This window comes from Triturus cristatus, chromosome 10 (assembly GCF_964204655.1).
Source record: "Triturus cristatus chromosome 10, aTriCri1.1, whole genome shotgun sequence".
Classification (NCBI taxonomy): Eukaryota; Metazoa; Chordata; class Amphibia; order Caudata; family Salamandridae; genus Triturus; species Triturus cristatus.
Window position 1 is genome coordinate 839,955,337 of NC_140593.1, and position 71,882 is coordinate 840,027,218.

The 71,882-nt window shown below is 49.9% G+C and overlaps 1 long non-coding RNA gene across 1 annotated transcript; it reads left to right on the forward strand.

Annotated features, from left to right (window-relative positions):
* Positions 1-287: 287 nt before the first annotated feature.
* Positions 288-38,570, forward strand: LOC146790112 (uncharacterized). Its single transcript, XR_014969896.1, has 3 exons — positions 288-618; positions 38,307-38,370; positions 38,502-38,570. It is a non-coding gene; the product is annotated as an uncharacterized LOC146790112 (long non-coding RNA).
* The last annotated feature ends 33,312 nt before the right edge of the window (positions 38,571-71,882 follow it).

The window sequence follows — 71,882 nt, forward strand, 5'->3', positions numbered from 1 at the left end:
TTTACTTTTATGTTAGTACTATTTACTGCAATTGTAAATTGCCTGGATTAAAAATTGAAAGCCAGGAGTTTCCATTTAACGGACGTCAGTTTGTACTTTTTCTGCTTACAATACCCTAAAAGTTCACAACAAGTCTGACAAGAAGACTGCTTAACAGATAAAGATTACTATTCCGGGGCTTAAATTTTAAATGTTGGCGTTTTTAGACAATTCATGTACTGGCAGGAGGATTTAGCGCGATGTTTGCTATTTTCATGAAACGTACCAGTCTGCAAGCTAATTGAATATCTCCTCCTGCAAAGCATGCTGTTAATGCCTGTCGGCGAGTTCGCAGGCGTCTTTGGTTCCAGAGCTGTTTTAATAATAGCCTTCGCTCTTTCTCTACCTTTGCAGCTACACAGTAAATGCAAAACATCCTCTTTTGGGTCGCCGCAAAGTCTGCAGTTTGTAGTAGTTTCCCAGCGTGTCCATGGGGGGAGATGTTCTTTTGCTGGTAAAATTCCCATCCTCAACTGCAAGACGGATTCCTTCACAGCCCGTGAAAACCCTGTTCCCAGGTATGCTTGCGGTAGAAACCTGGTATAACTCTGGATGACAAACCACCCATGGGCCCTTCTGGTAAGTGTGGATTTATCTTCTTCCAGGGATAGTGTCTTCACTGTTTCGTTTACGAGCTGCTTGAAACATTTGTGAGACCCATTCGCTACCCAGAGTTCTTGTAGTGCAAGAGAGTTTATTGCTGCCTGGAGATAGACCATTGCTGGGCAGTCTTTATTCCTTTCCAGCTCTTTCCATAGATGTGAGTGCCTGTCTCAGCTCCCTTTATTTTGTGCCAATATTTGGCGTACGCACCCTTGCGTGCTATTTGTTGTTTGTGGAGGCCGAACTCAAGTCTTAGTTGAGCTGGCGAAGTGTACTGTGGGAGGTTGAATAGTATTCGCATTCCTTTGGACACCACCTTATCTAAGGGGGTCTCGTCTCTCCCTCTCATGCATTCACTGCCGTAATTTATCGATGGTAATAATCTTGCTTGTAATACTTCTAGCTAAGGGACTACATTTGGGCCCGTTATTTTGTGCTTGATACTCTTTAATGCGACGGCCAGAGATATCCCTCTATTTCTGATCGCCGTTTTTTGTTGCACAAACGTTCCATTCCTGTTGAAGATTATACCCAAGTATTTATATTCTTTAACGGCCTCCATCTTCTGGTCCTGTAGAGACTACTGAAGTTGTTGTTTTTTGCATTTTTGATTTAATATCATCACCTTTGATTTTTCTAGGTTTATGTTTAGCCCGTTCCTTTCGGAAAAGTTGCTTGTCGTGTTTATAAGGTGTTGAAGGCTGTTGGACTTGGCCCTTTTTCCCTGATTTTTTTCGTTTTTGTAGTGTTAAGGTGCAGGTGCTCCCTTCTCCCAAGATGTAACCAGCGCGCCTGAGGTTCTGGGGTTGGCCCAGTTTCAGGGTTTAGATCCTGGGCTGGGGTGCCAGGTTCAGGGGTTGCCTGACCTGGCGGGTGGGGCCTCTGTTAACAGGGTCCCCCCGAAATTGACTTCCAGGGGTACTTTTCCCGTAAGGAGGGTGCTGAAATCTGGAAGGGGGTGCAGAGGGAGGAAGGTCTCGCCTCGGGCACCGACTCAGCCTAAGGGTTTAGACCCTAGGTTGAGGAATCAGTTGAAGGGTCAAGGCCCTAGACTGAGGAGGAAGTGGTGGTCTGAGGGTGCCTCGCAGGGTAGGGTGAGGAACCCCAGAAGGAGAGTTAGGGGGAGGAGAACCTCGCCCCTGAAGGCTGGTCAGCCTAAGGGTGTGAACCCCAGGAGGAAGGACCAGAGGCAGTTTAGGGCTGCAAGGAGGAGGACCGGAGTGGTCAACGGGCACTACAGGCCTGGGGCTACTGCCCCCCACTCCGCGAGATCACCCGGGCCAGAGATATCTGGACGGCCCAGGGGCCGGTCCTGGCCACAACTAGCTAGGGAGCCCCAGTGGGGTGGTTTCGTTGGTCCAGGAAGGTTTTTTAGGGAACCATCGGGTTCCAGAGCGGAGGAGAACCTGCGGGTGCTCCTGCCGTTGCGGGCCTGCGTCCACCTTTTCTCGCCCCAAGCAGGGAAGACCATCAAGGCATTGATCGGTCTACCCTGGCTTTTGGCTGGAAGGGGGTTATGTTGGACTTGGCCCTTTTTCCCTGATTTTTTTTCGTTTTTGTAGTGTTAAGGTACAGGTGCTCCCTTCTCCCAAGATGGCTGCCACAGACCCCTGCTACTGCAGGGTGGTCGATTTTCATAGTAGCACCCTAGCTGCCAGGAGCTGGCTGGGACCCACAACAATGTTGCGATACCAGCCCGCCTTTTTGTCCCATAGTTAGAGTGGGGAAGCTCCTGGAAGAAGCTGGAACCTTCTAGAAGGGAGGTGGGGTTTTACTTTTGCCGCCTTGGCTAGAGGTCACCTGACCTAGGGCTACTTAAGAGTGGGAGGGAAACTTGTGTGGTGAGTTGGCCATTGGGGTGAAGCAGAGCTGGAAGAATCCACCAGGAGTGTAGGCGGTAGGGCCTAGCCAGGGACTTATGCCTCTGAGAGTGACAGGATTTAGGTACTGCCTCTTAAGTGAGTGAGGTGCCCTGTGAATCCCACTGATCTTGCCCAGTAGTAGGAGGACCCAGAGACTCTCTGCCAGCCTGACTAGGAAGGACCTAGTCGCCCTCTCCATCCCTACCCCTGTAACAGAACCCCTTAAGGGCGCCAGATACATCTGCGCCAAAAGACTTCATCTGTCAACTGAGAACTGAAACCTAACTTTAAGAACTGAGACTGCATGACAAGAGCGAGCTGTAAGCCTTGAATGCCAGAGCTGAGACTGCGTGTCCAAGCTACCTTAGTGAACAAAATACTAAGCCGATTGCCAAGTCACCGGGGATCGACCAGGTACTAGCGCTGTGACCCCCGCGCTCCCTGCCCTGGTCTGGGACCCCCGGCAGCGTGCTCCGCTGAGCACTGATCCCCATCCTTAATTTGAGCCCCCCCCTGCGACGACGAAGCCAGCGCGCTCACCGCCGAGGCCTGGAGGAGTGCCCTGCTGTGTCGCGAGGCTCAGGCGAAGTCCGGGGCCCCGTCGCTGCCGTCGCAGCCGTGTGAGGAGAAGCGCAAGGTCGGGGCCGAGTTCCCCCAACGTCGTGAGGACGGACGCCTGCTGACGCCGAGACGGAGGTAAGCCCGGAGGCCGAGATCCCCCCTGGTGCGCCCCCTGCTGGTTTGGAAACCACACCGCACTTGGCCCGGGTTGTCCCCTCCGTGGGAATCCCCTCCCCTGCCTGCGCGACGGAGAGACCCCGCCGAGGGATCCTGTCCGTGTTCCCCCTTCTGTGTTACTGTACGCGGTGCTCTGTGAACTGCACCGGAGCATAGGGACTCGCTCCTCAAGTCCAGTAATCCTCCCCGCTGGAAGCCGTTCAAAGTACTGACTGACATTACTCTCGTGTGGCGCTTCACGCCACCGACTCTGCTTCCTCAGCCGGAGAGACCGGGACGGCGAGTAACCCCATGTGTTATATGCTCTGCTCGAAAGTAATTACATGCCAAGGAGTGCGAGTAGCGCATTGTGTTATATGCTCTGCTCGAAAGTAATTACATGCCAAGGAATGCGAGTAGCGCACTGTGTTACATGCTCTGCTCGAAGTAGATTATATGCCAGGAATGCGAGTAGCGCACTGTGTTACATGCTCTGCTCGAAAGTAATTACATGCCAAGGAATGCGAGTAACCCCATGTGTTATATGCTCTGCTCGAAAGTAATTATATGCCCAGGGATGCGAGTAGCGCACTGTGTTACATGCTCTGCTCGAAGTAGATTATATGCCAGGAATGCGAGTAGCGCACTGTGTTACATGCTCTGCTCGAAAGTAATTACATGCCAAGGAATGCGAGTAGCGCATTGTGTTATATGCTCTGCTCGAAAGTAATTACATGCCAAGGAATGCGAGTAGCGCACTGTGTTATATGCTCTGCTCGAAAGTAATTATATGCCAAGGAATGCAAGTAGCGCATTGTGTTATATGCTCTGCTCGAAAGTAATTATATGCCCAGGAATGCGAGTAGCGCACTGTGTTATATGCTCTGCTCAAAGGTAATGACATGCGACTGATTACGAGTCACGCGTTGTATTAAATGTTCTACGCAAACGTATCCACATGCAACTGATTGCGCGTAGCGCTATGTTTATATGCCTTGCTTCACAGTACTAGGGGCCATTGATCACGAGGAGCGCTCAGTTCTACAGGCGCCATGTTAGTGAACCCAATGTTTCCCCCTTCAAGTATTACGCTTAGTTAGACGGCCGGTTCAGGGAAAGACTTTACGTAAGCGCGCACAGCGCTAGAACAAGGTTAGGCACTGCATAGATATCACCCAGAGTGTCGAATGTAATGTTACGATGGTATTATGTTTCATGTATTACCTTGTTATTTCCTGAACTGCAACTGACCAGCTATACTTGGATAAACTTGAAGTATTTGCATAATTTAAACGGTGTGGCGTCCCTTATTGTGTGTGACTCTAGTCCATGAGAAGCGTGTGGTGTATGGTTGCTTAACACATAGCCCTCTGGTTGCCCGACCGGCTCGCGCCACGCTACCGCCTATAGGGCCTGGTGACCCCAGGTTCCTCTATTGTTGGCCAGCGGTGGGATCCTTGGGACTTGTGACCATACAGCACCCTTCCGTGAGGCGAAGGGCGCCACAATTAAACGCCTATCCTACATTTTTTTTGTTCCACAGCTCAGAAACCATTGTTGCTGGATCATTAGTTCCACTGTCCAGGTAGAGAGTGCAAGAAGCCTGGTTAGCTTTTGACTGTTGCCTACACCCTAGGAATTTTCTCCTTAGTGTCTAGGTCCCCACCTGCCAGAATGGAATCCCGGTTAGCTGACCTCGAGGGGTACACAGCGAAGCAACTAAGGGAGTTCGCGCAGGAGTTGGGGGTGCCTGGGATGCGGAGGGCCAAAGGGCCGGAACTCCGTACCGCCATTAGGGCATGGGTAGAGGCCCACCCAGACGGGAGAGGGGATGAGGGACAGGAAGCGCCAGAGGCACCTCAGGAGGAGAGCGCCCAGGAAGTCCTAGACATCTTGAATGTAGACATGTCTGAGAATGTGCCCCCAGGAAGACGTTCTGGGGCCAGTAGTAGGACAGGGTCCAGGAGGAGCGCGTCTCCAAAGGAGTATGAGGACAGAAGGGAAGAGAGGCAATTAAAATGGGAGCTGGCCAAATTAGAGCAGGAGAAAGAAAGGGAAAGGGCCAGATTGGAACAAGAAAGAGAGAAGAAATGGGCAATGGAGGAGAGGAGGATGGCGCACGAGCTTCTGATGAAGGAGTTGGAGCTGCGTGCCCTCCAGATGAATGTGTCCAGTGAGGACACTGGTGGCAGCATACCGGAAGCTCCACAGGAGCTAGAAGTTTATTTACCCCAGGATGACATCACCAGGGTGTCTGAGGAGGCATTGGGGTGTGAACCTGAAGGGGGTGGTGCAGGGATCTCCCAACCCAGCGAGGTGGGAGAAGTGGCAGATAGCCCAGCTAGGTCCCAGGGAGAGAGGGTTGTAGGGCCTCACGACCTATCTATAGGAAGGCGTGAGACGGGGAGGTGTCCCGAGGTGCCCCAACCGCAGTCTCAGGGCCTGGAGAGTTCCGCAAGGGAGCCACAGGTTGGGAGCCTAGGCTGTCCCGATGTGCCATCCAGTGCAGGGGAGCCCCTAGTGTCAGGAGGACCCAGGGCGACTGTAACCAGCGCGCCTGAGGTTCTGGGGTTGGCCCAGTTTCAGGGTTTAGATCCTGGGCTGGGGTGCCAGGTTCAGGGGTTGCCTGACCTGGCGGGTGGGGCCTCTGTTAACAGGGTCCCCCCGAAATTGACTTCCAGGGGTACTTTTCCCGTTAGGAGGGTGCTGAAATCTGGAAGGGGGTGCAGAGGGAGGAAGGTCTCGCCTCGGGCACCGACTCAGCCTAAGGGTTTAGACCCTAGGTTGAGGAATCAGTTGAAGGGTCAAGGCCCTAGACTGAGGAGGAAGTGGTGGTCTGAGGGTGCCTCGCAGGGTAGGGTGAGGAACCCCAGAAGGAGAGTTAGGGGGAGGAGAACCTCGCCCCTGAAGGCTGGTCAGCCTAAGGGTGTGAACCCCAGGAGGAAGGACCAGAGGCAGTTTAGGACTGCAAGGAGGAGGACCGGAGTGGTCAACGGGCACTACAGGCCTGGGGCTACTGCCCCCCACTCCGCGAGATCACCCGGGCCAGAGATATCTGGACGGCCCAGGGGCCGGTCCTGGCCACAACTAGCTAGGGAGCCCCAGTGGGGTGGTTTCGTTGGTCCAGGAAGGTTTTTTAGGGAACCATCGGGTTCCAGAGCGGAGGAGAACCTGCGGGTGCTCCTGCCGTTGCGGGCCTGCGTCCACCTTTTCTCGCCCCAAGCAGGGAAGACCATCAAGGCATTGATCGGTCTACCCTGGCTTTTGGCTGGAAGGGGGTTATGTTGGACTTGGCCCTTTTTCCCTGATTTTTTTCGTTTTTGTAGTGTTAAGGTACAGGTGCTCCCTTCTCCCAAGATGGCTGCCACAGACCCCTGCTACTGCAGGGTGGTCGATTTTCATAGTAGCACCCTAGCTGCCAGGAGCTGGCTGGGACCCACAACAATGTTGCGATACCAGCCCGCCTTTTTGTCCCATAGTTAGAGTGGGGAAGCTCCTGGAAGAAGCTGGAACCTTCTAGAAGGGAGGTGGGGTTTTACTTTTGCCGCCTTGGCTAGAGGTCACCTGACCTAGGGCTACTTAAGAGTGGGAGGGAAACTTGTGTGGTGAGTTGGCCATTGGGGTGAAGCAGAGCTGGAAGAATCCACCAGGAGTGTAGGCGGTAGGGCCTAGCCAGGGACTTATGCCTCTGAGAGTGACAGGATTTAGGTACTGCCTCTTAAGTGAGTGAGGTGCCCTGTGAATCCCACTGATCTTGCCCAGTAGTAGGAGGACCCAGAGACTCTCTGCCAGCCTGACTAGGAAGGACCTAGTCGCCCTCTCCATCCCTACCCCTGTAACAGAACCCCTTAAGGGCGCCAGATACATCTGCGCCAAAAGACTTCATCTGTCAACTGAGAACTGAAACCTAACTTTAAGAACTGAGACTGCATGACAAGAGCGAGCTGTAAGCCTTGAATGCCAGAGCTGAGACTGCGTGTCCAAGCTACCTTAGTGAACAAAATACTAAGCCGATTGCCAAGTCACCGGGGATCGACCAGGTACTAGCGCTGTGACCCCCGCGCTCCCTGCCCTGGTCTGGGACCCCCGGCAGCGTGCTCCGCTGAGCACTGATCCCCATCCTTAATTTGAGCCCCCCCCTGCGACGACGAAGCCAGCGCGCTCACCGCCGCGGCCTGGAGGCCTGGAGGAGTGCCCTGCTGTGTCGCGAGGCCCAGGCGAAGTCCGGGGCCCCGTCGCTGCCGTCGCAGCCGTGTGAGGAGAAGCGCAAGGTCGGGGCCGAGTTCCCCCAACGTCGTGAGGACGGACGCCTGCTGACGCCGAGACGGAGGTAAGCCCGGAGGCCGAGATCCCCCCTGGTGCGCCCCCTGCTGGTTTGGAAACCACACCGCACTTGGCCCGGGTTGTCCCCTCCGTGGGAATCCCCTCCCTGCGCGACGGAGAGACCCCGCCGTGGGATCCTGTCCGTGTCCCCCCTTCTGTGTTACTGAGCGCGGTGCTCTGTGAACTGCACCGGAGCATAGGGACTCGCTCCTCAAGTCCAGTAATCCTCCCCGCTGGAAGCCGTTCAAAGTACTGACTGACATTACTCTCGTGTGGCGCTTCACGCCACCGACTCTGCTTCCTCAGCCGGAGAGACCGGGACGGCGAGTAACCCCATGTGTTATATGCTCTGCTCGAAAGTAATTACATGCCAAGGAATGCGAGTAGCGTACTGTGTTATATGCTCTGCTCGAAAGTAATTACATGCCAAGGAATGCGAGTAGCGCACTGTGTTACATGCTCTGCTCGAAGTAGATTATATGCCAGGAATGCGAGTAGCGCACTGTGTTACATGCTCTGCTCGAAAGTAATTACATGCCAAGGAATGCGAGTAACCCCATGTGTTATATGCTCTGCTCGAAAGTAATTATATGCCCAGGGATGCGAGTAGCGCACTGTGTTACATGCTCTGCTCGAAGTAGATTATATGCCAGGAATGCGAGTAGCGCACTGTGTTACATGCTCTGCTCGAAAGTAATTACATGCCAAGGAATGCGAGTAGCGCATTGTGTTATATGCTCTGCTCGAAAGTAATTACATGCCAAGGAATGCGAGTAGCGCACTGTGTTATATGCTCTGCTCGAAAGTAATTATATGCCAAGGAATGCAAGTAGCGCATTGTGTTATATGCTCTGCTCGAAAGTAATTATATGCCCAGGAATGCGAGTAGCGCACTGTGTTATATGCTCTGCTCAAAGTTAATGACATGCGACTGATTACGAGTCACGCGTTGTATTAAATGTTCTACGCAAACGTATCCACATGCAACTGATTGCGCGTAGCGCTATGTTTATATGCCTTGCTTCACAGTACTAGGGGCCATTGATCACGAGGAGCGCTCAGTTCTACAGGCGCCATGTTAGTGAACCCAATGTTTCCCCCTTCAAGTATTACGCTTAGTTAGACGGCCGGTTCAGGGAAAGACTTTACGTAAGCGCGCACAGCGCTAGAACAAGGTTAGGCACTGCATAGATATCACCCAGAGTGTCGAATGTAATGTTACGATGGTATTATGTTTCATGTATTACCTTGTTATTTCCTGAACTGCAACTGACCAGCTATACTTGGATAAACTTGAAGTATTTGCATAATTTAAACGGTGTGGCGTCCCTTATTGTGTGTGACTCTAGTCCATGAGAAGCGTGTGGTGTATGGTTGCTTAACACATAGCCCTCTGGTTGCCCGACCGGCTCTCGCCACGCTACCGCCTATAGGGCCTGGTGACCCCAGGTTCCTACAAAGGCCAACTGTGGTTCGGCTGATTAGTATTAAGTGGTCCGCGTACAGAAGATTAGACAGTGTAAGGCCCCCTAGATTTGGCGCATGGTGGTTGCAATTATCAAGCTCTGCTGAGAGGTCTGACATGAAGAGATTGAAGAGGGTCGGGGCAAGGACGCAACCCTGCTTCAGCCCCTTTGTAGTTAGTATTTCCCTTGATAGACAATTGCCTGTTCCCAGCTTTATTTGAATCCATGTCTCTGAGTGGAGTTAAATTTATAGATTCAAAAGTTTTGGGTCTATATCCCATCCCGATAGTTTAGCCCAGAGTTTCCCTCTGTCTATACTGTCAAATGCGGACGAATAATCAATAAAACAGACAAATAGTGTTTTTTTTTGTTTTATGATGGCATCTATTAGAAGAGAGAGAGCAAGAATGTTTTTTGTTGTCCCTGAGCATTTTTGAAAGCCTGTCTGGTTAATGAGGATTAGACTTTTCATTGATGCCCATTCGGTGAGTTCTTCCAGAAAAAGGCCCACAAAGTATTTGGCGTCTATATCTATGAGAGCGATGAGCCTGTAGTTCTTTGCTTGGCTCCTGTTGCCTTTTTTATAAATCGGGGCGATGATTGTTCCCTTCCAAGAGTTGGGGATTCGTTCTGCCGCCCAGATATTCTTGAAGAGGGGGTGCGGTTGCTCTGCCCAATAGTTTGGTCCTGCTTATAAAGAATTGGGGGAATTCCGTTTGGCCCAGGGGCCCCTCTTTCCTGCCTTTCGCGATTCTTGTCTTAATCGGTTTTATTGTGCCTGGAAAGTTGTTCTCCTCGACTGGAAGCTTTGGGTCCTCCGGGCGTAGCTGCCGGACCACAGTGTCTTGTTTTGTTCCGTCAGCTTCTTTATTGAAGTGGTACACTAAGTGTTTTACTCAGGCCTCCTCAGTTATGTAGGAATTGATTCCAGGGGCCTTAGGATTCTCTATGTTATTTACTGTGAGCCAGAATCTTGTGTTATTAGTTTTTGTATCATAAAGCAAATTAGCTCATGTTTTTTCTGTGTTTTCCTGTTTTATTCGCCACAAGATCTTGTTCTTGCTGCTTTTTAGCTTCCTCAGCTCCATCTGTAAGCTGCTGTCGGGACCCTTTTTGCGGAGTCTGCGGAGTGTTCTGTTAATGTCGCTTTTTATTTGCCTTAATTTGCTGGTTTGGGTTTTCAGTGGGTGGATTTTTTGATTGTTTATGGGCCTGGTAAGTAATGCCTTTTGGTTGTTGATTCCATTAATTGCTTTTGATGATTTTGATTTGGAGTTAGCTGGTCCGAAGTTTTTCAAAAAGATCTCCCAGGCATTTATACTATTATCATTCTGTGATTTAAATTCTTCCCAGCAGATTTTGGCCTCTTTCACGAGATTTTCCGGGTCACTCATTTTACATTTGATTCTTTTGCAATTTGAAGTGACCATTAAGTTTTGCGATTCAATTGGGAAAGTTAGTGCTGTTCCCTGTGCCATCAGGGTCAGCTCTTGTGGTAGATGGTCACTACAATCTGACGTACCAATCTTAAAATCGCTTACTAATTTAAAAAGTGGGTAAGATAAGAAAGTGTAGTCTATCGCAGTACTGGACGTAGAGTTATGGTAGGTTGCCGCTTGGAGGCGGTCGCCAGGCGATCGCCCATTTAGTGAAATCAGGCCCAAACTTGTTAAGTCCATTAGTAGATCTTTGGATAGCTTAGTTTGTTTTCCCCACATACTCTCTTCCTGAGGTGGGACCCCCCTTTCAAGCAATTGGTCGTCTGCAGGCTGATCATTTCGGGGGCTCCTTGAGAGGAACATATTAAAATCGCCTGATACGATGTAATTCGGTGTTTCAACTTCCGTGATTAATTTGGTCAGTTCTGACACCGGGGATTTTGCGCCGTTTTTTTTCCATTTTGGGTGCAAGTAAGTATTTACCAGGATTAGCTGTTGTTTGATTTTTCCTGGGCCTACGATCTCCAACTGTGTTGCGTTAATTTCATTGTTTGATGTATTCTTTTTCAGCAGTTCTTTAGCTGTATTTATTGTTTTTATTGAGGCATACGTGATGAGGCCTCCTTTGTGGTGACCAAACTTTGAGTTTCTGCTGGCTGGAAGGTGGTATGATTTATAGCCTTGAAGGTGAAACAGCTCTTCCACCAGGTTTCTTGAAGTAGAATTGTCATACTGCTGAAAGTACTTCAATAGATCTTTATTCGTGGTTTTCGATCCTATGCCATTTATATTCCAGGAACAAAGTTTTATCAATGGCTTTAGCAATGGCGAGTTCCTGTCTTGTTCTTCGGTCTGTTATGGACCTACAGATCTGGTGTTAATGGTTTTTGCTACCCAGGGCCAGTCTTTCCCTGCATCCTTCTCACCTTTACCCCTGAGCATCGGGATGTCTCTAACCTTTGGTTCGGCTGTGACTCCACGGGCTCCTCTTAACACAGATTTTTGGGCGCGCCTGCACAATCTCTTTTTTGTGTATTGTCATTATGGTCTTGGAAGTGGCGAAGTAATTGTTCGGGGTAGCCGACTTTGTAATAAGGTTTTATGCAGATCCCCCATACTTGTAGTTGAAATTCCTCTTTTACATTTTTTTCCACTAGCTCTCCTGAGGACCAGGTGGTTTTTGTTCTTTCCTGTTCCGACAGGTGCTTGTAACTTTTGAATTCTCCGGATTCCAGATCGTGGGTTGCTAATCCTGCCAGGTTACTGATAGAGTTTAATACTCAAAGAATGTTACTTCTGTTTAAGATATCCTCTCTGCCCTTTGATCTATACTCAGGGATAAATAGAATTGATTTGAGGTCATTGTGGTTGGGGTATCCTGAGATATTTCGGTCTTTAGTTCTGTTTCTGTTCTCTGAGATCTCCTGGGTGCTTGAGGGTCTTTCCCCCCCTGGTTCCGTATCTCCATTTTGGGATTAGCATCAAATTCTTTTATCCGTATTTTTGGTACTATAGCAAAGGGTGTCTATTTTCCCTATTTTTTGTATTTCATACTTTCAGCAGGTTGGGTTGCTGTTCTTTTCAGTCCCAAAGTATTTGTTTTGATCTTTATTTTGGTTCCTAGAAAATCTTGCTGGTCCGTTTCCTCCTCTTTTCTTTGTTCTCATTTCTTGTAGTTAATGCTGGAGAACATTTGGTCTGCGGGGTCATGCTTTCTGATCCCTTTGGCCGGAGTTTGTTGGTGAGTTTCAGCTTCTCATGCAAATTTGGTTCATCTTTGGTTTCTCCTTGTACCGTCTGAATCTCTGTTGAGGATTTGCTTGCCGGTTGGAAGAAGGACTTAATAGTGGGTATTTTATTTCTCCCTTTTCTCCTCAATTTCCGTCGTTGTGTCGATGTTTGCTTTGTGCTGAACTGTTGGTCTCCACCTTCTAAGTTGCTTAGTTGCTCAATGGAGCTACTCTGGAGCTGCTCTTCTTGTAGGTGTAAGTCTGGGGTTCCTGTTTGATCTAGTCCCAAGGGTTTACTCCCTTGTTGCGTTAGTCCATCGGCGACTCCTTCTCCTGTGTTCAGTTCATTCCTTTCTTTGGGTGGTACCTCTATGCAGTTTACTTCTTTATTTGGGTCAAATAGGTTCGGTGCCTCTCCTATTCAGTTGTTTTTTGGTATGTTTCCTTCACTTGTACTTTCTACATATACGCCTGCATTTGCGACTCCCTTACTTTTAGCATTATTTGCGAACTTTATATTTGTTATGAGATCGCCCCTTACAGCCGGTAACGTGGCTAGTTTGTCAATGATTGAATAGCAGGTGCAGCTTGGAGGGTTTATTACCGTTTCGGATTGGGCTCTCTTAATCAAGTTGTTCAGTTCTGAAAGCTTGTTATCGATGTTTGTAATGTGCATGGCTAAACTGGTTAAAATAGTTAATTGGATATCCATCTTATCAGAATGGTATTCTATAGCTTTTGTTGAGAGATTCATGGTATTTAGTAGAGACGCCCATAGGTTTCGCTCTTCTGTTGTTAGATCCTTCGTCACTTCCTTCGTTACATTTTCTGTGTGCTGCTGTGGTGTGTCACTCTTTCCCTGGGAGTATGTGGAAACCATTACTTCCCACTCTTCCATTGTAAGGAAGGATATGTTACTTCCGGCAGTACTGGGAGTCTCTTCTAGTGAGACACTGATGTTCTCTGTTCCTTTGTCTGAGGTTGTAGTCATCGTCGGTCTCAGAGCCGGTCTAGTTTGGGTTAAGAAGGATTTGTCTATACTTTTTTGTAGAGTCCTTTCTTCTCCGCTTTTTATAGGTGGTTCAGCAATATCGGGGTTGCTATCCTGCCTTTCTATGGTGTAAACAGGGGTGGGAACGGAGTCTGATACTTTTGAGGTTAATACCACTATGTCTCGTGTTGTGTTTGACCCATGTTGACAGGGTTGAAAGGGTTGAATTATGATGTTTGGTTCCAGTGGAACTCTTGGGGGTTCCTGGAGATGTGTAATGTGCGTATTTCCAAGGTTTTGCGTGGTTTTGTTGTTTTCTTTCTCATCATCTTTCTCAGCTTTCTCGTTCCCCTTTACTTGAGGCTCTTCTTTGATATCTTTGTTGCATTTAGATTGCTTCCTGTATCCCTCATGTTCTTGTTCTTCGCCGCATATTCTTTCTAAGCTTTCCTCCGTTTTTGACTCCATATTTGGCTCCAAGAGTTGCTTTCTTACTCTGTCATTTTTCTGTAAAGACTCAGTTGTTGACCCTGTTGTATCTGCTCTCTCTGTTCTTTTAAAATAAAAAAATTCTGGACACAAAGGGGAGGGGAGACCCTTTTGTGTGTTGTTGGTGAAATTCAGCACTACCCCTGCATCTTTTTCGAAGGAAAATTTGGTGTATATCTTTGGTTGGTGGGAAGTTTTTGGTGCTTTCATAAATGGGCGGGCGTAGGAGTGGGTGGGACCATTGAATGCTCGAGCTAGATGCACGGCTCTGCTCGAAGTCCTCTGTGAACTGTAGTGGCGTGGGTTAGGGGCCTCAGCAGGATACAGGGCCTGACACCTGGGGACAAAGACCGACACAGCACACACAGTATACTGGTATGGGCGGGAAAAACCTCGTGCGACTTCCGCCCCTTTATTATATACTCTCTGGCCACGCCTGGCCAGAGAGTGATACATAGTGTGTAAGCCCATCTGGGCTAAGGGTCCTGGATGCTTAATACCCCAGCGGCAACTAGACCGTTACATCCCATCAAGTCAGTGTTCAAAAGTAATTAACCAAATCAACACATAAAGTCTGTGAGGCATTGGCTTGGTCTTGGGTTGAGTCTCAGGTTCTATCTCGAGTGACGATCTGGGCGAGCCACTGGGGTGCTTCGGTTGGGTGATGGGCTAGGGGCCACCGGTGATTCAGCATCAGTGCCGGCAGGCGACGGGGTGTTTACTATAACGTGCTCTGGGCGAGGTTGAAGACTATCCTCGGGAGTATCTCCTCGTTCTCCTTGGTTGGAGCGGAGTTGTGGTGAGTCAGCATTCTGCACATGTTTGAACCATGATATGTTGCGGGTGATGACCTCATGGCCCTTCTGCGCTGTGATGACTGTACTGTTGGTCTTCACTACCGTCCATGTTCTGGGTTCATACACAGTGCGGAATTTCCCTCCGCCGCAGCGGTTCCTCACCAGCACCGTGTGGCCGGGCAGAATTACTCTTGTCTTGGCTCTCCTCTTCCTGTTCGCTCGTTCATTGGTCATTGTCCGTCGTGCTTGAGCATTGGCGGGGTCATACGGTTCTGGAGCCCAACCATCAGCAGCAGGTAGAGTGTCTCTCCGGGGCCCGGCCAACATCAGAAACCACGGGGACCTTTGGGTCATGCAGTGCGGTGTGCTGCGATATTCATGTAAGAACTCGTGCATTGCTACTTCTGGGTTGCCCTGCTCGGACACCACAATTCGCAGGACCTTGTTGAGTGTCCGCATGAAACGCTCGGCTTCGCCATAGGCCTGTGGCCACTGAGGTGTGATACGGCGGTGGTGTATCCCTAGGTGCTCAGCATGCCCCTGAACTCAGTCCCCTGAAAGGGAGGCCCATTGTCGGTTTTGATCTCGTGGGGTAAACCAAATAGTGCAAATGTCTTCTTCAACACAGGTTGTATATTGGCAAAAGACGTGGATGCAATCACCTCCACGATGGGGTATTTGGAGAACACATCGATCACCACCGCCGTTGTCCAGCCATCTGGAAAGCTTCCAAAGTCCAGACTGAGGCGTGACCACGGAGACGTGGCCAGGTCTTTGGTTATGACAGGCGCTGGGCATGAGACTTCATGCACCATGGCTTCAAGCCACTTTCACCTCACCCAACACCGAGCCTTCAGAACAGAGGCTGTCAGCTGCACACCAACTCACGTCTACCATTCTCCTCCAAGCCCACTCATCCCCACCTCCGTCATCAGCTCAAGGCCAGTCGTGGAGCTGCTGTGAGTGCTGCATGTGCAGTGACTCCCAGTCCAGGGCGGAACTGGGAATCCAAAGCAGCCCTGGAAACTTGTCAGACCAGCCCCGGGGCATAGTGAGTGCAGCCAGTGAGCCTTACCACTACAAGGAGGGTTTAAGGGGGTTCTCCCCTAGAAAATTTGGGCAAGAATGGTGCAGTCTAAAACCCATTTTAATTATATATTCAATTATATTCGGTTTTAAAGCATAGTAAACGATGACCTTTGAGTGCACTAGGATTCAACAATCTTTGTTTGGGCTCTTCAATGATTCCCTCACAATCGCCCTCCAACAGTGCCCCTGATCTCTCCGTAATCCCTCCTTCACATGTATTTCATTTGTGTTATAGCGCCTCTCATATACCAGGGTAGGGTGTCGGAGCACTTTAGATCACACACAAATACAGAGACAATGAATGATACGTGTGTGAATCAGTGTACAGAAAATGTTACAAATGGAAATACAAGGTGTAGGATTCACGTAATCTATAATGGTAGGCATAGTTTAAGAGTTCTTGGTGTGGGGAAGCACCAACACAGGATTCAGAACCAGTAGCCGCCGGCATGGCTCGCTGGGAATGGGTGGTACGAGGGTTATAATGAGAATTTTTTTTTTAAAACTTACCTTTACGCTGGGTCCTGCGTCTTCACTGCACCTGCTTCCAACAGGAACAGGAAGCAGGCAGCCAGGCTCCCTCCCCATAGCAAATCACAACACTGCCTGCAGCATTGTGATTGGTCTGGAGCACCATGACATGGCACCCTGTCAGGGGCTAAAGGGATGTGCATGTTCTCCATGCAGGATGAGAAGGGCAAAGTTCGCATGACTGGCAAACAGGCTGTGCGCACTCAGGAGTGGGCAAACCACTCCTCCCCTGCTGGAAGAGCGGAGCAGCCCCACCCGCAAAGCAAACATAAAATTGTAATAACTAAAAGTTATTTCCATTTTATGTTTTACAAAAGCACAGAGAAAATGGCCAAGCCAACAATACCCCGCACCAGTCGTTATGGTGTGTCGTGGCTACGATGTTGTGATTAGAACGAAGTGCAATGGACCCAGGACGTGACCTTCATACGTCCCCAAAAAGGGTGGTATGCAACCTCCCCACACAAATTTAAGCAAGAATGGCCCTGCACTCAAATGAAGAAATAGGTAATTAGTAAAAGGCCATTAGTGTCCATAGTCCATCACAAAGAAGTGAAGTTATATCTTCCCAAATGAAAAACGTTAGTGTTTTTGCTGTAGAAAATGGTTCCTTTTATTCCATAGAAATTCTTTAAAATCACAGCACGCAATTGATAAGACAGCCGACGCATTTCATCCCTCTTGGGACTTCTTCAGGGCTAAAATATACACAAAACAAAAACTATTTACATGCTATTTACAAATAAAATCATCTGTTACAATGCTAAATAAACCAGACAAAATGTAAATTCCTTTACAAAAATTGGTTTGCAGCTCTATTTCAGATAGAGACTAACATGCATTTTATCATGTAAGCTTATGGGAAGATAATCTGTCAGCAATTATATACAATGGTTTGTTCTCATTCTTGCTACAGAAAGTAAATCACATACATATATTTGACATCCTAGGAGGGAGGAAATCGCAGAACTAGATCTTACACGTATACATTAACAAGCCCAACTATAACATGCAAAACATAACACAGTAATTTTATGGTAAATAATTGATGTTCAAAGCCAAAAATTCATGAAGGTGAGAAATTGGCCCGTAGCAGAAGAGTGGTTTAAACAATACTATATAATTGATCTAACGTACCTTGGAGAGTAAAAGACATATACCATATGTTCTTTGTGGTTGGTCCTTATGTGAGCGAGCGAAATAGTAGAGAAACAAGTGAATCTGTTAGGGAACGAGACAAAGATATCCCTTCAATAACACTTCTGGTCACATCATTCCGTTATTCCTTTGTATAAGAAAGCAGAAAAAAAACTACATAATCTAAGACACAGTTCAAAGAGATTTTTGCACATATTAAATTCGCAAAATCCTATAAAGGCATGTTATTATATTCATTCTAAGCTGTATTACTTGAATGTACACAATGAGATGTGTATGGTATGCCCTGGTAATAAATCAGGGTCTACCAATGTCCTTAACATGGAGATATTGTTAAAAAAAACACGAATATGCGCCATTTTAAAACATGCATTTACTAATACTGGTTGTCCGAAACATAATATTTATGTGCCAAGAGCACAAGTTGATGCGTGTAATGTTTTGAAAGATGCAAGATTTTGGCTTCTCGAACTGCGAGAAAGCAGTGGGGTGACGCACCTCCGCCATAGCGGGGGAGCCGCCCTTGTTGAGAACGCAACACAGGGGTTAAGGTTGGCTTAACTAATAAGGATTTATTTCTACACAAACAAACCATTTTTAGCAACATTGGGATAATGAAATATTAAAAAAGAAATGTAACTTTCTAACCTGTACTCTTTAGTTTACATGGAGCTCTTTGATGACACGTTGTAGCTCACTGTGCTAGATTATAATTGTACCTTATGAACTCCACAGTAACAAAAGCAGGGGTGTAACACAAGCCCCGCAGCCCCCGCGGTGTGGGGGGCCCCCAACCTACAGGGTTGGGGGCCCCCTCAGCACCGCACTTCAGCTGGAGAGCTCCAGATTGAGTCCGGAGGCGGCCCCTCCACGTACACTGCAGGGGGGCCCCCTCAAGTTTCATTATGCCACTGAACAAAAGGGTCTCTGTGACAAAAGCAGTAACCCACTGAGCTCTGCACATGCACATTTAATGCGTTTCTGTGATCTGCATGGTGCACATCCTTTGCAGCAGGCATATTAACCCTCTACGCTACCTTAGATGATTCAAAACTGCCACTAGAAGAAACTCCGATCTCTCTCCAGCAGCTACATTAATAACCAGAGTTATTTTGATAGTTTTCATTGCTACCTGAAAACTACTGGTTATAAAAGCAGCTCTGCAGTGGGTGCTTTCAGAACTGCTGCCCTGCTACAAAATCGTCCCCCAGTAACAAAAACGCCCCCCCCCCCGCCCTTCCAACCTCCCAGGAAAATGCCCGGTACAGTCAGTCCGGCCTTGTCCCCACCCCTTTTTCTCAATGTCAGTGAGATTCTGGGGTGGGGGGGGGGGTTGGTTGGGGGGTGATTGGGTGGAAATTCCCCGACTAAAAACCAGTATGCCAAAGAGTGAAGGAATGAGATGATTTAATACTGATTTGTATTAGGTGGGCCTCTGTCTAAGCTCCTGATTAAAAAAATTAACAAGTTAAAAACCTTGTAGTCAAATAAGGACAAAGGGAAAAACCATGGGGCATATCAGCAACAACCGGCGATAATTATCGCTAAGCGCATTTAGGATAATTATCGCCGGCTAGCGTGGATTTTTATCGCTGAGATAACGTGCTATTAGCAACGCTTATCTCAAAAGCGATACAAATCCTCATGCTAACTGCCTAACGTGAGATTATCGCTGGAAACCCAGCGATAATCTCACGCAATGTGGCGTTAGCGTGTTGATACGGGATCACAAACTTAGCCATGATATCCTCCTTCCATAGGATATCAAGGCTAAGTCAGTCCTGAAGCAGGCGTAAGGAAAGTAGCAATAACATGGGTTATCGCTACTTTTCCTGCCGCTATGCTTCATTTTTTTTTTTTTTTTTTTTTTAAATATATTTTTATTGCAGGAATCAGTAAATCGTTACATAATCAACTAGCATAATATAACAAGCAAGATCAATGAGACACACCCCTCCGTCCCCCCGCCGTAAGTTTCTTACACAGCCATTCAGCCCACAACCCTAGGGTCGGGCGGCGAAATTCAATGGGGGCTCAGAAGGATGTCGAGGCTGGTCCGGATGATCCACTGTCCTTCATCTGCTTTTCCAAACAAGCCTATAAACCCACCCTCAAAACGCTACGAACCAAAGAGAACCCACCCAACCCCGCCATCAGCGCACGGCAACAACCTCAACAGGATCTGCTAGAGGACCCATGGGGAAAGCAACAGAGCTGAAAAGTGCAATCGTCTATCGGGACTTGGGGCGAGCTGCTTCCTCACTTTCAGAGTCGCTGGGGGCGCAATAATCCCTGAGGGCCTGCACTAACGTCTCCCACTCCAGCGCTGCCTCCTGTGCCTTCTCATTACGCTGCCTCCAAGCTAGCTGGTATCTTAGCGTGCTCTCCCCCGTTGCCCACTTCAAAAGTTCGCTGCGCCACCGGCTGCCTGTCGGACCAGCTCGTGCCTTCCAGTTCCTGGTCACCTCTCGTTTAGCAAGGAGCAGCCCTAAATCAATGAACTTGCTAGATATTTTGTTCTTGGGGGTATGAGGGAACCAGTGCAGGAGTCCCACCGCCGCGTCAAACGATAAGGATCTCCCCGTCGTCTCCTCCAGGGTCTTCCCCACTTCTACCCAATAGGATGACAATCCCGGGCAGGCCCACAGCATGTGGAGAAGGTCCGCCTCCTGGGCCGGGCACCTGGGGCATTCCGCCGAATTCGTAGCAAAATATCGCCTGATTTTCACCGGGGTCAGATATGCTCTATGGAGCACGTAGTAGTGTACCAATTGAAAGCGGGCGTGGCGTGTGCCCTTCCAGGCTCGCCGCACCAGCTGGGACCAGGTCGTCTCCGGGATCTCCTTGCCAATGTCCTCCTCCCAACGGTTTCTCAGAGTAGTGAGGGGAGCCAGCCCCTCCTTGATCAGTCTGCCGTAAAGGCAAGTGACCGCCTTCACCGTGCCCGCAGACATCATCACGTATTGGCATACCGGGGATAAAGGAGGTTCCTCCTGCCCGCATTTCCAGTGCGCCTGGATCGCTCGGACAAGGGCCGAGTGCAGCAGAAAGTCGCCGCGGGGAATCCCGAAGCGATCAATGAGCTCTTGAAAGGGCAAGAGCGCCCCGTCCTCGTATAGATCACCTATTAGCTGTAGGCCGGCGTCCTCCCAGTTCGCCAACTGTGACCAATCGCCACCATGGGGCAAAGCCGTTAGCATCCCCAGAGGTATTTCGGGCGCATACGGTGTTCTCAGGTGGCCCCGGGCGTGAGTTCGGTTCCAGCACAGGCGAACGGTCCGCTCCTCCATCGACAAGTCCTGCAAGGCCAACCGTTGTCGCATCGCTATGAAGGAGAGAACATGCCTGGCCATACCCGTTCCCCTCCTGTCTTCTGGGCCCCGGAATTCCCGGGCGATCTCCTGGGTAAAGGTCTGGAGCTGCGCCGCTAAATAGTACTTTTCGAAGTCCGGCACCGCAAGCCCACCCTCAGCCTTCGGCCGCGTCAGGGTCTTGAGGGCCACCCGCCGGCGGCCCGAGCCCCAGAGGAATCCGACTATCATTGAGCGTAATAGTCGAAACGTGGCCGGTGGGACCCAGATCGGTAGTGTCCGGAAATAATATAACAACCGGGGAAGCGCCACCATTTTAAGCAAAGCAATCCGCCCTGCCACCGAGAGCGGTAGCGTGGCCCAGAAGTCCATACTGCCACTAAGTGCTCGAGTGCCGCGGGCAATGTTCCCAGCCAGGAGGTCAGAAGGTTCATGATAGACGTGCACCCCCAGGTACTTAAAGCAGTCGGGTTCCCATCTAATCTCCCTACTTAGAGCAGGGGTAGGGGTGCCCCTGCGAACCGGGAAAAGACAGGTCTTAGTCCAATTCACTCGGAGGCCCGAGACCTCCCCAAACTCCGTGAGCGCCGTCGCAGCTCCATGTAAGGCAACGAGCGGGTCCTCTAGGAAGAGCAGCAGGTCGTCTGCATACAGCGAAATGTAGTGCGGGCCCGAAGGAGTCCACAGGCCCGTGTAATGGGCTCCCGACCGGAGATGCAGCGCAAGTGGCTCCACCGCCAGCGCAAATAGAAGTGGGGATAACGAACATCCCTGCCTCGTGCCTCGCTCCACCGGATATTGTGAGGAAATCAGCGGTCCCGCCCGAACCCTGGCCGATGCCGAGGCGTACAGAACCCTGGTCCATCTGATGAAGCCCTCACCGAGGCCGAACCTCCGTAGCACAGTGCAAAGGTAGTCCCATTCCAGGCTATCAAAAGCCTTCTCTAAGTCTACCGATAAGACAACCGGGCACGGGGCGTCCACAAGCGGTTCCCCTAGCAAGCGGAACAACCTACGAATGTTCATGGTCGTGTTACGCCTGGGGATAAAGCCAGCCTGGTCCTCATGTACCAAGGAGCTCATGTGTCCTAGTAGCCTCGAGGCCAAGATGCTGCTCAGTATTTTATAGTCAACCGTCAGCATTGATAAGGGACGGTAAGAACCCGGATCGGATGAGTCCCTTCCGGGCTTGAGGAGCGGGACCACCAATGCCTCGCACATTGAGCCCGGGAGTCGCCCAAGCCTCTTCGCCTCTCTGTATACTATCAACAACCTAGGGGCTAGGAGATCAGCATAAGCTGCATAGAACTCCACAGGAAGGCCGTCCAGGCCCGGGGTCTTATTCCTCGCCATCTTTTTAATGGCGCTACGGATCTCTCCCAGTTCTATGTCGGACCCCAGGGCTTTCGCCACGTCCTGCTCCACTGTTCGGATCTCTAAAGGCCGTAGATAATTATCGAACAGGTCAGGGTCTCGGGCAGAGCGACTGCGGTACAAGCGTTCGTAATATTGCCGGTAGCAGCTCAGAATCGCAGGCTGAGTGTACACCTCGGTTCCGTCTGCCTTGCGCATGGACGTCGTCAGTGAGGACTGACGCGTAGGGTTGGCCAGCCATGCCAGCAGCGCGCTCGACCTATCCCCCTCTGCGATGGACCTAACCGTATAGGCCTTGTAGTCAAAACAGCGAAGCCGTTCGACCTCTGCCGCCACCGCCTCCTTCGCCTCCGCCGTGCGTGCCTGTAATTCAGGGCGCCCGGGGCGGCGTAGTTCCAGCTCGCGGAGTTTTCGATCCGCTGCCTCTAGGTCGGCGAGGATAATTCGCCTCATGCCGACCTTTTTAGAAATACAGTACCCCCTCACCACCACCTTAAAAGCGTCCCACTCTAACGCTCTCGAGCTCGCGGTGCCACCGTTGGACGCAAAGTACTCTGAGATCTTATCACCTAGGTCCGCCCTGAAAACACTGTCCTCAAGGATCTCGGGCCGTAATTTCCAGGTGGCCACCGCAGGCACCCCGGGAAACCAACGAAGGTCCAGCAGGAGGGGGTTATGGTCTGATATGGTCCTTGTCAAATATTCAGACCGGACCGCTGCTGAAACCAGTTCGGGCGAGCCAAGAAATCCGTCCAGTCTAACGTGCAACTCATGGAGGCTCGAAAAGTAGGAGTAGTCCCTAGTTGTGGGGTGTTGCGCCCTCCAGATATCCGTTAGACCCCAGTGAGTCTGCCAGTCCCTACGACCCTTAGCCATGCGACGAACCGGAGAATCGGGGAGGGGTGGATGCGAGCGGTCAGTGTCTACATCCACTACTGAGTTGAAATCTCCACCGAGCAGGAGGGGCCCGGAGAAGAAGTGGGCCAACGAGCCCGATAATCTGGAAAGGAAGGCAGTCTGGTCCACATTAGGAGCGTACACACAGCAAACGTTTAGGTCTCTCCCTCCCAAAGTCCCCGAAATGGCCACATAACGCCCCTCTGGATCTATCACTGTTTTCGTGACCTGGAAGGGAACCCCAGCTCTAACCCAGATCAGCGCCCCTCTGGCATACGCGGAGTACGAAGTGCAAAAGACCTGCCCCCTCCACCTACGCTGTAGCGCCGCCCCTTCCGCCTTGTTCAGATGAGTCTCCTGCAGCAGCGCCATTTGTATCCCCCTACGCACTAAATAAGCGTGGACTTTGTGACGCCTGGACATAGTATGAAGCCCCCGCACGTTCCAAGTGACACATTTCAGATTAGCAACATCAGCCATTGTCCCATATCGTTCTCGCAAAGTCTCCCCATCTGGGTCCCAACAAAGAAAGGACATCGATCACCTCAGCACTGATGGCGGCCATTTTCCCCAACCGAAACTTAACAACCCAAGTGTGAACCAACTCCCCATCCACCCTCCCCAGAACAGGACCCAAATAGTACCATCTAGTTCCCATCCAAACCATACCCTCCAACAACCCACTTTCCCCTACTAATCCTGCGGTCGCCACCGTAGGAAGGCCTTAAGGGCCAGGTGCGGGCCGGGCGGAGGCAGTGGGCCCTCGACGCTCAGGCCACCAGGACTAAAGCAAGCCCAAAACAGTGTCAAAAAAAAAAAAAAAAAAACCCCTCGGGGCAAAAACAGGGCACCCCACCCTCCCTTCCCCGGGAGTCAGCATCTATTGTCGACACCCGCCACCCCCCCGCCGGGCCCCCTCCCAAAATGAAGTAGCTCACCCCGTTACCCCTGTCCATCCAGAAGGTCCTCCACCGATTTCGGTGTGATCACCAGCGTATGGACGCTGTCAGTCACTGATTCCTCGGAGTCCGTTGGAACCCCCTCGCCACCAGGGTCCGCTTCCTCCTCAATGGCATCGTCCCGTGAGCCAGACAGCGCTGATAACACCTCTAGTACTCCCTTCCGCTCCGTCGATGTCTCTGCAGTTGAGGGACCTCCTGAGCGGCCACGGCGACTCCGAATCCTCTTGGATCGCCGTCTCTGCTCCGGCTCCGCCGCCTGCTGAGATGAGGAGCCGAAGCCATCTTTCCCCGCTCTATAGAGTTCAAGCCAGTTACAGACGTCCTCTGGGGTATCGAAGAACTGAGTTTTGTCATCGACAATTATGCGGAGCCTCGCAGGATATAGGAGCGAGTACTGGAAGCCCTCGCTCCTGAGCTCGCGCTTGACCGCCAGGAAGGAAAACCGTCTGCGTTGAGTTTCATAGGTGTAATCCGGGAAGATGTTCACCTGGCTGTTCGCCACTTTGAATGGTCCATTATGTCTGGCGGCATTGAGGATGAGGTCTCTGTCCCTAAAGTGCAATAACCGTGCCACCACCGGTCGCGGGGCACGTCCCTGCTGCGGTGGCCTCGCTGGGACTCTATGGGCACGCTCCAGGGTGTAGAAGGAGGATAGACCCTCCGGGGCCACCGTGTCTCGAAGCCAGGCCTCCAAGTATGCCACCATGTCGCCATCCTCAATCTTTTCCGGCAGGCCCACCACACGAATGTTGTTCCTCCTGTTACGGCCTTCCGCATCCTCCGCTCTCCGCTCCAGGGCCGTAATCCGGGATAGAGCATCCTTCATAGCCGCAGTCAAGGTTCGCTGTGCCGGCTCCAAGGTTTTCACCGAGCTCTCCACTTCCTTGACCCGGTCCGAAAGTTTGCCGTGGTCCGCTCTAAGGAGACCTAGGCTCGTCGCTACCTGGGCAATGTCCTGCTGGAGGGTCGAGCGCGTGGTCGCTATCGCCTCTAAGACGCGGTCAAATTGCTGTTGCATTGATGCACCGCCAGAACTCTCCGGGTCCCCACGTTCCTCTTTGTCCTGGGTCTCCGAGTCTGAGGCAACTGGGGTAGCCCCTTTGGCCCCTCTAGGTTTCCCCATGTCGCCGGGAGCACTCCGTGCGGGTCCAGGAGCAGGCGTCTCCGAGTGCAGGTGCCGGCTATGACTCTCTCGGTTGCTGGGCCTCAGGTCGAGTGCCGGAGATCCCCGTCTCCAGGGCCTGTTGGACCGCCTCAGCTTCGGCTCGCGCCCCCAACACGTCTTCTGAGGGCACCGAGGAGGAGGCGGAGACAATCGTCGCCAGGTCAGGCAGGCCCGCACGGCCGATAGAGTCCCGGAGTGAGGGTCACCAACTCCACCGGACGATTTGCGGCGCCAAAGGTTTGCGCCTCCCATGGAAGTGGGTCGGCCAGGAAAAAGTAGCCAAGAGCGGTGTAGGGAGTGGGGCCACCGTCGGGACCTCCAGACGTCCGCGTGCGGGATCCGCTATAGCGTGGGCATCCGCCCATACGAGTGCAATCCCCGTTGAAAGAGTCCGCTCTGACCGATGTCCAGATCCACCCACCACTGGGAGACGGCAGAGCAGGGGATGCACCGCTGCTGGTGATGTTCATCCAGTCTAATGGATCCGGCCAAGGGGACAATGAAGTCCGGACGCCATGTTGGGTCGCACTCCGCAGTTCCGCAAACTTCGATTTTTCGCCGGGTCACCGCTCGTGCAGATCGCGCCAAGGGCCCGGCAGGTCTCCGTCGGGCCGATCAGCAGAATGCGGGGGCTGGGGTGCCCCGCAGCCTCCGATTTACAGGATAATCACGGGCTCAGTCCCGGAGCCGAGCTCTCAGGCGACCATCGCCATCGGCGCTCAAGCCACGCCCCCTGCCGCTATGCTTCATAGCGTGGGGCTTGATGATAGGAGAAATGTCGCTTAGCGACATTTCACCTGTAATGTCAGGTCAGGAATGCCCACTTTGCATCTCATTAGAGATGCAAAGCTGGGCGTTAGGAATTCCTACGCTAACGCAAGTTTTCACACGTTAGCGTGAGCTTGCTAATTAGGTGATAAAATTATCGCCGCTTTTCGGCCGAAAACGGCTGCAAAAGCGGTGATAATTCTATCGCCTCGCCTTGCTGATATGCCCCTTAGCATTTCACTCGAGTCAGAGGAAGAGCAGATCAACAAGTATCTTGCTGTTTTTCTCACACTGCTCACAAGGAAAAACATGTCTATAAAGCCAGTCTATTTTATAATTTAATTTAACGCTGCTCAGTGCAACCCTCTGTTTTACAGTGCCTAGAACACTTAAACACTAAGGGAGTCTATTGATGGGGAAGTCACACAGTGCACCGCACCACAGTATAGTGAGTCACCTTGGAGCTCTGCACTGCGTGACCGGTGAAGGGTATAAATGTGCATTATTTGAGGCGATACGGCACATTCCTGTCCTTTCCCATGTGCTGGCGCCCTTTTGGTTGCGTAGTGCCAACGAAGGCACTCTTCGACCATGGTGCAAGGGTGCCTGCTTTGCACGCAAGATTATTTTTGTGCAAGAAAGGGAAACCTTCCTGCACAAAAACAATCCTGGAAGGCCTATTCCTCTTTCTATGTGTGCTGCAGAATGCAGTACACATAGAAAGAGGAACAAATGAAGAGAAATAGAAATATTTCTCCATATTACGCTTCCCCGAGGAAGGTGTAGGATTTCGGCACATTACTAGGTTTACAAGTTCTTGTAAATCTGGGAATGCATCAAAAACCATGAGAGTTGTGTGGGAACATCCAATCAACGCCCATAGAACACCTTACCATGGGAGAGCAGCGATTTCCCATGCGTTGCGTTACTCCAAATTTTTGGAGCCGCGCACAGCCACCATGCAAAGTGACTTTTAAAGCTTCAAAAATCTGTCTCACGGTTTGTGTTGCTCTTGCACCACATTGCGTGGTGCAAGAGCTACGGAAACTGCCTCATAAATAGGCTCCTCATTTGCTACCCATAAGTGATAAGCCTATTGTGCTTATGCATTAAAGTCTACTACATTTCTGCCACTCAAACTTCTCTCCGGTTGGTCCACTCGCACAGAGTCATGGGAGGAACACTGTTAGTGGCAGACACACCAAATATGTGTAGGAGTCAAAAAGAGGGAGGGAGAAAGGGAAAGAGAGAAAAGGAGCATAAAAGTATTGCAAGGGCTGGAGGAAGATGCACCAATATGGCTGAGAGGGAATGGGAAAAAAAGAATGAGGGACATTGGTGGTAGTGAAAAGAGATACACAAAACTTGGAGGGAGACAAAAGGAAAAAAGAGGAAAAAAAGAAAGAGAATTGTTAGAAGAAAGATATAGACAAATGGCATATTGTGAGAAGGAAGGAGAGGGATTGATTGAAATAAGCTTTATTTCGATAAAAGATATCTTAAAAAGCACATACAAATATAAAATGTACAAACATGTGGCACCAATATAAGAATCATATAAATATAAACTCATCATATTCCCAAGATCTACAAGGTTTTCTATAAAAAACATGTAAACATTATAAATAGGACAATATAAAAAACGTACGGAGGCAAGTAAAAGAAACAGCCAGGCTACTTAGCCAAGAACTGCAAGAGCTTTAGTTCTTAGGAGCCAGGCCCACCTTAGAAATTTTGATAGAGCGCAAGCGTACATAGATCGCGTGTCTGATTTAAGAATACGCAGCGCTATAAGGTGGTCACGTGTGCCCAAGGTTCTGCATAGAGGTTTGAGCCAATATGATCTTGGGAATTTATATTCTGGGCATGCGAAAAGCACGTGTGCAATAGATTCAATTTTGGTTTCACAGAAAGGACAAAAAGGTGAAGTTTGAGAGGGAAATTTCCAGCGAGCGGTCAGCTCGCGCACCGGGAGGGTACCAACCCTAAATTTAAAATAGAGGGCACGGTCATATGGCTTCTGAATAATATCGAGAGAAGGCTCAAAGCAAACTACATCTTTGAGAAGAAGAAACTCAGTGGTGCATCTACCTAGTTGGGAACTAGAATTCCTTTTACCTATAACCCAGCTCCAGTAGATTTTCTTCAACTCAGCTTTCGGGGGCGAAGTTCTGTTTATCCAAGCATCTTTAAGACCAAGATCGTAGAGAAGGGTCTTAACATCTTTCAGCCATTTAATCTTATTCCAAGAAGGCATAGAAAGTATTTCGGACAGGCCCTCCGCATACTTAGTTAGCTCCGGGGTCCGCCAGAGCCGTGCCCAGAGAAGTAGAGGGCGTACTTTTGCCAGGTCTATCAGTGCATGGCACCCTAAGTCCGACAATAAAAGCACTATAGGTGTACTCTGTGGAAGTGCCATCAGTTCCTTATAGAAGCTGGAATCGGATTTCGCAAGTTCCTCAATGTTATTTGAGCCCCATAGTTCAGCACCGTAAAGTGCTGAGCTCACGCCCTTTGCCTTGTATATATCCAGTGCTGGAGCTATTGGCCTAGTTGAGGAGGAACGATGCTCTCTGAGAAGGGCACCAGTGACCCTCTTGTGGGTTAAGAGCATCTTTTGTACATGAGATGCCCAGCGCATGGTATCTGTGATGCGGATGCCCAAATAATCAAACTCTTTGACCCTTTCGAGAGGAACTGCATTTAAGGCTGGAGGCTGACCTAATTTCTTCGGAGGATTCAAAATTAGGTATTTTGTTTTGGTGGTATTAATAATAAGGCCTCTGTCGTTGCAGAAAGATTGAAAACTGTCAAGAAGAGTTTGCAAGCCCATAGGTGTCTTAGACAAAAGGAGAGTATCGTCAGCAAACAGGAGGGTTGGAACACGTTCGCCCGCCAGGGAAGGTGCATCAGCCGGAACTTCCCGCAGGTGGTCCACCACCCCATTCACATAGAGCGAGAATAGGGTGGGAGCGAGAACACATCCCTGGCGGACGCCCCTGTTTACTGGGATTCTCTCAGTTTTCTGGCCCTGGGGACCCCAACGTACTTGGGCATAATTACCATCATGGAGTTTTACTAACAGGGCCAACAGATAAGAAGGGATGTTCATAGTGGTCAGGACACGCCAAAGATTATCTCGGGGAACAAGGTCAAATGCTGTTTTTAAATCTATGAAGGCTAGATAGAGACTGCCCTTTCCGAGAAGGACGACCTTCCAATAGATAAGAAACAATCTAAAGACCTGTTCTATAGTGCCTGTTCCGGCCCTAAAACCTGCTTGATAATCAGAGAGGATGCCATTATCATCCACCCAAGTTAGTATCCTCTCCAATATCACTTTCCCGATGACCTTCTGGGAGGAGTCGATCAGGCTAATTGGCCGGTAATTAGCTGGATCGTCACGGGCACCCTTTTTGAAAATGGGAACGACCTCGGCCCCCTTCCAGGATTCGGGGACCGGGGCACCATTTAAGATGGCATTAATAAGGGTAGAAAGTAGCTTCCCCCAGTTAGATGGATCAAGCTTGAGGACATCTCCAGGAATGCCGTCCGGGCCAGCTGCTTTCTGCGGGATGATGGACTGGATAGCACTATGAACCTCTCTTTCCGTGAAGGGGTCAATATTCAGGGCGTCCACGAGGGGGAATAGCTCCTCGGGCGGAAACTTCGCCACATTCTCAGAACCAGTGGAATATAATTTATAAAAATGCTCGTACCATGCTATGCCAGTGATATTATATGTCAAAAGTTCATGGACTGGTCTATTCTTTAATCTAATTGCGTCCCAGAAGACACCGGGGTTGCGCTTGAGGGAAGCCTCTCTTAAGGTCTGCCAGTACTGCTCCTCCCAGGACTTTTTGGCATTAGAGACAGAAGTCTTATAATCTTTCCTAGCTTTCTGAATCGCAGATGCAATCCCACTTTTTAGGGCCACTATTAAAGCAGATTTCTTGATTCTGCAACTTTGCGTGTACCAGCCATTCTTGGAGATAGTTTTGAGCCCTCCCTTCGATGGGCCACCCTTGTTGTGTATTCGGAATATATTTCCCAGTTTGAAAATGGTGTCTTGGAAGACAGAGGGAGCCCTGTCGAGGGCAACCTGATGGATATTTGGTTGAGCCAACTCGACTTGTGAAGCATATAAGATTGACCTTATTAGTTCAACCTTGCCATCATTCAGCATGACTTTGCGCCATTTAAGGCGCCTCTCACAGTTGGCAGGATAAACCTCAGAGGTTTGCAGAGAGCTAACTGCTGGGAGAAACAAGGACCCTTGTGGATCTACCCATAGTGATTTAATACAAAGTGATAGCTGGTTATGGTCGCTATCGTGAGAGGGGATTATTTCCATGTCCACCATGAATACCCAAAGTTTAAGGTCGAGAAATATATAGTCGATCCTTGAGGTATGGTTAGGCCTGTTGTAGGTGTGCGCACCCTGAGGGTCAGAGGGTGTTCTACCGTTGGCCGCCCTTAAGCCAAATTCCAAGGTCATGGTGTTCAAGAATACAACAGACTTAGTCCATCTCTTGATAGGAGGCAACGTTAGTGACGGAATGCCACGTTTAGCGTCATCCTCAAGTAGATCAGGAAGATCTACTGAGGCTAGGGGCTCGAAGGAGCAATTAAAGTCTCCTGCTACCAGGACGTAAGATGCGTGATGACACTTTCGTAGTTCGTCCTCTAGGAGTACAAGTGTAGGTGACAAAGCTCCTCCACTGAGGCCTCTTGCGTAAATATTAAATATATCAAGAGACTTGTCTCCCTGGGCTCCCTTGAGGGTAAGTCTTAATAAATCTGGGGAGGCAATATGGGCCTGCCTAATGGTGCACCCAAGTGAAGTACTAACCCAAATCAACAGGCCGCCTGAGGGGCGTCCTCTTCCTGTCAAGGATGGAGTGGCTGGTATGCAAAAGGTGGTGTAGCCAATCATATGGTGCGGCTCTATTGCCCAAGTCTCCTGGAAAATACAGATACTATAAGTTGTTATGAAGGAGTTCCAATATGGGAGGTCTAATTTGTTGGCAAGACCAGCTACATTCCAATTTATGATCCTGAGAGAAGGAAAGATAGTAGTTGTGTCTTGCAATGCAGGTGAGGTGGAATAATTAGGAGTAACCAGGATCGGGGTACAAGAAGAAGGCAGTAGAAGGTGGTTAGTATCCTGAAAGGTTAAAGTATGATTGGAGCAGTGCTGTTGAGTGTGAGGACTTGAATCAGTTTGGAAAGGATCCCTATCAGGGTCAAAAACTACTTCAAGGTCTTTTGGGATGGCATTAATTCCATCAGCAGGAGGAGTGTCTACCACTGCTGGGATTCCATGTCAATAGTGCTCGTTACAGCTATAGATATCATAGTATCTGCTGGGAGCAAAGGTAGGAAAAGCCTTTTCATTGGTGTTTCCAACTCCCTTGGGATAACCATCATAAGATGATTGGAAAAAAGAAGAGTGCAAATAATGAGGGTAAGAAGTATCAGAATAAAAGTGGTTTAGATCTAGACATCTTATGCCACTCATAGTGGGTTGTTGGTAATTACAAATTAATCTTGTGACCCGGGGGTCCCTGAAATTTATGATGACACAATCACCAGACGTATTTTTCGGTTTATTGCCCACCCAGGATACCCTTCTGACATGAAGAACCTGCCCATCCAAGTGTTTTGGGAGTGGCCTATTAATATTCAGCCAGTGTATTGTTTTGTTATGTAGTTCGATGTAAGATTCTGGCTTGGCAGCTTTAGGGTGCGGGACTCTAGTCAGAATGGCGACAAATGGTAGGCACTCCGGAGGAAGATTAACACAAGGTAGGGACTGTTCAAAGCCAGTAGGGGGGACTTTAGATTGAATTTGTATGGATTCGTTGATGGATGGTTTTGGGGGATTCTGAGCAGATTCAGCAATGTATCCCAATTCCCCGGAAATTGGATGACTATTAGTCGAGCCAGAGGCTGATTTTTTATTTTGAAGAAAGCTACCCGAGGATGACGTGGGTAATGAAGTCCTTAAGTCGGGTAGAATAACTCCATTCTTTGGGCCTAGATTTGAGGCAACATTTGGTTTCGACAGGGCAGCTTGAGGTATAGATTCGTTAGGGGTAACTAAAGATGGATCAGTAATGGTATCATGGTCCTTACCTAACTTTGAATGCAACTTGATTAGGGATTTAAGAGAAAAGAAATTGTCAAGAGAGGCCTGCTCAAATCTCTCGAGCCTCTCAGACAATAATTTTACTCTTTCCATCATAGGAAGTAGAAAAGATTTAATAGTTTTTTCAAGTTGACCAATCAGTACAAGCTGAGGATCGAGGTCATTTTGGGATACAGATTGTTGGAGAAATTGCTCTGCAAAAGTATCAGTGGCTGGGTTGACCGGGTGAACAGGGGATGGTCTTGTCCTGAGCTGATGGTGTGTAGGTGAAGCTGTTTGACCCACTTTCTTACCCATGCCAGTACGAGATTTACTTTTACTTTTCTTATGAGCTTTTGTCTGATCCTCCCTGTTACCGCTACCCACTCTTTTCCTTTTGTTAGGAACGATTTTTGGGTCCACTGCAGTGGATGGCTCAGTAGTCGCAGGGGTTACAAGAGATGGAGTGGCAGTATTAGCAGTATTAGGTGTAACTTGAGAAGCAACTAACAGGGGAGAGTATGAAAGGTCCAGCAATGTCGCGGGGGCAGGATCACTAGGACCAGGAGAATTTGTATCCACACTCATCAGTAGGTGTGGTAAGTTACCTGTTGGAGTGTCGACCGCTTGGGTGTTGGCTTGGGCGGGTGAAGCAGCTAGCGCAAATGCGCCCATTGAGGAACGCTTGTCTTTTATAGCGTCCAGGGAAAGGCGTCGCTCTGTGATTGCAATTTCTTTCTCTAATACAGAGCAGGCACGAATTATGAAGTGGTCAAGAGTGCCACTTACAGAACCCCCACCCAATGTGCTTCCCCTGCCCGAGCGTGTGGACATTGCCATAGCTACTAGGTAAATGGAATAATCACAGCGGGAGATGTAAGCAAACAGTCTGTTGTAAAACACTACACCGAGTCTGTCCAGCAGCAATATTAACGTACCAGTCAGGGGTATGCTGTGGGAGCAAGAGGGGTGGCCCAGCCCGGCCTCCTTTGGCCCCTGACGGCCTCAGACGGCCCGCCCTTTGTCCGGGCTTCGTCCGGCGCCCGCCCGCGCGCGTCCCGCGACGCGGAGAGAGCGGCGTTCTTTTGAGCGCCTCCGGGCGCTTGGGTGACGTCGCTGGGGCGCTAGGGCGCCTGGGAGCTGTAGTCTCCTCTCACCGGGGCCGCAAGATGGCACAGCGGCAGCAGCAACGGCAGGGTTGGACACAGCAGAGCACCAGCGGAACTCCAAGGTGAGCGAGGGAGGGCAGGACACCAGCAGTTTCCCCGTCGCGAACCAGGCTCTCAGCAATTATCAGGTCTCCAGGTTCAAACTTCCCGCTCCACCGAGGGAGCGGCGTTCTTTTGAGCGCCTCCGGGCGCTTGGGTGACGTCGCTGGGGCGCTAGGGCGCCTGGGAGCTGTAGTCTCCTCTCACCGGGGCCGCAAGATGGCACAGCGGCAGCAGCAACGGCAGGGTTGGACACAGCAGAGCACCAGCGGAACTCCAAGGTGAGCGAGGGAGGGCAGGACACCAGCAGTTTCCCCGTCGCGAACCAGGCTCTCAGCAATTATCAGGTCTCCAGGTGAGGGAGATAAAGACAGGAGGGAGGTGAGAGGCTTTTTCCCCCACATTTACAATTACCACAGGAATGGCTCAGTCTGATCTGACCATCAGTTCATCTGAAGCGCCACTCTCCTCCCCAGAGGGGAATCAAAAATATAACAAGCATTGGCAAAGCCAGTATTTCTTGCCTATGCAAGAGCTATTGGCTTTGCCAATGTGTTTTAGCCACATTTGTACAACGTGTGGCCGCTGTTCAGCATGGCTAAAAGTTAGTGGCAGAGAGAAGAGTGGAGTATAGTGGCGAAGAGTGGAGTCGATTGGCTTGGAGTAGAGTGGTGAAGAGTGGAGTAGAGTGATGAAGAGTGGAGTAGATTGGCATGGAATAGAGCATCCTAGAGTAGATTGAAGATGAGTGCTGTGGAGTGTCATGGACTGGAGTGTTGTAGAGTAGAGTGGCTTGTAGTAGAGTGTTGTGGAGTGGAGTAGAGTGGTGTGGTGCAGATTAGAGTATATTCGCTGAGTGGAGTGGCCTAGAGTGGCCTAGAGTGAAGTGGTGTAGAGTGGAGTGGTGTACAGTGGCATAGGGTGTCATAGAGGGTAGTGTAGTAGAGTGTCATAGAGTGAAGGGGTGATGAATGGAGGGGCATGGAGTGGAGGGGCATAGAATAGAGTAAAGTATTGTGGAGTGGAGTAGCATAGAGTGGTGTGGTGTAGAATGGAGTGCCATAGAGTGAAGTGGCATAGAGTGGAGGGGTGCAGAGTGGAGTGGCATAGTGCAGATTGTAATAAAGTGTCATTTTGTGGAGTAGAGCGGAGTGGCGTAGAGTAGCATAGAGTATCGTGGAGTGTTGTAAAGTGGAGTGTCGAAGAGTGGCCTAGAGTGAACTGGTACAGAGTGGCGTGGAGTGTGATGGAATGGAGTGTTGCGACATAGAGTGGAGTGGCTTAAAGTGGAGTATGCATGGTGTGTTAGCACATTGCCATTATAGACAGCACATTTTCAATTAAAATGATCATTACATTTGCACATACAGTTCTACTGACTAAGCTATACAGGGCACAAACGATAATGTGTAGAAATGGCATCACCTAGTGTGCTGATTTTGTTTTGATCACATTAAAAGTTTTGTTTCCACCACACTTCCGAATTACAAAAAAATTTACTTAATTTGTGCTTTCCTAGTTATTTATTCTGAAATAGTTGCACAGTACATTTACAGGCATTTACATTTTCTTGTGTGCTAGACATTTTTTTTTCTTTCCCAGTACCCGGCAAGATTGACACATAAATACTCTCACTTAGAAGTCAAAGAAAGAAAAGTAAACACCAAGTTTCCTCGGAAGACAGAGCCTGAAATTTGACTTCAGTTTTTGAACACACAGCAAATGTGACAAAATTTAAAGGCCTGTTTACTGAAAGCTAGGTCTTGTGGAAGCCTACAGGGAACGCTGGTGAACAAGCTTTGCTCCATGGGAGGGACAAAGATAAATAAATAAAGCCAGCAAATAGAAAGTCAGAAAATGTGAGTTGCAAACCACAAAGGCAATTGTAAGCAATGAGTGGAATGCATTCTCAGGGAAGCTTTCAGAATGCCCAAAAGAATCCTTTACGCAGCCAGACAGATGTGCTGTCTGGTAGGCTTCAACCTAAAAATGGGGTAGCCAGCCTCTGCTTGTGAGTGGAACAGTCTATTGGCAGCCTAGCTCTGCACTTCTCTTTTGTCTCAGTGCAGACCTGTAACTCAGTGGGATCTCAGAGACCCCTTTGTCTTGCTAAAGATTCTAATTGCATTTTGTGAGGTGGTGATTGGTTTTAGGTTCTCTTGCTGTGGGTGTTTTTGTTAAGCCTGGGGAAGCAGGCGATAACCGCTTAAAAGCAGAGTATCCTTGGATCCCTTCATATAGTACTTCGTTTTTTTCCCTAGAAACACTTTTTGGGTCGGTTGATTTAATTTGTCATTCAACACAAGTTGACTAATCCAGCTCCACAAAGAATTAATCGCAAAGCACTATCCTTTGGAGTTGAACGGTAGAGATAAGGAGGCACCCATCCTTTGCCTCATTTGCACAGGGTGGATCCAGAAATACTAGGATGAATACCAGATTCGCTATTTGATCAAATGGTGTCATTCTAGGCAATTGTCTTTACTTTACTCTGCCTAATTTTCCTTAATTATCACATTTAAGAACACCTTGAAATACGTCTGTTCAGGAATGGCACTGTACAAAACCTGTCTTGTATAAGGCTTAACTGACTATTTTGTTGCTGTATAGTTTTGAACAATATTGGCCAATTTATAATGACATGCCCATTGACTTACCTCTAGGCTCAGTGATTCTATCATCATCAAAGGAGACAGGAGGCTGGTTTAAAATGTTTCTAGGTTTATGTTTAGAAACTATCACTTATTTTTAATTTTGAAGACTATCATATTTTAGCACAACAATTTCAATTTACTTTACATATAAATTATTTTGTAGGGTTAGGCTCTTGTTAGGGCTCTTAGAGCCAAGCCAGACCCCTGGCTCCGCCTGTTATTTGGTGGCTCGCACTCCTCTAGTTTTGAGAGGAGAAGTTTGGATCAGAAAAGAGGTGCAGGTCCGTATAAATACAGAGGAAGCCTCTAAACGTTAGAAATTTAAATTAGGAACATTGCGAGTCTGAAATGCCATATTTTTATTTTGTTCATCAAGGGGCCGATTCCAATCCTGGAAAAAAGCTGTACAAATCGTTGTATGGAGCGTTTTTCCCATACAACTCATACCCGGTAAACTTTTCTTACAACCTAGGAAGTACGATTCGTACAGAAAGTCTCTTTCCATACAAATCGTACAAAAGACCATACAGCTAAAATAACCCAACGATTCTGATCCGGAACAGCTTGCACGCGACGTCTGTATGTATTTAAGCAGCGGTTTCCAGCCCAGCAAGTACGATTCGTCCCTATGGCACTCCGTACGGCTCTTTTTTTACGGGAGCCAAAAACAGCTGTAAAATCAGAGTCCCCAGGGGTATGAGTCGTACATGCATACACCCCCGTGCGTTGTGTATGTACGGTGCGTACCCCAACATCGCGTATGTACTGTGCGTACCCCCAACATCGCGTACCCCAACATCGCGTACCCCAACATCGCATACCGCAACATCACATACCCCAACATCGCGTACCCCAACATCGCGTATGTATGGTGCGTACATATGCGATGTTGGGGTACGCGATGTTGGGGTACGCGATGTTGGGGTATGCGCTGTTGGGGTACGCGATGTTGGGGTACGCACCATACATACACAACACACGGGGGTGTATGCCTGTACGACTCGTACCCCTGTACGACTCGCACCCCGGGAACAACTTTTCCCGGGATACAAGTCGTACAAAGTTTGCTTCATAGCGGGTAATGGCATTCCCCGTGTACGGGACGATTTCCATACAAATCGTAAATCGGAAAGCCGGTCCGGATCGTACTAGTACGGTTGGTCTGCATTTTTACAATTTGTACGGAGAAGTGTCCGGGTCTGTCTGGTACAACTTTTCCCGATCCGATTTGTAAGGATTGGGCCGATCCGTACAAATCGGATTGGGAAAAGTTGTATTTTTCCCGTACGAATAGTACTTCACGGGTCGGACGGGACTTGTACGACTTGTATGGAAAAATTTACCGATACGAGTCAGACGGGAAAAAAAAATACAGGATCGGAATCGGCCCCCAAATGCAGTGAATACATTTTAGAGTGGGGTGTGTGTGTGTGTGTGTACTGAAATCCTAATTTGAGGATGTGTGGTAAATAGAGGTTTTGGGTGGGGGAGTGTATTAATCTCCAGGTATTCATTTTAATACCTAGTTATTAATTTGTATACATTTTTATATTCATTTTTATTATTTTAAAGAATTGAAATAAATATTTATGAAGGTGTAAAACCCCCCACCCTCTGGCAGGGAATGCTAGGGAAATAGGGTGTTTTGGTGGAGGAGTGCCTTATTCTACAGGTATAAATTTGAATACCTGGGTATTAATTTGTTTTAATTTTAATATTAATTTTAGTTATTTTCTAACAATTAAAATCAATACCTATGAGTGTGTAACACTCACTGCTGGTATGGGATGCAAGAGAAATAGGGTTTTTTGGGTGGGAGAGTGTATTAATACCCAGGTATTAATTTTAACACCTGGGAATTCATTTGTTTGATTTTAGGAGGAATTTTATTTATTTTAGAACAATTTAAATCAATACTTATGAGGGTGTAAACTCCACCCTCTGGTACGGGATGCAAGGGAAATAGTGGGTTGGGCGGGAGACTGTATTAATACCCAGGCATTAATTTGAATACCTAGGTATTAATTTGTTTTCGTTTTAGTTATTATAAAACAAATAAATTCAAAATGTATGGGGGTGTTACAGCAGCCCCTTTCATTGGATTCAAGCAAAATAGGGGTTTTGGGTAGGGTATTGAACCCCAGGTAATCATTTTAATACCTGGGCATTCCTTTTTGAAAAAATAAAATTAATTTGTAAAAGTCTTAAAAATAGGTAAACATGGATATATGTACACTCCAATAATTTAAAAAATATCCGGAAAATGTTAAAATGATATTTAGATTTTTTTCAAATTTTATTTCTATTGAAATAATTTAGTGGGACACATAAAACATAAACATGAAAAACGTATTTATTTAATTAAATATATAATACCGTATTAAAAATAAGAAAAAAATTAATGAAAATAATTTTCAATAAGTATATATTTTTTTAAATTCCAAATATTTTGCAACATGTGTTTTTTAAAGAAAGTATACCGTATTCATGCCAGTTCGAGTACATGAAAGTTTGGAGAACACAAATGCCTTGGTTCGCCAAATGGATTTTGTGAAGAATTTGCATTTTAAATGTTTTTTAAATCTTTTGCTTGATTTTTACAGCATGAGGAACTTTGAACTTTTGGATTTCGCGAATCTTTTGCACAGTTATGGATGTATTTAAAAGGTATGGAAAGTGGATTGCAGTGATGAAGGTTGCTGGAAAATATGTCTATGGCAATCTGTATCTCTTTTGATAGTTTTGCACAGTATTTGGATTGCATCATGGATTATGGATTTGTAACTTTGTATTCTTAGAGCGCACAAGACTCTTGGTGAACTGTGGAACTTTATGAATCACCAAGAGTTGAAGAAAGACCACTCCAGGTAGGAAACCTGACATTTCTTTAATTTGGAAAAATATTTTGAAAAATGCCAATCTATTTATTAAAAATGAATTGCAAAACAGGCTTGTAAGATAGTATAGTTGTTAGTGTCAGTTAGAAATATAGTATGTATGCAATATTGTCTAGGTAATCTGAAGGCACCGTCAACAAAAATTGTTGAAATTGTCCCAATAGTCACTCTGACATTCCTTTTGTTCTTTTGGAAATTCGTGGATGCAGACTACCAGTCAATGATTGTGCTATTCTCATTTCTTGGAAACTTTGCTCCTTCCTCAATATTTTTTTTAAAAAGATGATAAAAGTTATGAGTCTTTGCTCCTCCCTCTAAGCAGGTCATGTAACAGTTCCACCATTTTACAGGAATCCTTGGATTCCCCCTGCGACCTGACCAGCTTAGATGGCCAATCCATGTATCCTCAAAGTAATTTAATAAGGGTGCCAATTTGCGTTAGTTTGTTGTAAAATACTCAGATTGGGTAATTGATGTATTTTAAAGGTTTTTTCCCATGTGCATATTCATGATTGCTGCTAGACACTTTTATGATTTCTTCTGTCATGAAATCGGATAAAGCAAATTTTGATGTAATCTTGATATGATGTGACACGTTGCACTTTAGGTATTACTACGCACCTTTATGCACCAGCACTTTATTTCCCAAGATTGGATGTTACGTCCCCTGATTAGCCTATAATGCTCTATTGCCTTTAGCCCTCTAAGCATGTTTAATGACTGTTCCATGGTTTTTAAACATTCTATAAATGTATTTTAAAATTATTTTCACTGTATTTGTATGAATTAGAAATGATAATATAAATGTAGGAATGTTTTTTATGCTTTTATGGTGAGATTTGTTGCACCGAATAAAGCTGATTTTGAATTGAATTGAATTGAATTGGGTAATTGATGTGTAGTATTCATCCACACTGTCAGGAGTAACAAAGCATAATGCTACTGGTTTCTTTAACTCAACTTGCAGTTGACATGTAATCCTCAACTAAGGATGTTTTTTGAACTTTTCTCCAGTAGGCTTGTGAAAAGTGAAAAAAAATCCCTGAATGTGGGTATCCGGATACATTTTGGTTACGGTGTTAATCATGTGTAATTCAAAATCAATTATCACTTTTCTAGGACTTTTACTCAGTGTTTTAGATTTTATCACTGTTAAAAATGCAGTGTATGTTGAGGTTTGCTTATCAAGGAATACACTGCATACTTAATGAACGGTAGTGTTATTAATGTTGGGGTGAATAGTGCATATATAAATGGATGGGGTGTAGATTTAAACGTCTCATCCATCATCCAAATATCACTAGTCCCCTATTTTACAAGGTTATGGGGTGTGCTACAAATTAGCATCCTTTTCTGAGGATTTTGGTTGTCATTCAAAAGAAAGGTTTCATTAACGCTACAATCAGTTCAAGAGGAATGTTAATATCCGAATATGTTTGGGGTGTTACACGTTGGGGGTTACTTGCCTGTTTTATTCCTTGGGATGATTCTGCATAGATTAGGAATTGTGGGTATACAACTTGGTACATGCATAGGAATGTCTTGGGATACCTCCCTCAAAACTGTGCCACTGGGTTAATTGCAGGAGTACTTTAAATTGATTTATGCTTTCTCTAACCTCAATCTCCATTGCAGAGGCCGAGTGGTTATGCTCTATGGTCCTTTCAACAGTGTCACCAAGAGTAACCACTCTGCCTGTGCAATGGAACGAGTAATACTGCACAAACCTTCAATGACTCCGGGGCTCAGTTAATCTCTCCTTACAATAAAGATAGCCACTGAGCTTTAGTAACCGATTGCCTCTGTTGGACTTGATGTATGTTGCCTGTCTTCGAGTTGACATAGTGATTTTTATTCTGAAAAATAAGATTGTTATTATGTGTTTTTATTAATTGAAATTTTTATTGATTACAACCTGTAAAAAATCTGGTTAATATTTCTTTAAGTGCCTATTGACTTTTCTAAGAACATGTTGTTTATTCTATTGTTTGACTTTGATTTAGTCATCTATGATTTTGTACTATGGTCTGCAGTTGATTCCTGTGAAAAGAAATATAGGCATTTTAAATAGGTAATGTATTATGCTTCACTTTAGTAAGGTTCCTTTTTCTGTTTGCTTGTCCTTTTGCTGGCTTAGTACTTTCTGGCAGACTTAGGGGTTCATTAGGATGGAGGAAGGACCACCACCGCCAGCCTTGCGGTGGCGGCCCTTCCGTCCTCCGACCGTGATTTTACCCCCGCCAAATTAGGATGGCGGGGGGAATCTCACTGCGACCGTGGTGGTCGCGAAGACTGATGCCACAGAATCACCACAGGCAATCCTTACGATTGCCTGGCGGAGCGGTCTTCATCAGTAAAATGGCGGCAGTGCCTAGCGGGCACCGTCTGCCAAATTACGATGTTGCCTGTTGATAGCCTTTCCATGGTGGTGGAACCGCCATGAAAAGGCTGGCTTGGATTGGGGGCCCGTTGTGGGCCTCCGTTGTGTTGGGGGATGCGAGGGTGCACTTGGGGGGTACCCATGGTACCCCCTTACATTTCACAGCACTACGTGGCACGCACCGTGTGGTGCCTGCCACGTAGTGCTGTGAAATGCACAACATGGCATTTTAGCATCGCGGCTGGTGCTGCTGTCAGCAGCAACCGCCGCAATGTTAAAATGCAGGATCCTACCGCCACGGTGGTGGTCGCATCCTGATCCAGTTTGCAGGACTGCCGTATGCATGGTGAACGGTCCCGGTTTACACCAGGATGGGGGACGGACTCCAGTCTGTCCGCCATCCTAATGAGCCCCTTAGTTTTCTCCCTTCTGGGTGATGTTGGGTAGCTCTAAAAGGAAAAGTTAACATTAACAGAGGTTTTGAAAATTATTGTTAGATTAGCCTGTTTTTGCCATTTTTTTAATTTTGTTTTTAAACAGATTATTTGTTTTGCTTTATGGTTAGTAATGAGAAATGGTTTGTTTAGTTTTGCCTGTAACATTAGGTTTTTCAATTATTTTAACTCTCAAAGGCCTTCCACTTGTTGAGTAAGTACTGGTAATTATGGTTTGGAGTCCAGCTGATGTTTTTGTTCGTATAGTTTTTTTCCAGTTATTTTATTGAACCTGTGAAAAAAAGTATAATGACCTTGTGTTCAACATTTAATTGATTACATTTCATCAAGCAACAACTGACCTGCACCTTCCCAGAGGCAGGCACCCGGTGGAGTTAAATTAGTCATTTTGTCCCCCACCACTGAGCAGCTCCTTCCCTGAGTCAAGCACCTGGTGGAGTTAGAATAGTAATTTTGCCCCCACCACTGACCAGCACCTTCCCTGAGTCAAGCACCTGGTGGAGTTAGAATAGTAATTTTGCCCCCACCACTGACCAGCACCTTCCCTGAGTCAAGCACCTGGCGGAGTTAGAATAGTAATTTTGCTCCCCACCTCTGGTAGCACCTTCACAGAGGCAAGCACCCAGCGGAGTAAAGTAGTAATTTTGCCCCCCCCCCACCACTGACCAGCACCTTCCCAGAGGCAAGCACCCGGCGCAGTTAGAATAGTAATTTTTCCCCTCAGCACTGCGTAGCACCTTCCCTGAGACAAGCACCCGGTGGAGTTAGATCAGTCATTTTGCCCCCCACCACTGACCAGCACCTTCCCTGAGGCAAGCACCCGGCAGAGTTAGAATAGTAATTTTGCTCCCCACCACTGACCAGCACCATCCCAGAGGTAGGCTCCTGGCAGAGTTAGATTAGTAATTTTGCCCCCACCACTGACCAGCACCTTCCCAGAGGCAAGCACCTGGGGAAGTTAGATTAATCATTTTGCACCCTGCCCAGCACCTTCCCTAAGGTAAGCACCTGGCAAAGTTAGAATAGTAATTTTGCCCCCCACCACTGACCAGCACCTTCCCCGAGGCAAGCACCCGGCACAGTTAGAATAGTAATTTTACCCCTCAGCACTGCGTAGCACCTTCCCTGAGACAAGCACCCGGTGGAGTTAGATCAGTAATTTTGCCCCCCACCACTGACCAGCACCTTCCCTGAGGCAAGCACCCGGCAGAGTTAGATTAGTAATTTTGCCCCCACCACTGACCAGCACCTTCCCAAAGGCAAGCACCCGGTGGAGTTACAATAGTAATTTTGCCCCCACCACTGACCAGCACCTTCCCAAAGGCAAGCACCCGGTGGAGTTACATTAGTAATTTTGCCCCTCAGCACTGTGTAGCACCCACCCTGAGACAAGCACCCAGTGGAGTTAGAATAATAATTGGGCCCCCCAGCAGTGACCACCACCTTTCCTACCACTAACCACCACCTTTCCCACCACTAACCACCACCTTTCCCGAGGCAAATCATTTTTGAACGTTTCTAAATGTATATATTTTTTCTTCTAATAGAGGTACTTGAGGGTAAACTTACAGAAGATTTTCTTCAGGAATTTTAATCAGATTCGATAGCTGTATGTCTGTAAATGTGAATTTATTGGAAAAGTGTAATCCGTTTTAGGTTTGGGAATTTTTTTGCTTTAAATTAAATTTTAGATTTGCAAATTAATTTTTTTCTAAGTAAATGTGTTTTGTCTAAAATGTACACTTACTTCAGTCAATAGAGGGCAGTGTTTGAACTCCAAACTCTCACTTGTCTCCTCCTACTCCAGCTGCGTGTGGTCACCAGGGAAGTCAGTGTGCCACTAAGCACAAAAGTGGTGGTCGGTTGAATTTATACGTTTGTTAGGGGTTAACGTAAATTTAAAAGAAAATATGTTTTAAAATGGGTTTTCCCACGTAATTCAAAACCTGACCAAATGTATATTTATTATGTTGTGTGTAAAATGTTGGTTTTTTACATTCTGTTTTAGTAGAATGGCAGCCATTTTGAGTAGATGATGGCTGTGAAGTTTTAGTGGAAATAGTGGAAGTCCCTTTGTCCACCCCCCTGCCAGTGGCCACGTCTGACGATAGTGACCATGCTCCACAGACCTCAAGGTCATGATACAGCACACGAAGCACACAGCAGCAGCATCAGCCCAAGCTTTCCAGGGCGCAGACACCATCCCCACAGAAAACTAAAGCCACTCCAGAGTGCAAAGACAAAAGCCCGTCAGGCGACACCAAGGCCCAAAAAGCAAAGAAGCAGACTCAGGGTCACATGCCTCAGAGGCATCCCCAGCCAAGGACTCTCCTGTCCCAAAAGCGTCTCGCAAAGACAAGCAGAGAGTTTCCATGCCCACTGAGAAGGTGGTGCCTGCCAAGGGTACACATAAGAAGGGCTCAAAGGCAGATTCAACCACTACCTCGACTCCCATTCCAAGCACAGTGAAGCAGGGAAAGGAGGGCACTGTAGGGGGAACATCTGGTAAACAGGGGATGGATGGGCAAAGGCAAGGCCAGGTGAAACGTACCGCTGGATCCAGCACATCCCCAGAGGGAGGGCCAGCGTCTGCACCTGATGCAGCTTTGGTGGTGAGTGTGCCTGTTGTGTCCACACTTCTTCCCATTGATCCCAAGTCAGGCAAGCCATTTAAAATCCCCAAGAAGTGGAAAGGCACCCCTCCACAATCTCCCACCCACACTGTGTCTCACGTTTGCATGACTCCACCTCCACGTGCCACTACACCACCTGGTCCAAGCAGCCCTCCAGCTTCCCAAACCACTGATAGCTCTACCTCAGCTGGGCCTCTCTCTCGCCGGTCAAGTGCTCCAACTGTCCCCGACAAACAGCCAACTCCCAGTCCGACTGACAGCCAAGTCTGAGTGGTATTCACCCTCACACACCTGTCTCTCCCACAGCGGTGCCTGTACTGCCCATTGTTACCCCCCTGACTGTGTTGCTGACCATGGCAGGGTACAGTCGCACACATTCCCTGTGCAGCTTCTCATGGACTCACTCTGCACTTTGTCCTGCCCACTGGCCTTGTCGTTCACTGCTGTGTGCCCCTTGCCTATCCAGCTTCTCATGGTCTCACTCTGCACTTTGTCCTGCCCACTGGCCTTGTCGTTCACTGTTGTGTGCCCCTTGCCTGTGCAGCTTCTCATGGTCTCACTCTGCACTTTGTCCTGCCCACTGACCTTGTCGTTTACTGCTGTGTGCCCCTTGCCTGTGCAGCCTCTCATGTACATACTCAGCACCTTGGACTGGCCACTGGCCTTGCTTTTTTCCCCTTGCCTGTGCAGTTTCTCATGGACATACTGTGCATCTGGGACTGGCCACTGGCCTTGCTGTTTTCCCCTTGCCTGTGCAGCTTCTCATGGACATACTCTGCACCTTGGACTGGCCACTGGCCTTGCTGTTTTCCCCTTGCCTGTGCAGCTTCTCATGGACATACTCTGCACCTTGGACTGGCCACTGGCATTGCTGTTGTCCCCTTGCCTGTGCAGCTTCTCGTGGACATATTGTGCATTTTGTGCCTTGCTCTTCTCTAATCTTGATGCCTATCTGTGCAATATGAGAATAAAGACAGTTGCTCCTGTTGTCAGTTTTGGCAGTGTTCTTATTAAATAAAAAAATTTCTGTGTGCATATGGTTTACTGTGCCACATGCTCTGTGTGCCACTTCAACATTGCCAATGGCTTGTCTCACTTATACTATTTTTTACAGGGGTGACAGGGACTTCAGTTCTTCCTGACTCTGATACTTGTGGGTGCAATGATGTTGTTTTTAGATGACATACCGGTATCATTTTCATTCTTTGTTCATGTTGGCTATATTGTACACATGTCAGGTTTGGGGGCACTGCCAGCACATAGTGGGATTCTATCTACAGGATTGCAGGCAGGCTGGCCAGGGTCATTATGTATGTGTGTTCTTACCTTCATGTATGCCCAGCAGTGTAGGTGTATGCTTATCTTGTGATGGTCAGTCATCCTAGTCACATGGGTTACTTTTAATGTGTGCACTTGGGTGGTAAAGAAGTGTGCAGTGTAAAGGGGGTGACTTTGTCGGAAGTGTTGAGGTGTGTGTGCGTGTGCCCCTGCAATATCAACTACACACATGTGTCACCCATGAGTTGGTTGCTTGTTGTTTGGATTGTTCAGCCCTGTGATTGTGATTGTGTACACATGTGTGAGTTGTATGTTGTGCATTGTGTCGGTGTGTCCTTGTGGTAAATTAATTAATTACCAGGTCTGAATTTCTATAAATTATCAACATAAATGAAATAATGACCTGAGGAGTCCGTGGTGTAAGATTTAAAAATGGGCCTTTATTCAATAACGCGGGTTAAGGGAGAGAGCTCCTTCACCAACAGGTTCAGGAGTGGTCTGGCTCTTTATTCACAGAGTACAATATATATACATTTTCTACACACACTCTGAGTGGACCCCTCCTTTACATAGTTTTAAAAAAACACAGTGCAGGACATCATTTGTTGTCTGAAGAGAGATGATCGTCACGCCACATTCTTGTACAAGGACGGAAAGTAACCTTATCTAAAAGAAACGTATATGGTTTATGTTTCCTTGACAGCTTCCTGAGCCTGAACAAGGTCACAGGGAGCCTTATCCGTATGCTGCGAGTCTGGGATCAGTTCCTGTCTCTTTTTAGCTCGGAGGCCCATTTATTATCTTCCCAGGGCTTAAAGGCCTGATATGCTCGGGCTGTTGGCCTCACCAGGGAAAAAAAGAATTTTGTACGTTAAAGAAATGTGGATGGGCTCACAGGCTCACAGGGGCAGGCTGGACAGAATGTTGGTAAATATACTTGAATGGATGCTGAATATATAAATGCTGTATAGCTCTGTCCTTTAGGGATGTAGCTGACTGAACAAACTAGATGTAGCTTGAAATCCGTGAACTGGCTAACCCTGAGCAAGCTGAAATGAATTCTAAAATGGGGGCTGTACCTAAAATGGATGCCATATAGAATTGCTTTTCAGAACAGAAAGAATAGGGAAGTGTGCGCGGGGACAGAACCGGGAAGTGGTCTTTTTCTTATTTTATTTCCTCATTCCCTCCTTGTCCCCAAGCACGACTTAAATTCATTTTTTAGGCCACTTCTATGGCCATGAGACCGTCCACATGGGCTTGCAGCATCATTTTCTCATTTTCTTTTGCTCTAATAATTGGTTTTGGGACGAGGCATGTAGCACAGAGACCACATAAAGCGGGCCCGCACTGGACACAAAGGCAACATGATGTTATAAGAGCAAGGACCAGTCCAAGTACGGTCAACACTTTCCATCCCCATGTTGAAATTAGGCTCCATATCCAGTCCACTAGGAACCAGGAACCTGTGGCTTGGTCGAGGCCTTTTGATAATACATGCAGCCGGGAAATGGCTGCATACACCGTAGGTGCGTTATCAGGAATGTAAACACAGCAGCTAGAATGGCTCAATCTGCATGCCCCCCCACAGTCCGCCAGTATGATGTCTAAAATCATATGATTTTGCAACGTCATGAGTCTTTCGGCGGCCATTTCAGCAGTGACGTTGCCCAGTGCCCCGGCCGTCTCATCTATAGTTTTTTTTAGCACCCGAGTTAATTGCCTTATGTGACGACTATTAATCATGGGCCCCCAGAAAGGGATATAACCTTAAAGAAAATCTTCTGCCTCCTGTGCTGCAGTATCCTCTGCGTCTATAACCCCCCTTCGCCGCCTGGTTGTGGTGGACAGAGGGTCAATCAGATGGTAATCTGCCGGGGCTGTATAGGTGGGAGGCAACAGGAAGGCAATATAACAGGAGCCACTCCACCCAGTAGGTAGCCACACATAGGCTTTATCTCCGCAAACAAAACAAGAATTAGGTGATAATACCAGATAGGGGACATCGTGGTGTTCAAACTCCTATGAACTAGACAAGAACTCTGCCCCACCGGCTTATCTCCTACACCTGTTATACAAAGGGCCCCCTCTTGTGGTATCACCCATGCAAAAGATGGTGTTAGTGGCCTATTCGTTCTTTTCATACCGACAAATATGGTGTCGCCCTTACTAATTACAGTGTACATTTCCTCCTTTTCCTCCTCCGTATAGGGAAGACTGTAGGTGTCATTTTCATATTTATAACAAAAAGGATAGGCCCTGTGTTCTGAAGTATTACGCCAGAACTGTCGAGTGAAAGAGGCCATGATGGAGTCATCTATTCTTCCCGTCCTCTGTCCTTCTTTCAACATGAGGCTCCAAGCCAAACAGGAGCCCGTCATAGAGAAGGGGTATGACAATAACGGGACACCTTTGCTGGCTGAGTGTGGCATTAGTCCACAAACCCAACAGTCAGTGGTGTTAATCGATAGTTGATGATGGTGTAACAGAGAGAGAAAAGTATTGTTCCGGAATTCCAGGCGCCTGTCTGCAAGATGCGTAGGAAGTTCTATATGGGAATGCATAGTAGTACTGTTTAACGTTTTCGACAGCGAAGGAGGGTATGTCAAGTGTAAGATCCACCCCAAACCTGCGACAAAAAGCACAACACATAATAACATTACTAAAAAAACAGAGTATCTCTGGTACAGCGTTTTACAATACTTGTGTTTCATCGTAGTCTTTTTGGCCTGGATATTTGAGATCATTATTCCAGCCGCTTCACCACGGGACGTACCCAGTGGACTTAATTGACCAGAATATCAGATCTTATGTCTAGGCCTTAACTTGGAAGTATATTCTTGCTGTGGGGTTGTCTCCAGTAACGGTGGTAATATGTCTTTGGGGTCTGTGTCTTTTAAGTCTTTGTTCTTCTCATAGGTATTAATATCCCCAAAGAATTTTTTACAGTGACTTGCATGCAGCCATCCTTTTCGACCTTCAACCTTGACCGCTGTCCTGGTGGTCAACAGGACCAATTTTGGCTCCTTCCACATGGGCTCGAGGGGTGTTCCGCATGAGGACCCAGTCCCCTGGAGGTATAGCGTGGTCCTCGGGTTTGGTCTTATCTGGGAAGGCTGCTGCAACCTGTGAACGACAAGAGAGGAGTGCAGACATCAAGGAAGCCAAATAATCTGGAAGCATAGTACTGTCAACATCAGTTATCTTCTTCGGCATAGGTGTTCCCCACATGTTTGGGGGTCTCCCGAACACGACTTCGTAGGGAGACAGGCCTGACCTCGTATGCGCTACCATTCTCATGTAAAACAAGGCAACGGGAAGAGCTGTGATCCAGTCAGTACCCTTCTCTGCACATACTTTTGCCAGTTTTGTCTTCAATGTCTGATTATGTCTTTCCACCAGGCCTGCTGCCTGTGGGTGCCTGACACAGTGGAACTTCCAAGTATAACCCAACAAGAGGGAGACGTGTTTCATCAATTCGGAAGAGAAAGGCTGGCCATTGTCAGAGTAAATGACACGTGGCAACCCGTATCTAGGAAAAAATTCCCTCACTAATTGTCTAGCTGTTGTCACTGCTGTATAGTCAGGGACCGGGTAGGCCTCTGTCCATCGGGTCAATGCACATACTACAACTAGGACATATTTGTACCCCCTGCACCTTTCCATCTGAGTGTAATCCATCTGTAGGACTTCAAAAGGATGATCAGGGGGGTGGAATCCTTCTCCCTCTGTAACCGTGCCTTTCCCGGGATTAAATTGGTAACAGATCATACATGTTTTCATTTTGTTTTTGGCCGCAGCACGCATATGTTTGTTATACCATATATTGCTTAGGCTATCCAGCATGGCTTTTTCTCCCAAATGTGTGGGACTATGTGCGGTGTCAATTATCACGGGGACCATAGAGTCCGGTAAAAACCAGAGGGCCCTGTCTTTTGTCATCCATCCCTGATCTGTTTCTACCCCTCCGGACATTTTCCAGTGTTCCAGTTCAGTAGCGGTAGCATGAGTTTGTATGTCTATAACATCTTGAGTAGGATCCTTTACCGTACGGGCAGGGCCTTGGAACACTGAGTTGTAGTCTTAATTTTGAGATGGCCTGTAATGCTGTTTCTTTAGCAGTTTTGTCAGCCAAGTCATTCCCTTTTGTGATGGAATCGGTTACTTTAGTGTGTGCTTTGCGTTTCATTATAGCCACCTGGTCTGGGAGGTGTATGACATTTAGTAATTTATGTATCAGGGCTGCATGCTGGATTTTGGTGCTGTGAGAAGTCAGGAATCCCCTTTCTTTCCAGAGAACCCCGAAATTGTGGACCACCCCAAAGGCGTATTGTGAGTCTGTATAGATGTTCACCTTTAAGCCTTTTGCCCATTCACAGGCACGTATTAGGGCAACCAGTTCTGCCGCTTGTGCATATAGTATCTCTATCTTGTGTGATTCTACCACTTTGGTCTCCGTAGTTATGGCGTAAGCAGCAGCTAACTGTCCCTTGTCTGACCTTAAACATGAGCCATCCACATAGAGAGTGTTGTCAACTATGGGGAGTGGTACGTCTGTCAGATCTTGACGGGGTTGGGTCACGACCTCCACTGTCTGGGCACAGTCATGGATGTCCTCAATCTGTACTGTCTCAGGTAGGAGAGTGGCAGGATTCAACACGTTACATCGTTTTATGGTTATGTGAGGCTGAAACAACGTGAGTTCGTATCCTGTCAGTCGTGCTATGGTCAGATGTTGTGTCTGTGTTCTGTTCAACAGCACCTCTACTGAATGGGGAACCTGAACAATAAGGGGGTGTCCTAATACTATACTGTCAGATTGACTTATCGCCAAGGCTGTCGCTGCCACTGATTTTAAACATGCAGGTAAAGCCTGGGCTACTGGATCAAGTGTACTGGAAAAGAATGCACAGGGCCTGTTCTTTCCTGCCTGTTCCTGTGTAAGGACTGAGAGTGCTGTACCGTTTCGTTCTGTAACGAACAGTGTGAACGGTTTGTCGTAATCGGGGGTAGCTAAGACTGGGGCTTCACAGAGTGCTTGCTTTAACGCCTCAAAAGCTTCTGTGTGTTCGGAGGTCCAGGGCAAGGTGTCAGTGGATGTCGCAGCTTGTGTTGTTAGCTGAATAAGGGGCTTGGCTATGTGTGCATATTGTGGGATCCATTGCCAACAGTATGATGTTAGACCTATAATGCCCCGAACCTCCTTTAGTGTTTTAGGCTGAGGGATTCGGACAATAGCCTGGACTCTCTCTGTGGTGAGTTGTCTACCCTCCTTGGACAGCAAGTGTCCCAAGTAAACCACTTGCTGTGCACAGAACTGTAACTTGGAGAGTGATACCTTGTGTCCGTTGTTTGCCAGAAAACCCAACACCAAAAGGGAGGCCTGCTCACACAGCCCCTCTGACCTTGCTGTGATCAAGATATCATCGACGTACTGCAATAGGGCTGTATGTTGAGGCATGGTGATGGTATCTAGCTGTCTTTTTAATGCTTGACTTATATACTAGGACTTTCAGTATACCCCTGTGGAGCTCTCGTCAGCTGGAAACTACGGCCTTTTAAGGTGAAACCAAAAAGATACTGACTGTCTTCCTGAATTGGGACACTGAAAAAGGCATTCTTCAAATCAATGACAGTGAAATGTGTAGCTTGATGGTCAATAGCAGTCAGTAATGATGAGATGTCAGGTACAACTGGATATTGGGGAATTACACATTTGTTCAGTTCTCTCAAATCCGCCACTAATCTGTACACTGGGGGTGCCGTTGGGTCCGTTCTTTTAAGAACAGGAAGCACGGGGCTGTTACAGATGTTAGAACCGGTTTCCTTCACCACGCCCTTGTCCACCAGATCCTGTATTATCTCAATCAACCCTTGTTCCGCTGCCGGTGGGATCTTATACTGACGCAGCCTAGGTAATAGTGCTCCTGCCTTCAACGTCACTTTATATGGTGCTATTTCCATGTAACCTACATCCGCTGGTTCCTTTGCCCAGAGGTGTTCTGGTAAGTGTAGTAGGCGCTCATCCAATGCCTTTGCCACAAAGTGACTCTTAAAATCCCGTAAGAATAAGCGAACACCCTCGGGGGAGCAGCAGATGACCGCTCCCAATTCTTTTAGTGTCTGTATTCCTAGCAAGTTTTCAGGGCACGTGTCAGTGAGAACTAACTTCGTTGTTCGTGTAAGCGGTCCCACTGTCTATTGTTGGGGTTCTGATTCTTTACTTATTACTGGTTGGCCTGAGAATCCCAGAGATATGCTATGTGACCCAGAGAGAGGCACCTCCGGGACCTCGTGATGTTTTATTGTTGTTTTACTTGCCCCAGTATCTAGTAGAAATTTCTTGTCTTGTCCTAGAACAATTGCTTTAACATACGGACCCTTTTGATCCACTGGTACTGGAATTAGGGGCAAGTCATATTCTCTCTCTAGGCAGCTTCATGTAAATGCGGGAAATTCAGGGTACTGATCCTGGTCTTGCTGGTACATTTGAGTCGGCAGCGGGGGTGGTGGCAAGTCTTTTGGTGGGTATTGTCGTGGCTGTCTTTTCCCTGTTGCAATATTATGTTTTAAGACGGGACATTCACGAACAAAATGACCTTCTTTTTTACAGTAGTTACAGACCCCCTTTGCAGTACCCGTTTTTCTATCTGGGGTGCTCACAGCCGTGGACTGTGCAACTAATATTTTCATTTTAGTATCTTTCATACGTTTCTTCTCATTGTCTTGTTCATCGCGTATTCTGTTGTGATGGTACTGGAGCATCTGTAATACCTGACTCGGAGTACCTGCCTGCCACATACTCTCTTCTTTTAATACTCTATTTTTAAGAGCCGGCAGGGCGTTCTCTATTAATTTTGTCACCAGAAGGTGGGGGTATGCTTCACTTGTCACGGAGAGACCGCTATTTACTGAGAAGCATTGTTCCAAACGAGCATAATAGTCACTAGGATCCTCGTCTGGTTTCTGTTTGCATGCCGAGATAGTTCCCCAATCTTCCTTTTTAGTGGCCAATAGACGGGGTAAGACCGCTATAAGTAGGGACGGTAAATCTTTTTCTATATCCGTAAGGCCTCCTCCCACCGGGCGGTCACTCTCTTCTGCTTCTACCTCCGCCCACCGTAGATGTTTTGTACCTACTTCCCAATCCTGTGCTTTTAATTTCTCAAACACCCCTTGTGGCAGTATCATACGCAGCAGTGTTTGTACGTCACTATACGTGTAATTTCCCATTGTCAGGATATCTCTTAGCTCCCTATGGAAACCAACTGGGTCATTTTCATGGGGAGGGACCATTTTTTTTAACTGTATCAGGTCAATTCTAGACAGGGGTTGGTAGACGTGAACCCTTTGGATGGCGTTGTCTGGTCCCACCCGGGGGTGTACTTCCCGCATTGGGTAGTTTCCGCGGCCAAAAACAAGTTGCTCCACAGCATCGGCAGCATACGTGTGATATCTTTGTCTAAGATCCAAGAATATGTGGAGAAACTCGTCAGGCCTGGACATGAACTTATGGTTCACGCAATCGTCTATAAAGTCATATAACCTATGCTGGGGACAGCCCCGGTATTCGTACAGCGTAGCCAGATGTTGAACCATATAGATACTGGCTAGTCGCGGCTGGAGTGGGGCTAGGCTCGAGTACAATTGTGCTATTACGTCTGGACCGTATATTTTAGTCTGGGCCACCCATTGCGTGGCTGACCGTGCTATCTCCTGCTCCTCATGTGTAAGTGGTGGTTCAGTGTCTAGCCAGTCATCCAACGCCATGACCGTTGCTAGGTACAGTTCCTCAGGTGATGGCCCTACTTTTTCTATTCTAACAGATCTACACTGTCTACCCTTTTTGTCTGTGCATGTGCCTTTATAGATCGGTCTGACGACGTAGCCAGACTGAGTCTGTTGTTCGGCTTCCTCTTTTTGAAACCGTTTATTACAGGTCTTAAAAGTATACAAGTATGGGCCCACAACCTTCCGGCCGGCCGCTAGCAGTGGTAGGAACATACGACATACATTTATGGAACACGTGGTATTACAGGAGGAGCATTTCTCAGTAGATAACAATGTCAAAAACCACATAATCCAGGCCCCATTATGCGGTTTCATTTTAAATTAAGAACAACAAAAATTAAAACCACACCCACAATCAAAAATAGCAGCACGTGCTCCCCAAGAGGGGGGATCCCAACTATACACAGAAGTGTGAAGAGGGGGAAGAGAGCAAAGCGAGGACTGGGGGAACCCAATGCCCGGCAGCGGGGGAATGAGTCGGCTAAGGGGATGGGGCTGGCGAGGGATCAGGCAGCAGCGGTGGCGCGCAGATACCCCCTCGGTAGGCGTTCCAGGGGCCCCATACTTTCACCCATGTCCCAGGCTTACCCCTCGCCACATACACCACTTTTTCGCGAAACATGCACCAGTCCATGTGTTCTTTCCAGGCCGAGACCGTCGGGGGCCTCTGGGATCCCCACAGTTGAGCAATATCACGCTTGGCTACCATATATCCCAGAGTCACCCACCACGTCTGCGGCGCTGAGTAATCAGTCGGTTCCCACACATTCAACAGGCATCTCCTCGCTTCAGGCAACAGCGCCACATGCGTAACCAGACGCAGCACCTCATGTACACCACGCCAGAACCCCTCTACCTCCGGGCACTCCCACAAAATATGCATAAAGGTCCCCAAAGCACCACACCCACGCTTACATAACCCATCTCCGGCATAGCCCATACGCAGAAGCTTTGGCCCCGTCATGTAGACCCGGTGGAGTATCTTGAGCTGGACGAAGCGAAGGCGAGCCGGTATGGCCACCTCCTTCGGGGAGGCCACCGCGGAGGTCCAGTCCTCGTCGTCCAACTCCAGCCCGTCGGCAACCCAAGCCGCACGAAGGGCAGTCAACAGGCCCGAGCGGTCGTTTATCAGCTTTTTGTATATAAGTGAGATCATGCTGTCCGGGACGTGCCCATCCAGCACTCTATCTTCCAGGGGGGAATATTCCGGGATGGAGGCAACGTCCGAGAAGACGGAGCCCAGCGCATGACGGACCTGCAAATACCGGAAGTATTCACTGCCCTGCAACTGGAATTCCATCTGCAGCATATCGAACGTTTTAAATCCTCCCCTCGTCCAAAGATCCCCCACTTTACTGATACCTATTATGTCCCACTTCTCGAAGCCCTTAGAGGTCCACAGGGAACCCAACCGCTCAGACGCGTATAGTGGTGACGCCCGGGTCAAACGGTCCTTCCACCCCATAGCTGCATTGGCCGCGTGCCAGACTTGCACCATGACACGGGTGGGGCCCGTCAGACGAGCGTCGGGCGCGCTAGAGTAGAGCGCTCGATTGTAATCGCCACCTGGCAGGAGCATCTTGTCCATTTCAAATGCCGGGTTTAAGGCGGGCCCGTAGAGGCCATGGTTAATGGCAGCGAGCTGGGAGGCCCAATAGTACCGTTTAATATCCGGGAGGGCAATCCCCCCGTCAAACCATGGGAGCGTCAGCTTAGCCAGAGCAATACGCGGCCTCCCGTCCCAGAACAGGCGGCGTTGCAGACTCTCCACCTCACGGAAGTAGCGCGCCGGGACCAAGTCCATAGTGTTCTGCAGAGCGTACAGAAAACGCGGCAGAGACATCATCTTGAACAGTGCCGCCCGGCCGAGCGGCGAAAGCGGCAGGCGCCGCCAGCGCGCGACATCTACCCGCAAACGCTGGAGGGGGGGAAGCAGATTCCGTTCATACCGGGCCTCCGGGTCCAGAGTAATGAAGACACCCAGGTACCGAAATCCCTGCGGGGCGATCTGGATCGGACAGCCCCGCGGGAGAATAGGAGCCTCCCCAGAGAGAACATACACACACGATTTAGCCCAATTGATGACGAGACCGGAGTTACGACCAAACGAGTGTAAAACATCAACTAGGACTATAAGTGATTTGCGTGGGGAGGCTAGGTACAGAAGGATGTCATCAGCGTATAGGGATACGCGGTCCTCATACTCGGGGGTCCAACGGAGACCACGGATGGAAGGCTCCCACCGCAGCCACTCCGCCAGGGGCTCCAAGGCAAGCGCAAAAAGAAGCGGCGACAGGGGACAGCCCTGCCGCGTGCCCCGGCCCAGCTCAAACGGGGCCGATACTCTTCCGTTCACGACCACCTGTGCCAATGGGCCCGCATACAACAATTTGACCCAACTGATGAATCCTGGGCCAAACCCGAACTTAGCAAGCATCGCCCAGATGTATGGCCACTCAAGCGTGTCAAACGCCATGGTGGCGTCTAAGGACGCCAAAATGGCCGGTTCCCGTATGAATGGGACGCGCGCAAGCACCCCATGCAAACGCCGCAGATTAAGGGCTGTATTGCGATGGGGAATGAAGCCAGACTGGTCCTGATGAACCAGATCTCCCACCACACCGACCAGCCGATTGGCGAGTACCTTAGCGAGAATTTTGGGCTCCACATTCAGTAGTGAGATAGGCCGATAAGAAGTAACCCGATCCCGAGGTCTCCCTTCCTTGTGGATCACCACGATTGTAGCCAGACGCTGGTCAAGCGGGAGGGAGCCCAGCGAGTGGGCCGCGAGGAACATTGCGCGGAGGTGAGGCGCCAATGTATCCGGTCGCAGCTTATACAGCTCGATAGGGATACCATTCGGGCCCATGGCCTTGCCAGAAGCGACCGAGCGTATGGCGAGGGCGATTTCGTCGGAGGTGGGAGCGGCGTCCAGCGACACCCTGTCCTCCCCGGACAGGGAAGGCAGCGCGATATCCCGGAGCAGAGCACGGGAATCCTCTTCCGAGCAAGAAGAGACCGGGGAATACACCTCGCGGAAATACTCCGCGAAACAGGAGACAATTTCTTCTGGCTCAGTTACACACACACCATTCGTTTTCTCAATCAGCGGGACCACACGATTCGCTCTCTCCTTTTTATCCAACCACGCTATCAGTTTACCAGCCTTATCACCCACATCATACAGTCGCCCCTGTTGCTCTCTACTGAGGCCCCTGGCCGCCTCCGTAACGAGGGCCCTATAAGCCGCCTGTTTGAGCTGGAGGACATGTAATGCAGCATCCGTCACCCCATCATCTAGATTACCCTCCAGCTCAGCTATTTCAGCCTCCACCCGGGTCACCTCCTCCCGCTCGCGCCTCCGGGCGTGAGAAATAAGGGATAGGGCCTCCCCTCTTAGTACTGTTTTGAAGGCCTCCCACAGGGAGATAGCTGAAGGCACCGACCCCACATTCTCCTCAAAATAGCGCTGGAGGGATTTAATCAAGTCAGCGCGAATGGTGGGGTCGCGCAGGTACCAGGAATTGATTGGGACCACCCTGCTCTCAGCCCTCGGAAAGACATCAAAATGCAACAATAGCGGGGAGTGGTCCGAGATACCCCGTGCCAAATGGCGCACCTCCCCCACCCTCCCGACATGGGCCGCCGGGACAAGGACATAATCAAGCCGTGAGAGACTACCATGGGCCCCCGAGTGGAAAGTGTATTGCAGCTGCGTGGGATGTTTTAAACGCCAGCAGTCCACCAATCCCAGTGTATCCAAGAGGCCGGATAGCCACGCCTGTGCCCGGGGGAGGTCCCTAGGGGGGTGACGATCCACAGTCCCAGAAACCACCGCGTTGAAATCCCCCCCCACCACCAGAAGCCCCCCCGGAAGGCCAAGGAGGAGGCGCCCCAGATCTGCAAAGGTGGTCGACTGCAGCCCCGGTGGGACGTACACTGACACAAAGACAACCACTTTGCCCTCCATTCTCCCCACCAAGACAGTGTAACGTCCCCTGTCGTCGTGGAGCACCTCATCAATTTCTAACGGGAGCGAGTTCTTTACCATGATACCCACACCCCTCGAGCCTGACGTGAAGCCCGAATGGGCCACGAGGCGGTAGCCACGCCGATTCATGGCGCAGAAGGAATTGCCAATAAGGTGTGTCTCCTGCAGGAAGACCACATCAGGCAAGAGTCGCTTCAGATACTGTAGGACCACACCTCGTTTGATCCTGTCCCCCAGTCCATTGACGTTCCAAGACAACAAAGTTAATTCCCTACCCCCCATCATACACAAAAACCATCATTCGTCCCCCCGAGAGCACAGTAGAGCCTACACAAAAAAAGGGTTGCCTTGTGATAATAACAAACAACGCCCCATCCCTGCCCACCCACCCCAACAAAACTCCCCCCTCCCTGCACCCCTGCATGAGCCCAGACAGCCCCCCCAACGTGCAGTGTGCCTGTCGCCCCATAGATAGTTAAACTAACTAGAACCCCAGAGGAGGAGGGAGAACCCCCAAGAGACCCCACACAACCTCCATAGGAGGGGAACTTAAGCAATCCGACGTATAGTCAAAAGTGGCATCATTTTTGTCCCGAGCGAGGCCTAATATTAGTCCCTCAGTCTTGATCCGGCGAGCCCTCTCCCCCGGCCGCTCCCCCCCCGCCACCCCGATCCCGATCTCCAGACAGAGTATCCAGCCAGTCCCCGGCCGCTTCGGGACGATCAAAAAAGTGTGTGCGACCTTCCACCTCCACTCGCAGCTTAGCTGGGAAGAGCATGGCGTACTTGAGATTTAGGTCTCGAAGACGGCGCTTGACACCAAGGAAGCTCAGTCTCTGCTTCTGGACCGCAGGGGTGAAATCAGGATAAAAATTAATGTCCATATTATCAAGTCTAATCGGTCCCTGTAGTCTGGAGGATTGCAGGATAGCGTCTCTGTCCCGAAAATTAAAAATCCGGGCGATGAGAGGTCTCGGAGCGGCTCCGACCTTAGGCCTTCCCCCGGGAACCCTGTGGGCCCTCTCCACAGCAAAGAATTTACTCAGCCCCCGTGGCTGGAGATGGGTAACGATCAGGTCTTCCACGAAAAGGTCCGCCGCCGCTTCCTCACGTCCCTCAGGCACCCCGATGATACGGATGTTGTTACGCCGGGCCCGACTCTCGGAGTCCTCCAGGCGACGATCCATCAGCGCACTCGCCCGAGCAAGCCGGCGCACCTCCGTTTGCAGGGCCGCCACATCTGTCGTAAGGCCCGATGCGGTGTGGGCCAAAGAATCGACTCGGTCGTTGGTCTTGGAGAGATCGGCCCTTATCAGGCCAACATCTACGAGGACCGAGTCGATCTTCTGCGCCAGTGTGTCAAAACGCTGGCCCACAGAGGCCTTCATCTCGGCGATGGCGCCCATGACATCCCGCAGAGTCAGATCCGTGGGCAGATCGGGGGCATCAGTAGGGCCCTCAGGGGACTTGCGTGGCACCTCAGGAGATCCCTTCTGGAGGGTATAGCGATCCATGCTGTTGGACTGATGGGCTGCGCCACGCCGGGTCGATTTTACCTTTGCCCGATCGCCATCTTGTTTCGTGGCCATGGTCCCAGTCTCCCGATCGCACCAGCCACGTCGTGAAGGGCGGGCAAGCCGGTCCACGGGCTCCGGGGGGGTGCCACCCCAGATCTGCGGGGCGGATCACAGCCGGCGGGCAGGCAAGGTCCCCCAGCGAGGCCACACCAACACACAAAGCCCCGTGACCCAACCTCGCATAGACAGCAAGGAGGGTACGAAAGCGAAAGTGAAAGTGCGGGTTACGCGAGCCACCAAGCCCTGTCCGCCGCTGTTATTCACTTCGTCACTGGATCGCCCCACAACGCAAATCCGGGGTTCGGCTAGGAGAAGGCCGCAAACCTCAATCGGTGTTAAAGTCGGTGTCCGAGGTCCGATTTGGAAGCGGAAAACGGGCGCCACCTCAGCTCGGGCTCACCAACACAGTCCCCTCATCTGGGACAGGATATGTTCAGGATAGTGATAGGTCGCGGAGGTCCTCGGGAGCCTCGCACCTACGCGGCCATCTTGGTTGCGCGCTAGGCTCCTCCCTGGCTTCCTCTTTTTTAAGTATCTCGTTCAATTTGGTATGAAAAGCCTCTATTTCCTTTTCCAATTTCTTTGTGCACTGTACCTGTTGCTGTCTCTTCTTGTGGTAATCCCCAGCCACAATAGCGCGATGCAAGTCCCATTGTCCCTGTGTTATTTCCATATTCTCGTCATCTGTCAACCTGCGTAGCAGTAGACATGATGTAAATATATGGATGTTCTGTTGGTGATCAATGCTCCTATTGTGCATAGCTTTTTGTATCGCATTCGTGTTTTCACCTGTACGGACGTATTCATAAATATCGTCCAACAGTTTCTTTTTGCTCACTATGTCTCTTAGTTCGTGTTCCGCCTTAGTCAATTGTCGTGAAACGTCCTCCATTTGACCAGTGCCAGGACTTTCTTCGTAGGTGCTTGTTTTAGGTTGTGTAGGTAAAATGTGGTGTCCCCCTACTGCCCCTGGTGGGTCAGGTGACGGTGGTAACTGATCTGGTTGAGTAAGTTGTGGCACTTGATGTATCATAGCTAGGGGAATGGGAGTTTCTACATACTGGGGGGGCGAGGCCATTAAATAGTTTTCGATTAAACTGTCAACCGGGGCAGAGGGCACAACAATTTCCTCTACGGTCTTTATTGGAGTGTTTGTTAAATCCCTCTCCGTGGGTAAGTCTTTTAGCACGGGATAAATTCCCGTGATAAGAGCATTCTGGTGTCGGTCTTGTTGTTCTTTTTGGACCTTGGCCCCTACATCCTGCAATTTCTTTTCTCTTGCCTCTTCTGACATCTTTCTACCTTTCTCCAGTTTACCAATTTCTTTTTGCTTCCGCCTATGCGCTTCTTTGCGCCACATTTCTATCGACTCCTCTTGAGCCGGTCTCACTTTCCTTTTCCATAGTTGCTCCTCTAATTTCATTATACATTCCATATCAAACGTACCAGTTTCAGGCCACCTATGTATGTTCTCTAACCCCTTGGTGTAATCAACCCATAATTCCATAAACAATATTGCACTAATTCCATGTTTTGTATACATGACATGTCCGGGCGTGTCTCGAGGGGGTAGTGGAACTGAGTGTTCCAACAACCCCTTTTTGGTGCCTAATTTACGTAAGCGTGAAAATAACGGCATGTCTATAAAACAATACTTAACAGTGCACTCAATCAAAATACACTCGATATCTTTATACACCAAAAACGGTGCAACTGTATACCGAACCCACTAAACAAAAACTGGACTCGTCTTTACCGTGCTCATTCAGAGAGCCCGTCTTTATGCGTTCCCTGGTGTACTCACCGAGAAGCAGGACTTGGAGACCTGGTCGTCGGGTTCTTGACGCTGCGCAGTGGAATGAGGAATAACGGGACTCTGGAAACCTCGGACTCGACAAGTTCACTGGTCGGGCTCTGGGTTGGAACGCTCCGCCACCTTCCTCACCGCCTCGTGTGGATGTTCAGTCTCAGTCTGTCTCCTCCTCGCCACGAGGGAGTCAGCAGGAATACCCCGCCTCTTGAGCACGTGAGAGTCCGTCGGGGGTGTGGAAGGGACAAAGACCGGACCTAGATCTCTGGCGCGTGGGGAAGGGGGGAGCGTCCATGTTCGGGCGCCATTAAATGTGGTAAATTAATTACCAGGCCTGAATTTCTATAAATTATCAACATAAATGAAATAATGAACTGAGGAGTCCGTGGTGTAAGAGTTAAAAATGGGCCTTTATTCAATAACCCGGGTTAAGGGAGAGAGCTCCTTCACCAATAGGTTCAGGAGTGGTCTGGCTCTTTATTCACAGAGTACAATATATATACATTTTCTACACACACTCTGAGTGGACCCCTCCTTTACATAGTTTAAAAAAAACACAGTGCAGGACATCCTTCGTTGTCTGAAGAGAGATGATCGTCACGCCACATTCTTGTACAAGGACGGAAAGTAACCTTATCTAAAACAAACGTATATGGTTTATGTTTCCTTGACAGCTTCCTGAGCCTGAACAAGGTCACAGGGACCCTTATCTGTATGCTGCGAGTCTGGGATCAGTTCCTGTCTCTTTTTAGCTTTGAGGCCCATTTATTATCTTCCCAGGGCTTAAAGGCCTGATATGCTCGGGCTGTTGGCCTCACCAGGGAAAAAAAGAATTTTGTACGTTAAAGAAATGTGGATGGGCTCACAGGCTCACAGGGGCAGGCTGGACAGAATGTTGGTAAATATACTTGAATGGATGCTGAATATATAAATGCTGTATAGCTCTGTCCTTTAGGGATGTAGCTGACTGAACAAACTAGATGTAGCTTGAAATCCGTGAACTGGCTAACCCTGAGCAAGCTGAAATGAATTCTAAAATGGGGACTGTACCTAAAATGGATGCCATATAGAATTGCTTTTCAGAACAGAAAGAATAGGGAAGTGTGCGCGGGGACAGAACCGGGAAGTGGTCTTTTTCTTATTTTATTTCCTCATCCTTGCAGTACTGGCTGACTCCTACTTGTTGTTTTTGGCTATTGTGAGTATGCAGAGTGTGTGACTGGCAATTCAATGTTGTGTTTTGTTGATCAGCCATGTGTCTTGATACTGTTTGTACTCACTGTGCAGACCTGCTGATCCACACTGACATTGTGGGTGTGTTTTCTCATGCATTGAGGTCACGTGGTGTTTTATTGCCTCCAGTATGGCATGTTGTGTGTGGTGTCATACCATCCCATATCTGTGCTTCAGATGCCTACCCATTGTGAGTCTGCACCCCCTCTTTTTGTGTATGGTACACTCCAGGAAAGTCCACTACTGACGTGCACAACACTTCACTTTGATGTCAGCTGTCCCCTTTTTTTGCCTGTGTGTGTGCCTCCCCATCACTTCATTTGTGACACTGTGCTTTGTGGTGCAGAGCTTTGCCCAGGAGCAATGTGCCACTCGGGACAATTTCCCAATTGGTATATATGTGATGTTCTTGTACTGTTTAGCAGTCATGGTTGCTCATATGCAGTTCAACTGTTTGTGCTGCCCATTCCTCTGGTCAAGTTGTTTCCACCTTTGTGTCCCAGACTTGTGAATCTGTGGGTGTTGTGTTGGGTGTATGTGTGTATGCTGATGTACTGCTTGACTTCCTGGGTGTGATGTTGTCAGTGTGCTGTTTTGATTGTTGTTGTGGGTGTTCATGGTGTGTCACTCATATCTGTGTGGGACTGTTATGTTTTGTGTGCACACAATGCTTGTTGTGCATGTAGTGCTGTGGGTGTATGTTGCCTTGTCCTTGCCTGGTGTGCATCCTCTGATGTCCTGCTGTGTTTGCTATGTGATTTTTTTGGCCTGTGCATCTGTTGTGTATTTGATGTGGCCGTGTTGTTCTGTGATGGTGCACTTCTTGTCTGTGTTGTGGTATGTTGTCTGTGCATTGTTCCTGACTGATGAGGTTGTGCACTCCTGTTCCGTCTGTGCTCCCATTGCCTTTCCACAGTTTAGCTGCACAGGTCATGTCTGGTCTTGGTGTGGTTTTGTGTTAGAAGGCCGCCTCAGAGGGGCCCGGAGGGGGCCCTGACTGCCCTGAGACCCACCCTCGAGGTATCGTAGCCGGGCACTGGCGGGAGACTCCTCAGGGGAGGAACCTCGTATCTAGGATCGCACACTCGGCACCACACGACAGAGAGACACCACACGAAGAGTTCTTAAGAGCAAATCTTTATCAGATCGAAGTGGTAGGATCTTTATGATCAGCCAGGCAAATATATACAAGCAGAGCGTGGGCTCACAGAGTCTTGGAGGGGGTTAGGAGGTAGCGGGACAGTCTTTGGGGATATGGATCAAATGCAGGAGCGTACCCGGCGCACAGCTCACAATCCTCGAGCTGGGGGATACGCTTGTCGTCGTGGGGTCCGGCGAGACCAAGAGAATCTGTGGGAGCCGCGAGTCACTCAGCAGGGCTCGGTTACAAGTTCGGTGGTCTTACGATCTTCGAAGAGCCGCGAGTCACTCAGCAGGGCTCAAGCACAAGTTCGGAGGTCTTACGATCTTCAGGGAGCCGCGAGTCACTCAGCAGGGCTCAAGCACAAGTTCGGAGGTCTTACGATCTTCAGGGAGCCGCGAGTCACTCAGCAGGGCTCAAGCACAAGTTCGGAGGTCTTACGATCTTCAGGGAGCCGTGAGTCACTCAGCAGGGCTCAAGCACAAGTTCGGAGGTCTTACGATCTTCAGGGAGCCGCGAGTCACTCAGCAGGGCTCAGGTATTCCAAGGCGAATCTGCCGGACAGTCCCAGAGCACCCCTTGTTATAGGGCGACTCCTCTTTGATGTCCGGAGTCTGTGCAGGCAGGGGTCTTGTCACCTGGGGGTCGCTTGTTGGGGTTTCCTGCCATTGTCCTTTGATCCTTTCAGGGCCGGGTCGGGAGGAGTCCTAGACACCCAGCAGGCGTGGAGCCAGCCCTCGGGGAGGCCGGCAGGTCGATCGAAACCCACCGTCCCAGGGAAGCGCAGAGGTGTGATAGAAACTGCTCCTCCCTCTCTCATCCCAAGGGGAGCGTGATGTCCTCCAGCCGGAGTGGCGCCTCTAGGCCAGGGTCGCGCTGGGGCCGGGCGGCCATCTTGGTGCATGAAGTGGGCACGCGGGCCCGGTGTGGCCGAAGGGAGGAAGTCCGGGTTGGGTGCGTGTGAGTTCTGGTGGGAAGGATCGGCTAGGCCGTGGGTTTGGGGGCTGGGGTGAGGTGCAGGGGTCAGGTCTAGCTATGTTACGAGGGCCGGGTCTAACACGCGTCCCCCCCAGCTGAAAGCCGAAGAGAACTACCCATCTTCTTGGGGGTTCTCTTCGCTGAGGCGGAAGAACCGGGAGAGGCCATCGGCGTTGGCGTGGTCGGACCCAGGGCGATGCTCCACGGTGAAATCCATCCCCTGGAGGGAGATTGTCCACCGCAGTAGCTTGGGGTTTTCTCCTCGCATCTGCATGAGCCATCGCAAGGGGCGATGGTCGGTTTGGACCTTGAAATGGGTGCCAAACAGGTAAGGGCGTAGTTTCTTGAGGGCCCAGACTACGGCGAATGCCTCTCGCTCGATGGTGCTCCATCTCTGTTCCCTGGGCAATAGTCTTCGGCTGAGGAAGGCTACGGGCTGGTCTAGGCCTTGGTCATTTACCTGGGAGAGGACTGCCCCAATGCCATGCTCGGAAGCATCAGTCTGTACCACAAACTCTTTGGAGTAGTCGGGGGCCTGGAGGACGGGGGCAGTACACATGGCCGCATTCAGGGCCTCGAACGCCTCTTGGCAGGCAGGGGACCATTGCACCTTCTTGGGCTGCTTTTTGGACGTGAGTCCCATGAGGGGACCGACCAGGCTGCCGTAATTCCGGATGAATCTCCGGTAGTAGCCCGTGAGGCCCAGAAAGGCTCGGACCTCCGTTTGGGTGGTGGGGGGTTCCCAGGCTAGGATGGCGTCGATTTTGGGCTGTAGAGGGGCGACCTGCCCGCTTCCGACCTGGTGCCCCAGGTAGGTTACCGAACCTTGCCCAATCTGGCACTTACTGGCTTTCACGGTGAGGCCTGCCTGGCGCAGGGCGGTCAGCACCCTCCGAAGGTGCTGGAGGTGCTCACTCCACTCGGAGCTAAAAACTGCGATATCGTCGAGATACGCGGCACTGAATTTTTCCAGCCCAGCCAGGACTCTATTTACCAGTCGCTGGAAGGTGGCCGGGGCATTTTTCATCCCGAAGGGCATTACGCGAAAGCGATAGTGCCCATCCGGGGTGGAGAAGGCGGACCGCTCCTTGGCTCCTTCTGTGAGCGCAATTTGCCAGTAGCCGCAGGTGAGATCGAAGGTGCTGAGGAACCGAGCAGCCCCGAGCCGGTCAATGAGCTTGTCGGCTCGGGGAATGGGGTGGGCATCGGCTCAGGTGACTTCATTGAGTCCCCGGTAGTCCACGCAGAAGCGGAGTTCTGGTGCGACCCCAGGGGCAGCTGCTTTCGGGACCAGGACCACGGGGCTGGCCCAGGGGCTGTCTGAGGGTTCGATCACGCCTAGGGTCAACATTTTCGAGACTTCGGCTTGGATGCAGGACCGGACCCGATCAGGGACTCGGTAGGCCCGGTGTCTCACTGGCGGACTGTCCCAGGTATCCACGTCATGGACACACCAGTTGGTGACCTTAGGGACCAGGGAGAAGAGGTCCGAAAACTGCCCTAGGAGCTGGCGGCAATCTTCACGTTGCTGGGGAGTGAGAGACGGGGCGAGGTTCACTCCTTCTACGGAGCCGTCCTTCCCTTTGGTGCACAGGAGATCCGGGAGAGGATCTGACTCCTCCTCGGACCCATCATCCGTGGCCAGTAGGAGGCTCAGCTCCGTTCGCACAAAGTGGGGCTTGAGGCGGTTCACGTGGAGGACCCGGAGGGGGTCCCGGGGGGACTGGACGTCCACCAAGTATGTGACCTGGCTCTTCCGCTCAACCACCTTGAAGGGCCCGGTCCATTTATCCTGGAGGGCGCAGGGTTTCACGGGGGCCATGACCCATACCTGCTGGCCCGGCTGAAACTCGACCAGAGTGGCGTTCTGGTCGTACCAGCGCTTCATCTCCTCCTGACTCGCCTCCAGGTTGGCCTCGGTCATCTCTCGGAACCTTCTAGTCTGGTTCCGGAGGGTCAGGACGTAACGGAACACATCTCGGGGGGGGCCTCGGGGCGCCGCCTCCCAACCTTCCTTGACCAGGCTGAGGGGTCCCCTGACGGGGTGCCCGTAGAGTAACTCAAAGGGGCTGAAGCCCAAGGATTTCTGGGGAACTTCGCGGTATGCGAATAGGAGGCAGGGGAGCAGGATGTCCCACTTACGCCGGAGGGGCTCTTCCAGGCCCGCGATCATCCCCTTCAGAGTCCGGTTAAACCGCTCTACCAGGCCGTTTCCTTGAGGGTGGTACGGGGTGGTGAACTTATAGGACACCCCGCATTGTTGCCATAAGGACTTCATGTATCGGGAGATCAAGTTGGTACCGCGATCGCTCACGACCTCGTGGGGGAAACCCATGCGGGAGAAGATTCCCATCAACGCCCGGCCCACCACGGGTGCCGTGACAGTGCGCAGGGGGATGGCCTCAGGGTAACGGGTGGCATGGTCCACCAGGACGAGGATGAACCGGTGCCCTTGGGAAGTTGGGGGGTCCAGGGGCCCTACAATGTCGATCCCGACCCGCTCAAAAGGGGTACTGACGACAGGGAAGGGTTGGAGGGGAGCCTTGCTCTTCCCTCCGCTCTTCCCACTGGCCTGGCACGTGGGACAGGACTTGCAGTGGGCTCCTACATCTGCTTTCATTCCGGGCCAGTAGAAGTGGGTCACGAGGCGACTGTACGTTTTGTCCTGGCCCAAGTGGCCTGCGAGGGGAACATCGTGGGCCAAGCCCAGGAGGAGGTTTCGGAAGCGTAGGGGTACCACCAGCACCCGGCCGGACCCTAGCTCCACCGACTTCTGTTCGCTGTACAGAAGGTCATTCTCCCAATACACCCGGTGCGTCCCCGTCTGGTCGCCTGCGGCCTGGGCCTCTGCCTGTTGCCGGGGCCCGACCAGGGAGGGACAGGTAGCCTGTTCTCGGCAGAACTCTTCTCGGGAGGCGCCCCCCTCGTGGCGCCAATGGGCTAATTCGGGCAGGTCACCTACCTCGGTGACTGGGGTGGAGTCGGAAGGTGGGGGTTCGTCACTGCCGATCGGCTCTTCTGGTGGGGGAATGGGGGGCCCTCGGCTGGGACCATCCTATCTTCAGGGATCGGGGCATCGTCGACTTCCCTCAGGGGGGGTCAGTCGAGCCGTCATGGATCGAGTGGTGGCGCACACCCACTCAGGGAGGCCCATCATCCCTAGGTGGGTCTTGCGCTCAACTTGTCCCCAGGGGGAACTTTCCAGGTCGTTCCCCAGGAGACAGTCGACGGGCTGGGAGGTTCTCACTGCAATCTTTAGTTTACCGACCACCCCTCCCCACTCAAAGGGCACCAGGGCTACCTTACATAGGCTTTCTGTGTTGTCGGCTGAAATGACAGGGCAAAAGACGTTGGGGAGGACCTGGTCTTCGTGTAGTAAATGGCTGAGGACACCGGTGATGCTGGCCCCGGTGTCACGGAGGGCTTCTACTTGGTGGCCATTGATCTTTACGAGCTGCCCATATTTCTTTGTGTTAGGGGGCAGGAGGCTCCCAGGGACCATCTCCCTATCTCCTAAGGATACTAGGGCCATAGCTGCGGGTTCCCACCCCTCGGCCTCCTCAACCTCCTCCCCCAGGGCTACATTGGCTATCTGTCTAGCAGGGGGTGCTGCCTGAGTGGTGCGTGGGGCCATGGGGCATTCAGGGTCGTTGGCGTAATGCCCGGGCTTCTGGCAACGGAAACAAGTGATGGTAACCCGGTGCCCCCGTCTAAGGGGGGGGCCGGATACAGCTGGTGGGGGTGCCGGGAAAGGTGGAGGTTGGGACTTCGGTGGACTAGCTTGGGACTCTCTCTGCCCTCCCTGGTTTCCCCCCCCCTCTCTGGCGGGGTGGTCCCTGACTGGCTCGGGGGTACTCTCCTACAGGGCCCCGGGAGATCCGGCTGTTGGTCCAGTGATCCGCCTCGACAGCCAGCTTTCTTGGGTCCGTGAGCTTGCTGTCGAGCAGATGCTGGTGTAGTTCCACAAAGCAGTTGGCCGCCAGGTGTTCCCACAACATAAGGTCGGTTAGTTCTTCCATGGTGGTTACCTTGCTGCCCTTGATCCACCCATCGAAGGCGCGGCTGAAGAAATTCACATATTCCACCCAGGTGGTACCCGGGATCTTCCTGCAGTCCCGGAACCGCTGGCGGTACATCTCCGGGGTGAGGCCGTACCTTGTGAGGAGGGCCGCTTTCATGTGTTCATAGGAGGTTTGCATGGAGGTGGGTAGGTCGAGCAGGGTGTCTCTTCCTTCGCTCAGGAATCGTCCCCATAACCCAGCCCCCCAATCCTTCTGCGGGACCCGATGGGAGGTCATGGCGACCTCGTAGGCCCGGAACCACTGCTGAATGTCATCATTTTTGTAATATTCTTTGACCACATCCTTGGGGATGTGGACCTTGTGCTCCGTCGGGGCGGCCGCCTCCCGGTTCACCGGGGGCCGCGTTTCTTCGCTTCTTGCTTTCAATTCAATTTCCTTCAGGCTGCGTTCATGTTCCAGTTGAAGTCTCCTTCCCTCGTGTTCTCGTTGGAGTTTCTTCTCTTCTAGTTCTCCTTATACTCGCAACTGTTCTACTGCTAGCTTTTTCTCGGCTAATTTCAACTCGCCCTCAATTTTGAGTTTGGCTAATTCGAGCTCGTGATGGCACTTTTTTCTCTGTCTGCGAGTTCCTCCGGGGATAGGCTCCCGTCTGGTACGGAGCCTCGCACCTGGTTGCTGCTGCGTTCCCCTTGGGAGGGTCCCGCTTCGTCGTGGGGCTCCCCCGCTCCTTCTGGGCGGGAGGCTCCAGAATCCACCCAAGCTTTCAGTGCCTTTTGCATATCTTCTTTGGTGTTGAGACCAGTGGTAGCGATTCTGAGTTCCTTACAGAATTGTTTTAGTTCCTTGTGAGTGTACTCTTCCAGCTGTTCCACCTGGAACACGGTACTGGCGTCGTTTTCTATGAGAACCACGGCGTTTCCTTCTGCCATCTTTGTCGGTAGTGTGTCAGTCGTTCACGGTACGATCTCTAGATTATGGGCCCGAATCCCGTCGCTTGCCACCAATGTTAGAAGGCCGCCTCAGAGGGGCCCGGAGGGGGCCCTGACTGCCCTGAGACCCACCCTCGAGGTATCGTAGCCGGGCACTGGCGGGAGACTCCTCAGGGGAGGAACCTCGTATCTAGGATCGCACACTCGGCACCACACGACAGAGAGACACCACACGAAGAGTTCTTAAGAGCAAATCTTTATCAGATCGAAGTGGTAGGATCTTTATGATCAGCCAGGCAAATATATACAAGCAGAGCGTGGGCTTACAGAGTCTTGGAGGGGGTTAGGAGGTAGCGGGACAGTCTTTGGGGATATGGATCAAATGCAGGAGCGTACCCGGCGCACAGCTCACAATCCTCGAGCTGGGGGATACGCTTGTCGTCGTGGGGTCCGGCGGGACCAAGAGAGTCTGTGGGAGCCGCGAGTCACTCAGCAGGGCTCGGTTACAAGTTCGGTGGTCCTACGATCTTCGAAGAGCCGCGAGTCACTCAGCAGGGCTCAAGCACAAGTTCGGAGGTCTTACGATCTTCAGGGAGCCGCGAGTCACTCAGCAGGGCTCAAGCACAAGTTCGGAGGTCTTACGATCTTCAGGGAGCCGCGAGTCACTCAGCAGGGCTCAGGTGTTCCAAGGCGAATCTGCCGGACAGTCCCAGAGCACCCCTTGTTAGAGGGCGACTCCTCTTTGATGTCCGGAGTCTGTGCAGGCAGGGGTCTTGTCACCTGGGGGTCGCTTGTTGGGGTTTCCTGCCATTGTCCTTTGATCCTTTCAGGGCCGGGTCGGGAGGAGTCCCAGACACCCAGCAGGCGTGGAGCCAGCCCTCGGGGAGGCCGGCAGGTCGATCGAAACCCACCGTCCCAGGGAAGCGCAGAGGTGTGATAGAAACTGCTCCTCCCTCTCTCATCCCAAGGGGAGCGTGATGTCCTCCAGCCGGAGTGGCGCCTCTAGGCCAGGGTCGCGCTGGGGCCGGGGGCCATCTTGGTGCATGAAGTGGGCACGCGGGCCCGGTGTGGCCGAAGGGAGGAAGGCCACGGACGGGGAAGTCCGGGTTGGGTGCGTGTGAGTTCTGGTGGGAAGGATCGGCTAGGCCGTGGGTTTGGGGGCTGGTGTGAGGTGCAGGGGTCAGGTCTAGCTATGTTACGATGGCCGGGTCTAACATTTTGTGTGTGTTTCTGTTGATTTATGTGTTTGGCTGTTTTTTTAGTACAGACATTGATTCTGGCATCCCTGTGTGTGTGGATGTTTGTATATTGACTGGACATTATTTACAAACTTCTGTGTGTCTGACACTGGTGTTCTGTCCTGCAGGTGTGAAGGGGGTGTGTGTGTAGATTCCTACTTGTGTTTGACAGTCATGGAGTGTATCAATGTGCCCTGTGGGTTTTGCTGCTGGCATACTCCTGTGATGTAGTTGTATGCAGTGTGGCTGTTCACAGTTTGACTTCAGGGCCTCCCTGAGTTGTTGCACTGAGGTGACTGTGGTTTGACTTCACTCACTGTGCCAGCCATGTGTGCTTTGATGGTCTGAGGGTGTTGTTTTCTATTCCTTGTCTTGCATGTGATGTACACATGTTTGGTGTTTATCACCTTGGCCTTCCATTTGTGTGCACATCACTTTGGTTTTCCTATATGTTGTGCTCCATTGCTGCTGGCATGTGGTCTGTGTATGTGGCTGTGTGTTACTGTGGGGTATGTCTGTGTGACTTGTCAGGCTGTGTGTCCAGTGGAGTGGTTGTTCATTATCTGTGTGTGTTCATTTTGTGCTTGGTCTCAGTTTTCTTGCCATGTGTGTGGTGTTGTGGTGGTGTGTGGGTTGCCCTGGGCCTGTGCTTCTGTGCTGTGTGTTCCTCTGCAGCCACTCCTGCTGTAGCTGTCTCCCTAGTTGTTTGTTGTGTGGTGCAGGGTGTGGATTCACCTAGCTTGTTGTTGTGCTGTTGTTGTGCATGGGGGTGCACAGGAGGTGCACATGGCATGTCCCTTCATGTTAGGGGGGGGCCTAGTGGGTGGAGGTGTGGCCCTGTGGTCTTTGTGCACTGCCCATGCCTGGCGCTGGCCCTGCCTTCTGCATTGTGCGCATGGTTTCATGCCCCTGCACCGCTGCGGTGACGTGACCGGGACATTACTGCATGATCGCGGTAGATTGGTGACCTGGATGCGGAGGGGTGATTTGGTGCCAGGTAGGACATGTTTGGGTACACTTGTGGATGTGTTCCTGTCCCCACCAGTGTGTCTGGTGTGGACAGGGACCCTGTATCAGCCCATGAGTTGTGTGTTGTGGTTGCGTGCGGGAATGTGTTATTGCGTACCTGCGGTGGCATCCGCAACGGTCCATGATTTGCTGGTGATGTATCAGGTACAGCACCGGGAAGACGTGTAGCGCTGGACCAATGGCGGTCGGGACCGGGTGGAAGGGGCTGGGACTCTGGTATTGCGCTCCGCTGTCGAGCTTCCGTCATCTCTGGTTGGGCGGTTTCTCCGCTGCGGACGCCATTCCGCACGGCGGTGAGTCTCCATTGGCTCCCACCGCCGCGGTGGCAGGCGCACTTTGATGGTGGTTCCCATCACACCGCAGCAGACGGGAAATGGGCTATATTTGGCCATGCTAATATGGCGGCCGTGAGGACCACTGCTGGCGTGCGGAAATAAGCATTTTCCGCCACCGCCAGCACCACGGTAGTGCCACCGCCTGCCATACTAATAGGCCCCTTTGTGTCACTGATATTGGGAGTGTAAATGCTGAGTGTGTAAAATTCCTGTCCTGCTTTAGCCAATTTATTGAAAATCCATCCGCCTTCTTTATCTGTGTACATTTCTGAAATTGAAATGTTGGAGTAATTTGCTAGGAGTGCAAATACTCCATTCTTTTTGTTAGTGGAAGGGGAACAGGGAACTCCACCTATCAAATAACCACAGAAAATAGTTATTCCCTGTTCCCCTAATTTTAGTTTCTTGTTGGAATATAATACCCCCTTTAAGTTTATATAAATTGTCTTCAATTTTCCTTCT